This window comes from Pyrus communis, chromosome 2 (genome assembly GCF_963583255.1).
Source record: "Pyrus communis chromosome 2, drPyrComm1.1, whole genome shotgun sequence".
Lineage (NCBI taxonomy): Eukaryota > Viridiplantae > Streptophyta > Magnoliopsida > Rosales > Rosaceae > Pyrus > Pyrus communis.
This window is the reverse complement of record NC_084804.1, coordinates 21,919,303-21,987,101: the sequence shown is the minus strand read 5'-3', so window position 1 is coordinate 21,987,101 and position 67,799 is coordinate 21,919,303. Positions and strand designations below refer to the sequence as shown.

Below are 67,799 nucleotides of genomic sequence, written 5' to 3'. Positions count from 1 at the left end.
AACAAAACTTCATCATTTTCCTTTCTAAGTGGTTGCCCAAAACTCCTCCTTCACATATATTTGGTATGAAAGTTGTTAGGCCCAAAGAAAGGGAAGCCTAGGCTCATCTTTCTTTCTTTCTTTCCCTTTTTTTTTTTTTTTTTTGTTTTTGTTTTTTTTTTTTTTTTTTTTTTTTGGGTGAAGCTTTGATGTTGAAGTTTTGTAGGTGAAGTTTTGCTGTTGAAGCTTTTGTGTTGAAGCTTTGTAGGTGAAACTTTTGTATTGAAGCTTTGTAGGTGAAGCTTTTGTGTTGAAGCTTTGTAGGTGAAGCTTTGTTGGGCACCATAAATTGATTTTGCTTCACACTACTTTGATCAAGAGTGTGTGAAGCTTTTGAGAATTGTAGTTGGTCTCCATTGATGAAGCTTTATTTGATGAAGCTTTTGTGTTGAAGCTTTGTAGGTGAAGCTTTGAGGTTGAAGCTTTGTTGGGCACCATGAATTGATTTTGCTTCACACTATCTTGATCAAAAGTGTGTGAAGTTTTTGAGAATTGTAGTTACCCTCCATTTGTTGAAGTTGTTGAATTTCCCAATTTCCTTTTTTTTTTTTTTTTTTTTTTTTTTTTTTTTTTTAGAAATTTGAAAATGTGGGAGAGACAACATATACAAATTTTGCTTCCACACTGTTGAGCAAGAGATTGTGATGCAAGCTATACCTTGTAGTAGTCGAAGGTTTAGATGAACCATATAAATTAAATTTGCTTCGAACAGTCTTGATCAAGAGTGTGTGAAGCTTTCTACAAGCTGTAGTGTTTGCATTGTTACAGAGGAGAAATGTCTGAAGCAGATGTAAGAGGGCTGAAGAGCTTGATCTTCGTATATCATGCACTAGCTGTTGTTGGCTTGCAATAAGACTTTGTTGGTGACTATAACTCTTATTAGGCATAAGTGCTCCCCTAGTTGAGTTGTAAAGCTTGAGGGTTTTTGATTATTTATGAATGTTAGGAGTTCACATGTACAAGTTGTACCACTCGTCTTCTGGTTGGTGGAATGAATGGTGAGTTGCTTTCATCACTTGATTAGTGGTACGAATGTGAGTTCCTTTATCACCTTTCATCACATTTCATCACTTGGTTGGTGGCACGAAGATGAGTTCCTTCTTCACCTGGTTGGTGGCATGAGTGGCAAGTTGCCAAATGATGTTAGAGTACGGGTTGTACATTTCATCACCTGGTTGGTGGCACGAAGATGAGTTCCTTCTTCACTTGGTTGGTGGCATGAGTGGCAAGTTGCCAAATGATGTTAGAGTACGGGTTGTACATTTCATCACCTGGTTGGTGGCATGAATGAGAGTACGAGTTGTACATTTCATCACCTGTTTAGTGGTATGAAAATAAGTTCATTCTTCACATTTCATCATTTGGTTGGTGAGAATAAGGGCAAGGTGTCGAGGCACATTATAGCAAGTGTCGAATGACACAAAATATGTTGAACCTTTTCGAAGCATAGTTGGCTTATGTATAGATGTGTTGGAATGTATGATGTTTATGTATGAATGTGTTAGAATTTATGATGTTTATGTATGAATGTGTTGGAATGTATGATGGGATCCCTTGTTTGGATATAAGTCATGTTGACATATACTTAGACTTTATTTCATGTTGTAAGCATTCGTTTTAAAGCTTCAAACCTAAGCGTTTCAGTGATAGGGATGTAAGGGAGTTAAAACAAAATTGTGTAAATCACCTCTTTATTGAATTGATGGCAAATAACCTTCATTACATAGGATGCCGAATGGCCGTAGCTCAACACTTGTACAGTGTGAGTCTACTTGTAATAGTACTTCAAGTGATAAGCGTTCAATGGATGGCCAAGGGTCTTACCATCGGAGCTCCTGAGCTTGTAAGAACCAGGGCGACTGATGCCAATAACTTCAAACGGTCCATCCTAATTTAGGCTAAGTGTGCCTTCACTCAGGACTTTGTCGCAGAGTAGTCTTTTCTTCAGTACCCAGTCCTCATGCTATTTATAGGCGACATTCCTCAAGTGGGCTTAGTTTCTGTGTTCCTCGACTAGATCCAAGTTGAGGGTGAGTTGTTTGTCATTTTCACTTTGTATGTAGTTCTAGACTCGGAACGTTGCTTGCTCAAGCTCAACTTGGACAACAGCCTCTTTACCAAAGGCAAGTGAGAATGGAGTTTCTCCTGTTAAAGTCCGAAATGAAGTGCGGTATAACCAAAGAACTTGGGGTACAAATTCTGGCCTACAACCTTTAGCCTTGTCCAAGCTGGTTTTCAAACTGAACTTGATTATTTTGTTGATGGCCTCAACTTGTTTGTTAGACTGGGGATGAGCTGAGGAGGCAAAACATAAGTTGATGTTAAACTTAGAACAAAACATCCTGAACTTCTTGTTGTCGAACTGTCGCCCATTGTCCGTGACTATTGCATTAGGAATGCCAAAACTGAAAAGGATGTTCTTCTATACGAAGTCTTCTATTTTTGCCTCAGTAATGGTTGCCAAGGGTTATACTTCGGCCCACTTTGTGAAGTAGTCAACTGTAACGATTGCATAACGAACCTTGCCCTTTCCTGCAGGCATTGGGCCGATCAAATCAAGTCCCCATTGGGCCAAGGGCCAAGGGCTGATCATAGGAGTATGAGGCTCCCGGGGGGGGGGAGAGTGATGAATAGTTGCGTAGCGTTGACATTTATCACATGAGCGGGATATTCTGATGGCATCTTGGTGGAGTGTTGGCTAGTAATATCCTTGGTGAAAAGCCTTGTGTGTTAGGGATCGAGATCCAGCATGATCTCCACAGACTCCTTCATGTATTTCTCGAATGACAATTTCCGCTTTCGCAGGTGTGAGGCACCGTAAGTATGGTAGGTTAAAACCTCGCTTGTAGAGTTGGTCATTAATGATTAGGTAGCGGGTAGATTTGTATCAAATCTGTTTAGCTTGGATTTTATCATTTGGGAGAGTGCAATGAACAAGGAATTTATAAATTGGGGTGATCCAGCTATCCCCTTGTTGCAAGTGGCATATTTCTGTGACCATGGTGCTTGATGTTGCCAACAATTCGACATGAATTTTTCTCCCAATCTTGTCTTCCACTACTGAGGCAAGGCGAGGCAAAGCGTCTGCATGACTGTTTGCCGCTCGAGGGACTTGGGTGATCTGGTAGTGGAAATGCTTGAGCAAAAGCTGCGTTTGTGCAAGATACGCTGCCATGGAGTTATCCTTAGCATCAAAGTTGTTCGTGACCTGGTTAACCACCAATTGGAAGTCACTGAAGATATTAATTTGTTTAACTCCAAGGTGTTTGGCCAAACGTAAGCCTGCTAAAAGGGCCTCATACTTGGTTTCATTGTTTGACGCCTTGAATTTGAAGCGAATAGCATACTCCATTGCCACTTTGTTGGGGGTAGTCAAGACTAGTCCTGCTCCACAACCCTATTGGTTGGATGAGCCATCAACATATAGAGTCCATACTGGTAGTGTTGGTTCTACCTTCCGGGTTTCCAGGGGTAATGAAGCCACTGCCTCAGGTGTAGGAGAAATGTCATCGGGATAAGTGAATTCCACAATGAAATCTGCAACTGGTTGGCCCTTTTCAACTAGCTTTGGGTGGTAGGAGATGTCAAACTCTCCTAGTGCTATGGCCCATTTGATCATTTGCCCCGAAGTGTCAGGACTCTGAAGTATTTGTCGAAGGGGGTGATTGGTAAGCACGATGATGGAGTGTGCTTGGAAGTAGGGGCGAAGTTTCCGAGCAGACATGACTAATGCTAGAGCTAATTTCTCAATGTTGGAGTATTGTGTCTCCGCATCTTGTAAAGCCTTGTTAGCGTAGTAGACAGGTCATTCGATACTACCATCCATACGAATGAGGACGGAACTAACTGCTGAAGCTGAGACAGATAGATAGACAATTAGGGTGTCGCCAACTTCAGATTTGGAAAGCAGAGGGGCTTTACTCATGTACTCCTTGAGGTTCTTAAATGCTTCGGCACATTTATCGGTCCACGTGATGTACTTCTTACTTCCCTTAAGTGCTTTGAAAAAAGAGCTTATTTGTCTGTGGCCTTAGAGATGAACCTGGTCAAGGCTGCCACCTTGCCAGTAAGGCTCTGGATGTCTTTTGAGGTTACTAGTTCTTTCATGTCCATTATTGCTTTGATCTTCTCGGGGTTAGCTTTAATACCTCGTTGGCTAATCATGAAGCCCAAGAATTTTCCAGAGCCCACACCGAAAGCGCATTTGTTGGGGTTCAACCTCATTCGATACTTCTTCAGGATGGAGAAGGTTTCAGACAAGTTGGCAATGTGTTGGTCAACATGTTTGCTTTTGACTAACATATCATCAACATAAACTTCCATGCTTTTCCCAATCTGTTCAGCGAACATTGAATTGACTAATCTTTGATAAGTCGCCCTTGCATTCTTTAGGCCGAATGGCATGACTTTATAGCAATATAGTCATCTATCAGTGGTGAAGGTCGTGTGTTCTTGGTCTGAAGGGTTCATGAGGATTTGTTTGTACCCTAAGTAAGCATCCATGAAGTTTAAGAGCTCACACCCTGTTATAGAGTCTACAAGTCTATCAATGAGAGGAAGAGGAAAGCTATCATTTGGGTATCCTTTGTTTAAGTCGGTGTAGTCAACACATACTTTCCACAAGATCTTTTGAAGCAAGAGACTTTCCTTGGTCGGATTTTTCTTAACAAGGACCACATTTGCTACCCACGTTGGATAATTGACTTCACGGATGAGTTTTTCAACTTCTGCCTTCATTACTTCATATCGTTTAGCATCATAAGATCTTCGCTTCTGTCTCACCGACTTGGTCTTAGGATCAATACTCAAGCGATGACAAATGATATCGGGAGAGATGTTTGGCATGTCCTTGTATGACCAGGCGAAGACTTCAGTGTTCTCTTGCAAAAAAGAGATCAATGCCAACCGAATGGGCGGTGACAAAGTGGTGCCAATCTTCACTATGCGATTTGGATAATCTTTTGAGATAGAGACCTTCTCCAACTCTTTAGCAGGTTATTCTTGTTGAGTGAAAGAGTCATCTCGAGGATCGTCGGGTTAATTGTTACCACCGTGAATATTCAAGTTGGCTTTGTCCGAGTTGGTCTTGATAACTTGGTCATCTATAGAAAGTGTTTTTTTGGGTACATGCAAGTGTTGTTGCTTGACTGAAATGTTGTAACATGATCATGCACTAAGTTGATCTCCTATAATGTAACCATTGCCATAGGGGGTTGGAAATTTCATCAACAACATATGTGTGGATACCATGACCTTGAGATCATTAATGCCTGTGCACCCAAAGATGACATTGTATGCCGTTGGGCAGTCAACCACCAAGAAGTTAGTGATAATGGTGGCTATGTACGGGCCTGTACCGATGGTGAAGGGTAAATGTATGCTACCTAAAGGTTGCATGACATCACCAGAGAAGCTTATCAGAGGAGAAACCGAGTGATCGAGCAAATGTTCAGCTACATTAAGTGTTTTAAAAGCTTCAGCAAACATGATATTGACCGACGCCCCCGTGTCTACCAGGATTCGTCGTACATCAAAGTTGGCTATGTGAGCCTCCACAATCAATGGGTCGTTGTGAGGATAGATAATACATCTTTCTTCCTCAAGGTAGAAACATATTGGATCCCAGTTAGGCTTTTGATACTTGCCTCCCCTGATGTCTTCCACGTGAAACACTTGGTGGCCAGGCTTCAACATTCGTTCATTGTTTTTCATGGCCCTGTTGGAAGATTCAGATATGGGTGTGCCACCGCTTATGGAATATATCACATTCACTTGGCGTTGGTTGCGGTTATCCCTTGGAGGGTAAAGGAGAAATTGGTCAATTTTTCCTTCACGTGCCAAAGCTTCAATATGATCACGGAGGGTGATACATTTCTCGCCATCATGGCTATTATACTCGTGGTAACCACAAAACATGCCTGTGTTCTTCGTGGACTTGAAATCTGGTTCCCTCGGCCTTGGCTTTGGTATCAAGTGAGCTATACTGGGGTAAATGGTCGTGCATGGGGCATTCAAATGTGTGTATGTCTTATACCTCGGGGTAGGATCATTCTTAACACGTGTTTGGCCCACTGCATTGATTGCCTGGGGACGGCTATTATCGTGACGATACCTTTGGCTATCGCGATAGTGCCCCTTACTCTTTTTATTAAAATGAGACTGGTGAGGATGAAAGTTTTTCCTCTTGCCCTGAGAATGATACGCATGTTGACTTGGCGAGGTATTAAGTAGGGCAAGGGGAAGCGTCGCTGTTCTTTGGAAAGTTGAGGTATTCTCATTCGGTTGGATTTGGCTTCTTCTCCCCATTTGCTGATAACGGATGGCTATAGGGAGTTTCCCTTGATATGTCCTTGCCTCGGCGGAGGCATGGTTATAAGCCTGTGCCATTACCTAAGAGTAAGTCTTCCAAGTGTTAGCATTGATCATGTACTTGAAGGAACAATCGCGTAGGCCTGCTGTGAATGCTTTAAGGACGGTTTTATCATCTGCCTCAGCACAACAAGAATACTTATGGCTAAAGCGGCCAGCATACTTTCGTAGTGACTCATTCGGCTTCTGGCGAATAGTGTACAAGTCATCTGCGGAATGCAAGCGATCTGTCTGAAAAATGTGTTGAGAGACAAATAGTTTCCTCAGTTCCTCAAATGAGTTAATTGTCTCAGGTAGAAGACGACAATACTAATTCAGAGCTTCGCCAGAGAGGGTAGAAGGAAAGAGAAGACATCGTTTTTCGTCAGTGTGCATCCGGTATGCCATGGTGGACTCAAAGAGGTTAAGGTGTTCAATCGGGTTCTCCCTTCCAGTGTAGAGTTGTAAGCCAAACTTCTGCTTTGTCTTTACTTGGAGGGGGTGTCGAGTATCCTCCTTGTAAGAGGGCCAGGCCTAGGTTGGTTCCAGTCAGGTATTTCGGCCTAACGTTCGGCCTTCAACTTGTTTACTTCCTCAAGGAGTTGTAGGACAAGGGGGTCCTGAGTGGAGTCAGGTACTGCTGGATCCTTCTTCCGTAAGTCTCCATCTCCTCTTGGAAGTAGGATAGCTTGGTCAAGGGCATGGGATTTTTCTTTGGACTCACCGTACTGACTTCCAGGGCGACCCTGTCGAAACGCCCCCTAGTCCCCCATACCTTCATATTCCTCTAGGACATGTCGCTTATTCCCTAGATTGGCAATTGGCTTGAGGCATGGGAGAGGACCGAACCTTTCAAAAACCTTTGGATCATTGACCTTCGAGCTTATGTGGATGGGGTTCTCTTGACGTTGCCTCAGGAAGTCCCGACAGTCGTGATAAACGGCTTTTAATCTTTTTACTCCTTCTGCAAGAAGGTGCCTTCCTCCACTTCTCCTACTTCGGGTCGAAGCAGCTGGGTCGAGAGAGGTCTCATGTTGATCAACACCTTGATGAGTAACTCGCTCCCCATTAGGGATATCCATGTTGAAGGCAGGTGATCCCTCGTGTTGGGGGGCACCTAGGTGGTGGTTGACTTCCCCGGGGGTGATGAGTTCATGTGTTTGAGTATGCCTAGCTTCATGAAGCATTCCGAAAAGCTTCTCATACTGCTCCTGGAGGATCTCATTCTTTATCGCTATCTTGTTGTTCTGAGCCTCTAGCTCATCAACTTTAGCCTGAATAACAAATTTCTTTCGTTCCTTCTTTCGTTGCTTTGCACTAAGTACGAGGGGGTGTCATTCTGCGTGCTATGGCTCCCTTCACTCCCCATGTTAGAGAGGGGTGCCTGGTCGAAAAAAGTGTGCGAATGGTGGAAACCAGCTTGACAAAGCTGGAGAGAGTAGGAATAAGTGTGATTCCCACAGACGGCGCCAAATGTTGATGCACAAAATCGACGAGGACTTTGGTACAACAAAAAATGTCAAGTTTGTGACCTTCGCTAGGTTGCTCTGGTCATTAGAGTGGATAAGTATGTAAATGAATAGAGATAGGGAAGCAAACAACACAAGATGTACGTGGTTCACCCAGATTGGCTACGTCCACGGAGTAGAGGAGTTCTCATTAGTTGTGAAGGGTTTACACAAATACATAGGTTCAAGCTCTCTTTTAGTGAGTTCTAGTGAATAGTTTAGTACAAATGACATTAAGGATTATTGTGGGAGAATGATCCCCTTTTATAGAAAAGAGTTTTTAGCTTTGTTCTGACATTGACATGTGTCGTGTTGTGATTGGCCTCTGATATCGACACGTGTTGCGCTATGATTGGCCTCTGATACCGACATGTGTCGTGTTGTGATTGGCCTCCTGGTTGGAGGAAAAGTCTTGTGGGTCCTTGACGGTATGGCTGTTGGTCGGTGCTTAGTAGTTTCGGGATTGGTTAAGTATGGTACAAACATAACCATTCGAACGATTTCTTGGTGGTTTGTAGGTAATGCCATGTCAATACTCGTGAATTCCACTTGAAATGAGATTAGACAAGCTGAAGGTGTGCAAAGGTACACACGTCTTTTGATTTGGTAAATAATAATTACATTTGCACAACCGGAGGAATGCACGGTAGTGCAATCGTAGATGTTAATTTGGTTCCTCTAATGCCATTGTCAGAAATCTAATTCTTTTCAAATGAATATGCACTTGAGAGGTCTAAGATTGATAAAGATTTTGGACACGTTTCTCTACAGAGAAGTGTCATCCGGTTTTCAAATGAAGTTGACTACTGTTGACTCCAGGTCATGAATAAGATGGTTTACTTTCGGACGGTTCTAACCGTTGAAAAATATAAGTGATACTCCACTATGCTAACTCTGCACAATCGGAATGTCCAAGGAACATGTCAACATGGATTTCCAAAATGATCAATGTCATCGAAAGGTGTAAAACAAAGGTGAGATGAGACAATAGTTCAGTTGTCAGAAACTTTATTCATATCTAACATCACAACTATACTAACTTTCCTCGATCGATAAGTGAGGAAAACTACTATAGCCAAAAGATCGCTAACAAATTGCTGATAAAATCGACAAGGCCAAAGATATCTCGAATTTCACAATACTTCATGAGAATTTCAACTTTCTTCCATTACAACCTTTTGGGAAGAAGAAAAAAATATCGTCTACCAAGATCACGTCTCCCAAAAAATGTACCAATTTAACCAACTAACATTTGAGAAATTTGGTATAAAGTTGACTGTTGGTATTTAGGAAGTTTGATCTTGCTGCTAAAGTAGATGGGAAAGTCGTTTGTAAGACTACAACGAATTCAACAAGCTATGAAAGAAAACTCGAGTTCCAAAAGTGGTCGGGTAGACCATCAATTCAAAGTATGGGTTAACGGTTTTAATCATCACCTGATTAAGTTGCTAAAATCTAGGTGCGAACCTAAAGTTCGATCTTTCACCTTTGAGGTTCCCTAGATAAGGTGTTTGGTTGGGTAAATTCCTAATAAATAAGCTTTAGTAACTTAGTTATCTCAATAATGTAGGACTTGTTCGAAAAGATGCAAGGAAAACTGATGTAGTATGAGAAAGTGGATTGATCGTGTACTCTACTTCTTGCATTCGGTGGCATCCCAAGTAAAATTTTGAGACATGACGCCAAAGGTATATGTCCTCGAAATGTACTATACTACTAACCAACTCTACGACACGAACTAAAAGGTCTTTATAGTTTTCTTGACACTCAAATCACTCTAACAGTGAGATATCATCTCGTATTTTGATTCTACTGTCTACTTATGGAAGTGATCGAGAGGTGGCTAGTCGAAGAAGTTTTGATTACCTAAATGGGTAATATGGTTAACATAACCGTGAGTTTACTGTCTTATTACAAAGTATGCTCCTAAGTTTCCATGATTTTGTTTCTTCGGCTTAAGTAGCCATTGTTAATCAGTCTAACAGTCGGGCCACTAATTAACATAATTATGATATTTTGATATTGTTCGCTACAATGAAACTGTGAACCGCGTTCTGGCACAAAGGTATCACTCCCATATACTAGCATGTGTTTGGTATTAGAAATCATACCGCCTGAATACTGGTTGACAGTTCTTGGATATCTGACAGTATCGTCAATTAATAGTGCCACCATAAGCTAATTACAGGTTAGAGCCCGCTCGGATAGTTAGTTAATGGACGATTGGTAAGGAACTGGTCTGGTGAAGTGGTTTCATTAATTCTAGGGAAAATACTTACTACTTCGAGGATTTCTACTGACCGTAGGTATAACAACTCGCACACTAGTGGGTTTGGAAAGATTCGTACTGTTCAGGGACCACAAGTGATTGTCCCCCTGATGTTCTTATGTCGAGTGCTACTTTTTTAGCACCACATTGACACTAGAGACATTTCTGGAAATTTTGACGAAAGTACAACTTTGTAGGAATTTCGATAGAATGTATACTAACGGATAATGCCAAGGGATCAAAACTATTATTAGCTTCCATTCTCGAAAGGGTTGGTAAAAATGACTAGATGGTAGTGGAATTGATGGGTAAATCCCCCGTGATGCACAACTATCGATATAGTAGCCCTACTTCAGGGCCATCAACTTGTCTCAAATCCACATCTTTCCTTGGCAGGGAGGTTTGTCGCTTAAATCTAGAGGCGTCTGCCAAAACGATATTCTAGAATGTCGATAAGTCGTCTAAGTCACCAAAACTTAGAGAAAAAGTTAATACATTTTTCGTACTCAACGAGGTGGCAGGATTCGGAAATTAGGCTCAAGAATAAAAAATGCTTACATCACACGTGTGATGAACGCAATACTGCCCAAATTTATGCTCTGATACCAAACTGACACACCCTGACCCAAAACATCCACTTGGACTCCGAATCGAGCTGTGCTAGTCGACACTTGGAGGGTGACGAAGCCATAAAGAGTAGTGATGTAAAAATGTGAATAAATTTAAACCTAAAAGTGCCTAAATACAAAAGTGTGCTATGAGCGGGAATGAACCCAATTCACATGGATGACATAGTATAAGTACAGTACAGTACAATAGGGTGAGAAATTGTACCATCGAAGGTAATTGTATACCCCAAGATTTTCTAAGAATCGTTGTTGATATGAAAGCTCAACCATTAAAACCTGGAAAGGCAAAAAATAAGGGTGAGTGGGCCTGAAAATAACGTTTTAATAAAAACCTTTGAAGACGTTATAACCCCTCGCCGTAAAACTTGTATAGTTTCCAAAATATACATACTATGTATAGTATGAAAATACTTACCATAGCCTGCAAAATGTAAATAAGGCATGACATCCCAAAATTACAAACTCTTAACAGTAATGTAAGTAAAATTAGGTGCTCAACAAACTATGCTAACACAACAGTCGGAGTCGCCTAATGCGACCTATACGACTGAACTAATGCTCATCAATCTATGCTAGCACACGAGTCGGAGTCACCTAATGCGACCTGTACGATAGGACTGGGTGTAATCATAATATACACTCTAGTGCTTCGATCACGTAAAGACTGGCGATAAATCGCGGTCACCTACGAGTTGGAGTCGCCTAATGCGACCTGTATGACAGGACTTGCACCTTCTTGGATCTAAGGCGAGCGTGTGGTGCGGAGGTGAACATACAAGTGAATCGGGTAAGCACTAACAACAGGGTGCAACAATGATGAGCAGACTACATAAATATAAGCATGTCATAACAATTCAATAATTATAATCAACATAAAAAACTTACCTGAGCATCCTGTAGGATTATTTAGGCATCTCACAATAGTGCAACATTTCTTATAACATTATTTAATCAAGGCATCAAAGATTATAAGCATACCTATGCATCCAGTAAAATTTATGATAACTTCATAATTTTCTGTTATTTCGCTAATTCTTATAAACTTTAGTCTAGACCAGGCGTACGTAAGAAATTCTTTTCCAAATACATAAATGGAAACTATCAATCATATATATATATACTATAAAAAAGGAAAAACCCACTCACCTGAAGTCCACGCTACAACTTCCTAGCACGAATATCGAGGCATCACTAACGATTGTCACTTATAACAAATATCAAATCATGTCTCAGAATTCTTATCGATAAAACACGTAGCTTACATAAAACACATCCCTAAGTGTTCTAGAATGATTTGAAATTTGTTCTAGACGACGATCGTTAATGACGTCTCGATGTTCATGTTAAGGAGTTGTAGCACGGACTTCAGGTGAGTGGGTCTTTTCCTTTTTATAGTGTATATATATATATATATATATATATATATATATATATATATATATGATTGATAGTTTCCATTTATGCTTGGAAAAGAATTTCTTACGTATGCCTGATTTAGACGAAAATTTATAAGAATTAGCGAAATAACGGAAAATTATGAAGTTATCATAAATCCTACGAGATGCACAGGTATGCTGATAATCTTTGATGCCATGATTAAATAATGTTATAAGAAATGTTGCACTGTCGTGAAGTGCCTAAATAATCCTACAAGAAGCGCAGGTAAGTTTATTATGTTGATTAGAATTATTGAATTGTTGTGGCATGCTTATATTTACGTAGTCTACTCATCATTGCTGCACCTGTTAGTGCTCACCCCGAGCCAAGGCCAGTCATTCACGTGTATGGGTCAGTCTTGTCGTACAGATCACATTAGGCGACTCCGACTCGTGTGCTAGCATAGTTTGTTGAGCACCTAATTTTACTTATATTACTGTTGAGATTTTGTAATTTTGGGATGTCATGCCTTATTTACGTTTTGCAGGCTACGATAAGTATTTTCATATTATACGTAGTATGTATATTTTGGAAACTATACATGTTTTACGGCGAAGGGTTCTAACGTTTTCAAATGTTTTTATTAAAACTTTATTTTCAGGCCCACTCACCCTTATTTTTTGCCCCTCCAGGTTTTAGTAACTGAGCTTTCATATCGACGAGGATTCTTGGCAAATTTTGGGGTAGACGAGTTACCTTCGATGGTATAATTTCTCACCCTATTTTAGGGTCATCACGTGTGAATTGGGTTCATTCCCGCTCACAACGAACTCTTGTATTTAGGCACTTTTAGGTTTAAATTTATTCACGTTTCTACATCACTACACTTTATGGTTTCGTCACCCTCCAGCTATCGACCAGCACAGCTCAATTCAGAGTCCAGGTGGACGTTCGGGGTCTGGGTGTCAGAATTTGTCATCCATGAGAACCTAAGACCTCTTGCTTCAAAGTGAGGAGGAATACCTTTAAACCATAGTACTGAGTGACTTAAAAAAAATAAAAATAAAAATAAAATAAATAAAAAATAAAAATAAAATAAAAAAAAATTGAGCAGAGCATTTGTTAAAATAGGTGGCTTAATCTCAACAGTAGGATGATATTGGACTGTCAAGATTAAAAAGGCTTGTATGTACAGTCGAGCACAAACCGAGTCTTAATTTAAGTCGCGGGTTTTATACACAAGGATTGAGCAGAGCATTTCATTAGGGTTTAGGCTAAAATCTCCCTCAGAAATGGCGTCTCTCATGGCGATTCGACGCGCACGAAGCCCTTCGCTGTCTCCTTTCTTAAAGTTACGGCCTCTTCACCCTTCTCATTTCGCCTCCTTTCACGGCAACAACACCACTGCCATCCCAACCCTAACATCAGCGAAAACCCTAAGCACCTCCGCCGTCCCAAATGAGTACCCGAGGCCTCCTCAGCAGCAACCCCCGCCGTCCGATCCTAGGTATTTCAATGACCAGGCGAACCCTCACCAGTGGAGCCCAGAAGGTCAGGGATACGGCAACCCAAACCAGTGGAATTCGCAGACCCAGGGCCAGAGGCCTGGGAATCAGTTCAATTATCAGGGTCAGAACCAGAGCTATCCCAATCGGGGATATCCTAATCAGGGTTCGGACTATCCCAATCGCGGCTATCCTAACCAGATTAACCAGAATCAGAGCTACCCACAACGCGGAAACTCGAATCAGTGGAGTCCGGCTCAGGGGCAGGGGCAGGGGCAGGGGCAGGGCACTCCTCAGTATCAAAACCCTAACCAGGTGAATCCTCCTCCTCCGAGCCCCAATTTTCAGCAACCCAGAAGCCCAAATCAGTGGAACAATCCCAATCAAGGATACCCACAACCTGGAAACCGTAATCAGTGGAGCCCACCAGCTCAAAACCCTAACCAGTGGAGCCCCCAACCTCAAAACCCTAATCGGTGGAGCCCACAACTTCAAAACCCTGCTCAGGCTGTGAATCAAACCCCGGAAGTTGTGCCCCGTTCGATCGATGATTTGAGGAGGTTGTGCCAAGAGGGAAAGGCTAAAGAAGCCCTTGAGTTGATGGATAAGGAAGGGATCAAGGCTGATACTGATTGCTTTCGTTCTTTGTTTGAGTTGTGCGGGAGGTTGAAGTCGCTCGAGGACGCAAAAAAGGCTCATGATTTCTTTTTGCAGTCTACCTGCAGGGTTAATCGTGAGTTAATCCATAAAATCATTGAAATGTATGGAAAGTGTGCGAGCATGACTGATGCACGGAGAGTGTTCGATCATATGCTTGAGAAGAATATTGATTCTTGGCATTTAATGATTAATGGGTATGCGGATAATGGGTTAGGAGATGATGGATTGCAGATGTTTGAGGTGATGAGGGAGAAAGGGTTGCAACCCAATTCCGAAACTTTCCTTGCAGTGTTCTCAGCTTGCGCTAGTGCAGATGCGGTGGAAGAAGCATTTATACATTTTGAGTCGATGAAAACTGAGTATGGAATTTCTCCAGGAGTGGAGCATTATATGGGAGTTTTAGATGTGCTTGGAAAATGTGGTCATCTTTACGAAGCAATTGATTATATTGAGAAGCTCCCATTTGTGGCTACAGCGCCGGTTTGGGAGGCATTGAAAAGTTATGCTCGGATTCATGGAGATATTGATCTTGAAGATCATGCTGAGGAGTTGATGGTTGCTCTTGACCCGTCAAAGGCTGTTGCGAATAAGATCCCAACTCCACCACCGAAAAAGCATACTGCTATTAGCATGCTTGATGGGAAGAACAGAATTAGTGAGTTTAAAAATCCAACGCTCTACAAGGATGATGAGAAGTTAAAGGCTCTTGCTGCGATGAAAGGAGGAGGCTATGTGCCAGACACAAGATATGTCCTTCATGACATTGATCAGGAGGCTAAGGAGCAGGCCTTGCTTTATCATAGTGAGCGTTTGGCAATTGCGTATGGTCTCATCAGTACTCCGCCAAGGCAAACTCTTAGGATCATCAAGAACCTCCGCGTCTGCGGTGACTGCCATAATGCCATTAAGATCATGTCGAAGATTGTTGGAAGGGAATTGATCGTCAGGGACAACAAACGATTCCATCATTTCAAGGACGGAAAATGCTCTTGCGGGGATTATTGGTGAAGAGCAGATGTCACCTCAGAGCTGTCTAAAGAGTCTTCCCAGTTGCAGTTTGGTGTGTAAAAATTTCGAACAATGCCGAGCTATATACGGTATCCTTTGCAGACCAGTACCCGTGCTTCTAGTTGGTAGGAGATTAACCATCCACTGCTTGTTTCGACATACATACTGAGCTTTATATGCATTGCATTATCTATTTGTCAAAATGCCAAATCACATTTGCTTATCCTTTTTCGGCCTTCTGATTGCTTTCTTCCTATGGGATGCTTATGGAAATAGCTGTATTTTGGTCAATGATGTCTTGAAGCTATTAGAACATACTGTCAAAACATGTCAGGATGGTTGTTTCTCTAACTTTATGGTGCACAGATGGTGTTTTGGTATTTAGTTAAATTGCATGAATTTTTTTGGTCTAGTGGTACTTTTTCTGCTCAATATTAGAAGACGTCCCGAATTCGAATTTACCGCCCCCATTTATAAAACAAGAAAAGAGGGACTTTGGCATGATAGATGACCAGTGTCCAATTTAGATGATGTTCATAAGACTATATTTTGATGAGATTCTTAGCTCTCTCTAGTTGTATATCCCCTCGTGTCTTGATCATGTGATGAGCAAGATAAAACACAATTGTGTCTTGATCATGTGATGAGCGAGATAAACACGAGGCAAATTATACCACCAGTTACAGGGCATATTATCTCGAAGAAAATAAGAGAAGCATTTGTTGTCTTTGGGGAACAACGTAATCTCACATTATGCTACTACCATTCTCCATGCAAGGCAAATTCCACACTAAAGTGCTTCACATGGATTTACATAAACACACAGAAACACAAATGAAAATTAGGTCTCTATTGCTCTATGCTGGTCTCATGGAACGAGTCATCATGTTCATGAACTCATCTAGGTCAACCATACCATCCCCATCAGTGTCAACCGCTCTCACCATCCGCCGGCAGTCTTCAAGGTTGCACCTCTCCCCCAACCTCCTCAGCACTTCCATAACTTCTTCTGCACTTATCTTTCCATCGCCGTTCAAATCAAACGTCCGAAAAGCATCCTGGATGTCCATCGTTCGAATCCCTCCCTTCTTGTGTACTTCCATGAACTCCTTGAAATTGATAAAGTCATCCCCATCCAGATCAACAATCTTGAAAATCTTCGGCACTTCTCCAATCATGTTTGCCTTTCCCAGTGCTCTCAGTATCGCCTTGTACTCCGCCTGAGATATCTTCCCATCTTTGTTGGAGTCGAACTTTTCAAATACTTTCTTCATCTCATTGGGATTTGGCTCAAAAGTAGGTGCCATGCCGGAGTTTTGCCTGTCTCGAAAGGAAAACATCTGAGATGGTTTGCGCAGAAACTTCCTCTTTGAGAGGTTGTACTGGAAGTCGAGGAAGTTTGCATTCGCCATATTCGTCTCAGCTGATCAAGAAGAACTACGAAAATCAAACTTCAATGCAACGGTCCAGGTAGCCCTCACTACGAGATTGCAGAAACCAGGTGTCTCCGATCTTTATATACTGAACACAACAATTTGATTCCTTTACCAATTTGGGGTAACTCAAGAACAAAAGATTCTTAGGTGATAACTGACGGAAAAAGCTAGGAATAGATAAGAAAGAATACATTCTTTAGAAAAGCTACAAGCAACTACAATCTCCTTTCTCCTACTCAAAACTCTCCTTTTGAAGAGTGGCTTTACTTTTTTTCCCGGTACACCAAACTAATCGTAAAATATTTCCTGGTATACGAAAAAGTCTCGTAAGAAATAACTCCGTTTAGCTCATGGCGGTTTTCCGTTATCCAAATCCTCCATCACTTCAATGTCCTTGCGAGCTGTTATCTTCTGTACATATCCTGCAATGGTAAATGTCTCGGTAAGGTTGTAATTCAAAGCCACAAGGATTACGAAAGAATCAGTAAAGTTACAAAGCACGCATTAAACGCAAAAATGAGGACCCGAAGGAATCAGTAAAGTTTCCTTTCGAGCTTTGAACAATCTTTCAAGCCCTTTAAGCATCCTACCCATAAAGGCTTCCTTCATAAAGTAAATACCAAAGTTAAAGTTTACACGTCATCAAATATCTCCTCGTATATCTTCCCTTTTCCATTGAAACAAAGAATGGCGCTCAACTGGTTGCCAAACATTGTCCTTGATTCTAGTTTTAGCACTAAACCACCATCCAATAGAAAAGAAAGTTGGCAAAAAAGAGAGGACGACAACAACAACAAAGCCTTATCCCACTAAGTGGGGTCAACTATATGAATCCTAAAACGTCATTGTCCTTTGTTTTGTGCCATGTCTTCCATTAGATCCAAGTAGTCCAAGCCTTTTTTTAGAGTCTCTGTCCAATTCTTCCTAGGTCTTCCTCTACCTCATTGGCCCTAAGCCTCTGTCTCGTAATTGCATCTCCTAACTAGAGCATCTGTAGGTTTTAGTGCAGAAAAAGAGAGAATTGAAAAAAAAACAGTAGAGACATGCTTATGTTAGTTAATTTAATTCCGTAAATCTTGAGATGATATATTTTCTCCTTCACCTAAGTTGCAAACTCAACTTAAAGAAACATTTGAACGAGAAACTAATTTGAGGACTGGACTCAAAAACTTATACATCAACCAATACAACTCATGATTACTAGAGGAAAATCTCAACCAGCCAACAGGAACTGGTTTCTCGCTTCTAATTGTCTCTATAAATTCTATTGAATATAGTCACAGATGAGAGATGGAAGAATTGCATATACCAGAAACCACAAGGATGCTTCGTCCAACATTAGCCAGTAAGTTCATTGTACTCAGGATAACTGTCAATCACTACCTTATACAGTTTCATTTCCAATAGGAGCGATTCTTTGCCTTGACGCTGTGAGAGCTTTCGGTTCATGAGTATGAGTACTATCTGCTCTTCACAAGCTTAGATTGCTTATAATTCACTAGATAGTAACATAATACATGTAATTAAATAAATTAGATGATAACATACTATCATAGCTCCTTATATTAATCTCTCTTTCTCACACACACAGAGAGATGGGAGTCAATGTTTATGCCAACCAACAATGGTTAAGTTGTGCTACCGCCTGTTGGCCTCGGTAATTGAGAAAATGAGAGGTATGACAGGGAACTCTATAAGTTCTTGACATAATTTATGTATACAAGAAAGAATTCAGAGAAGCCAAATGGCTAAACGTACAACATAAAAACTTCCCAGAGGCATGCAAAGAAACCAAGTAGAACTTCCAGATACCCGAATTAAACATATCAAAGGATTATTCCCAAGTAAGAAGGCCTTTTTGTTCCCACTTGCCTAAGTTAGAGAATTCGAACAATGACTCGATGATGCTCTATTCCCAAGATTTGCACTAAGCGTGTTCAGTTTGGCTGTCAAGCCTACCAGTCGGAGTATATAAGTTAGCCTTGTATTGTTTAGACGGGAGAACGTTGACATATTCCGACAAGCCTACCGGTATTTGTACCAGTCTATGTTAAAAATCAAAATACGCTTCTAAGCGTTTTAACAAAGTATCACAAAATCTATTGTTTAAGAGCTAAAACCCGTTTACTTACGCTTCGTGTGAGTGTTTAAAGTAGTAAACAGTATGAACACACACACACATATGTAATGAACAATTCAGTAAGCCCCCATAAGAGAAGAAAATGTAGAATCATACATACCAATTCCTTGGCAGGGTACGCATTTGCGGACTGTCTCTTTTCTTCTTTTGTTGTAATAACTTACAAATCCCGAGCCTTGGCAACTATTGCACTTTCCTGTCCATTCGTACACAACTTCCTTGCAATCCTACAACAATTTCCTTATCTTTTTAACAAATATTTTGATTGAATGATCCACAAGCAACTTTGCAGAATACAAGAAGTTAGATTCTGACCTCAAGTACAGGATCGCATCGGAGCCTCCGGTCAATCTCCTCCACCGAGACCGGAGACGTATTGGGATAAGTCATGGGGAGCGGGAGGGCGTCACCGTTGTCGAACAAGTAGCTCTCTCTATCACGCGACCATTTCCTCTCCTTGGCGCTCACCTTAACACCAGAACTGCCATTGCTGCCGCCGTCGAGGTCAGAGTCTTGGCCAATTTGGACGCCGATGGAAGCCCCGTCAGCGGTGGCAGAGGGGAATTGGATTGGGCGGGGGAATGTGGGGCCCCGGGGGAGGTCGCCGGTGCCGGTGCCGGAGCCGCAACGGAGGGGTGAGAGTCTGGTGGGGAAGAAGAGGCGAGGGTTAGTAGCCAACATTCCAAGAAATGCTGAGGAGCTCAAGAGTCAGAGGAGAGAGAGAGAGAGAGAGAGAGAGAGAGGTGATATTTAGAAAAGCAACCGTCATATTTGAATATTTAAATCTTACTGTTACGAAATGTTTAAAATTTAGATTATACGGCTATGAATTTGGGGCATTCAATATGTCACATCCTAGGATGTAGTACGGGTAAAGAATGCATGTGCATCACTTCATCTAAACATCTCTAGAAAAATTCATCTAATTTATATAACTTTTAGTCATTAACGTATGTCAAATAAATTGTCATTTATTGTAATTTGGAGCATTCAATATTAGGGCGCATTGTAGCCACAATCTGTGATGCAGTATGAGTAAAGAATGCATATGCATCACTCCATCTAAAGATCATCTAATATCCTCATGATTATTGTCAACTTGTTTGATTCACATATATAACTAAACAATTTTCAAATCGAAAGAAATTGTCTAAAGATGATCTTTAGAAAGGAAAGTTGTGTGAAATCCACCTACCGTTGCATTATGAAAGGACAATATTGCCCTCTTGGTTAGGAATGAGGACTTTCTTTCTTCTCCATAACATTATTTTGTTAGGATGCCATATGGCATCATCTGTTTGTGACAAGCGTACAATGGATATAAGTTGGTTAGAGGTAATTAGTTGGTAGTTACTACAAATAGTGCATTGCATCTGTTTGTGACAAGTATTATGCTAAACCCGTCTCTGTGCAATTACGAAGACATAGAGCAAGGAATCTATCATTGGTATCAAGCCAGTTTGTTCCTCTTGATCCTTAAACGTTGTATGACATGGCAAGCTTTGCAAAAAAGTATGGAATCCAAGATTTCCAGTTTGGAGACTGAGATCGATGAATTCAAGAACTCGCAAGATGAAGTAAAGCGACTCAAGAATTGATCTTGGTGCAATTGCAGTCACTCATGGCACGTTGTAATGGCAGTCCTTTGGGTGAATCTTCTGAAGCTACCCTTGGTGAGAACTAAGGTCAGGATCACATGTACCCGAATTTTAATCACCAAGAATTTGGGAACAATGGTAAACAGCAGATTCAATCTTCGTTCTTGAAATTGGATTTTCCTAGATTTAGTGAAGGAGATGATCCTTTGGTGTGGATATACAAAGCAGAACATTATTTCGATTTCTTCAACATTGAAGAATCCAAGAAAGTGAAAATAGCTTCATTTCACATGGAGGAAGAAGCTTTACAATGGTTTCAATGTGCTCATTGCTTGATTAATTACACGAATTTGGAAGATTTTATGACGGTTATGTATCAATAATTTGGTCCTTCTGAACTCGAAGATTTAGCTAAGAATCTGGTAAAGTTGAAGCAATTAGGAACTCTTAAGGATTATGTGCTCAATTTAAGAAGATTAGCTAATCGAACAAGAGATATCAGTTCTGCATTACTAAAATAATGTTTCATTGGAGGATTAAAGCTAGAATTACGACATGATGTGAAGTTACTGAAACCCAAAAATGTTCTTAAAGCTGCAGCTTTTGCTCATCAAATTGATGCAAAACTCATAGATCTTAAATTGAAATCTAAACCTCATTTTTGCAATCAAAATTTTGATCTCCTCTACAGAACTTGAATACTAATGTTGTGAGTAAAATTCGTCCCAAACCTCATAATATTAGGCGATTAACTCCTGAAGAAGTAGATCATTGTAGAAAAATTGGCCTATGTTTTTATTGTAAAGAAAGATTTCTAAAAATGCATACTTGTGAAAGGAAGCAACTTCTTTTGATTGATGTGCAAGATTTTGAGTTTTGTGAAACTGAAGACTTGGAAAATGAAGAACAAGAGATTATTGCTCGTGCATTATTTGGTACCTCTACACCTCCAACAATTCAAAACATGAAGGTTTCTGGTTACATTAAGAAATGTCTTGTGACTATTTTGATTGATTTAGGAAGTTCTCACAATTTCATAGATGTGGGATTAGTCAAGAGGGTGAAAGGTTTTTTTAGATAAAGGTCATGTTTTTAATGTCAAGATAGCTGATGGTGAGAAAGTAGCTACTTAAGGCACATTAGCTCAGACCTCTATTACCGTATAAAAATTCACTCGTATCTCATATTTATGTCATTTCTTTTGGAGGGTGTGATGTTGTATTAGGAGTGCAGTGACTTAGAACCTTGGGGCCTATACTTTGAGATTTTGATAAGATTTATATGTAGTTCACAAAAGGGTCTCAAACCTTTTGTATCACCAATCATAATTCTAGTGAAGAACATATTCAAGATATTTCTGCATTACAATTGCAGAAATTGTTAGAACAAGACACAACAATTGTTGCAGTTTTGTATCAAATGGAACCTGAAGAAGGCAATTTGCTGTAGTTAGATGTGCAGTTTTGTATCAAAATTCTCAAGATCTCAATAAATTTCAATTGCTATAGTTACCCTTTTTAAAAGATTATGAAATAGTATTTCTCACTCCTACATCCTTACCTTTTCACAGAAGCCATGATCATAGAATTCCATTGATGCATGGTAACAAGCCACCTAATAGCAAACCTTACAAATATAGTCCAATATAGAAGGCTGAAATAGAAAAGTATGTTACAGAATTGTTAAAGGTTGGATTCATCAGAGTTGGCCACAATCTTTACTCATCTCCAGTGATACTTGTAAGGAAAAAGAAAGGTACTTAGTGCATGTGCATGGACTACAGAGGCTTGAATTGCATCATCTCAGTTAAAGATAAGTTTCATATACCTCTAATTGATGAGTTATGGGATGAGCTATATGGTGCACAATACTTCTAAAAATTCGACTTAAGGGGTGGGATACCATCAAATTCAAATGCATCCAAATGATGTTGAGAAAAATGTATTTAGACCACATGATGGACATCATGAATTCATGATGATGCCATTTGGTTTAACAAATGCTCCATCAACCTTTCAATGCCTTACAAATGAGATTTTTAGACTACATTTAAGAAAATTTATTTTAGTTTTCTTTGATGACATCTTGGTCTATAGCTCTACATCGTAGTTGCATTTAGATCATCTTAGATTGGTATTTGATACATTAAATGAGCATAGTTTGTTTGTCAAGCAATCTATGTGTGCATTTGGCAAATCTAAAATGGAATATTTAGGTCACATTGTATCTAAACAGTGAGTTTATACAAATCCTACCAAGTTGGAATCAATTGCAAAATGGCATGTACCAAATTTTGTGATAGTATTAAGGTAATTAGTCCATTAACTGCTTTGACTAAAAATGATGGTTTAAGTGGTCTTCAGTAGCTACTAAAGCTTTTCTCACTTTGAAAGAGGCAATGTTACCTCCATAAGTGCTTGCATTACTAGATTTTAGTAAACCATTTGTAATTGAGATTGATGTAGTACTCCAACAAGAGGGTAGACCAATTGCTTTCACTAGCAAGACCCTTTGTCCAAGAAATCAAGTGTTGTCAGCCTATGAGAGGGAAATGTTGGCAATTATTCATGCCATTCATAAGTGATAGTCATACTTAGTTGAAAACAACTTCATTATTCAAATTGATCATGACAATTTGAAGTATTTTCTTCAAGGAAAAGCACATATTCCATTTCAACAGAAATGAGTGACTAAACTTTTAGGATTTGACTATAAGATCTAATTCAAGCAAGTGTGCAATAATTAAGCAGCTAATGCTTTAAATAGGTCTCCATTGACTACTATAACTCTTCTCTGCAATCTATACAAGAGTTGGAACTTCAGGTTATTTCATATCTTTACTCACGGTGGATCGATGATCTCATAAGAGATTAGGGAATGATCCTTGGGTAATTTAAAAAATCCAGAAAATTTTGGTTGTTGATGACAATAATCTCACTATTTCCAATTTGAAGTTTCAAGTTGATAATGGATTTCTTAGGTATAAAAATAGAATTATACTAAGTCCTGCTAGTACTTGGAGAGAGAAAATCTTCACATAACATCATGCTACTCCTACAACAGGCCATGAAGGTTTCTTGAAGACATATAAAAGATTTTCTAGGTTCTTCTATTGGGAAGGGATGAAGAGATTTGTTAAAAATTTGGTTACTTGTTGTCCTACTTGTCAACAAAACAAGTTTGAGACATTAGCTTCTCTAGGATTGCTGTAGCCTCTTCCTATACCAACCAAAATTTGGATTGATATATCCATGGATTTCATTGTAATTCTTCCTCATTGCAAGGGTAAGACTATGATTTGGGTGGTGGTTGATAGACAATCTAAATATGCCCACTTCACTGCTTTGAGTCATCCCTATTCTGAATCTATGGTTGCTTAGCTTTTTGTTGAAAACATCTTCAAATTACATAGAGTGCCTAAGTCAATAATGAGTGATAGGGATTTAGTTTTCTTAAGCAAATTTTGGGAGGAATTCTTTCACTTGCAGGGCTCTTCTCTTTGTTATAGTTTTGGTTATCACCCACAATCAGATGGTCAAGTAGAGGTATTAAGCAGATGCCTTGAGACATAATTGAGATATTTCTGTAGCTTGTAACTCAAGAAATTGGCTTCCATGGGTTGAATGGTCTCATAATACCAATTTTCATTTTGCAACAAAGATGACATCCTTTGAGATTGTGTATGGTCAAGATCCACCAACAGTTCATGCATATGAAAATGGCATTACTAAAGTAGATTCAGTGGATCAATCTTTAAAAGACAAAGATAGATTTATGTCAATACTTAAAAGCAATTTAGAAAATGCTTAGTGCAGGATGAAGGTACAAATCTGATAAACACATGTCTGAAAGAGAATCGAATGTTGGTGATTGGGTTTACTTGAGATTAGTTATATACCAACACATGTCATTAGCTTCACTTCCATTCCACAAACTTCAACCAAAACTTTATGGCCCATTCCAAACTATGTATATGGTGGGATCTATACCTTACAAATTACAGCTGCCTGAGCATTTTAAATTGCATTGCATCCTATCTTTCATATATCTTGCCTCAAAACACATTTGGGAGCTACTATCCAAGCTACTGTGCCATTACCAATTATCATAGATTCTGGAATTCTGCAGGATGTCCCAATGACAATTTTAGACCGTAGAATGATTAAGAAGAACAATACTGCAGTTACTGAGGTGCTAGTCCAATGGCAGAATCATTTGAAGGAAAATGCCACTGGGAAATTGTACTATGATCTAAAGCTTAAGTTTCTAAAAGTGGTGCATTTGTAATTGTAATGTTGTTCTGTGCTGCTGAAATTTTCTCTTAGTTGTATTACTTGTCAATAGTTTTGCACTGCAATTTCTATTGTTGTTTACTATTATTTGTTTTGCTGAGAGGGTATAACTTGTGTTTCAAGAAGGGGTATTGTTAAATGTCAGTTGACATCATCTGTTTGTGACAAGTGTACAATGGATATGAGTTGGTCAGAGGAGGTAGTTATTTGGTAATTACTATGAGTAGTGCATCGTAATAGAAGTTGGAACAGTTAATGAAAATATTGTTAGTATTATGTTAAACTATTCTCTGTGCAATTTCGAAGATGTAGAGCAATGAATCTATCATATTTCATCATACATAAGGATAATTAGAACATTTCATTCTCTTTGGAAACCATTTTTTCATCCATATGTATCAAAAAACTTGACAATTATGGTAACAAGTGATGAACTCTGAATTCATATGAATGATGAAAATATCCCAAAAACAAGGGTTGCACGAAGACTTGCCCAAAATCTAAGGGGCCAATGTAAGAAAATTGAAACTTCATGGTCTATTTTAAAAATCACAACAAACATGGAGAGTGCAAAATGTGGTTAACCTAAATGATATCGCTCAAGAAGAAGAAGAAGAAAAAAAAAAAAAAAAAAAAAAAAAAAAAAGAGAGCTTATTGGATTGGAATTTCCATATTTACCATTAAAATTTTCGATTTGAAATTCAAATTTTTTTGAAAAGATTAAATAGAAATTTGAATGCATATAGAGATTAAGAAAAATTACTAATATTCCAACTAAATTTTTCGGAATATTTCAAACGTATTTCGATTGAATATTATATTTTTCTAATTGCTATTTACTAAATTATGTAATTTCTAATTAACTTTGTATTTTATCATGTTCATTGTTAGTTTTAGTTACATTTAATTCATTGTGTTTATACACTTAAATAAATTAAGATGATGAGAGGAGGCGATTGAGTTAAGCCGCACAATGGGTCAGACACTAAATAGGTATCGAACTCAACACAATTATATAATAATACGTCATTACCATTTATGTAAGTCGAACTTGAGAACCTCACTCATAAGTGTAAAAAAATATTGTTAGACTAGATATATAGTACGATTACAAATATTAATAAAGAACAATAAATTGTACATAATAAAGTATATGAGAATATGCTTACTCTTTAGACATACCACATGGAGATAATAACTATAGAAATATATTCTTCAATAGTAAAAGAAGATATATATATATATATATATATATATATATATATCCATTATATATACTCTCTCTCTCTAGTTCTTCACATTCTGCTTACACCTAACAAATCTAATAGAGAGATATATTAAGGATGAAGTGACTGGCTATGCCTCCACATTCATATTATGCTGGTTTATAGAAGGGCAACACTTGTGTTCAAACTTCAAAATAGCAAATGACAAGGGAAAAAAAGGAATCTGGATTTTAATGTGGTAGAATATGTAAGCTGGTTGTAAGTTGCTTTAGACAACTTTATTTTAACTATTTGCAAACTTTATTGCTAATCCAATCACTTAACAAGTTATTAGATTACATGTTTAATGCATCGTTTGTTCAAGTTTTATTGTGATTATAGTCAAATTGCACCTTTCTTAAGTTTGAGTTCTTTGTTTGTTTAGTTGATTTTCGGAAGATAATGACATCGTGCCTAATCAACGAGATACAGTGTGAAAGGATTTCGTCTTTACGTTTGATATGATTAACAATGCAATGCACGCATGAACTTAAGCTTTTGGAATCCAATGATTTTCAAACATGATTAGCATGCAAAGTAATGTTGTTCTTCTACTATTTCCATCGATATGCCTCTTCATGCACATGATGTCATTGCAAATGAAAGAGGGTGTTAGTCAATTCCCTGGCTCTATTAACATCACCTCTTTTATTAGTGTTCCAGCAGAATCCTTCGAGATCCTTTGCAACTCTAACATCAATTCATATGATAATTATTCTCATAGTTGTCTCTCCTAGGCTCGACTTTTGGCTGAATCGAATCAGAAATACGTGTTTCCAATTTCAATCCAAAAAATATCGTATCTCCGATTTTTGTAAACAATGCAATTTAACAGAACAAAATAAGACTAGCTATCGGGATATCAATAGTTATGCACTTTGCCTTTCATAACGTTCTCATTAGTAATTAAGTAAATTATGTTCAACATGTTAGTGGTGAATATGTTACTCATATCGCATATGCTGCACTTGGTTTGTTTGTTTTACAATTATGGTATGACATTTTGAGAAATTAGATGCATATATAAACATGAAGACCTTCCTCTAAACACATTAGTATTGAAGCGGGGCCCATACATCTCACTCTACCGTCTCTCCACGTTATGGTGATCCGTTCCTGTCATTTGACTCTTGTAGTCTGATTCTAGCGACTAAAACTTCCCAGTCACATGTTAACTGGAGATTCTGGTTCACTTTCAACCTCATTCTTCAACCTGAAATATTAACCACCATAAGTTGCAAAAGAACCATAGCTTTTTCTTTTAGCAGAATAGAAAATATATGTTCTAAGAATGATAGAATGCATAGAAATTGACCGATTTTGGGGGAAAAACTAGAGATTAAGGTTGTTGTTTCTTACTGAATGTTTATCTTTGTATTCTGTAGCGTCTCAGGGACATCACCCTCAAGCTTGTTATCCTGAAGGAAACTGTTAAACCAAAACAGGTCACCAAAGTAAGTTGATGCCATAGAATAAGTCCCAAAAATCGAATGATTTGCTATTGGATAACTATTTGATGATGGAAGACTATATACTCACATCTCGTGCAGTTTTGGAAGTCGGCCTAATGATTTAGGAATTGATCCTTCAAGCTGGTTTTTCTCCAAATGCCTTTATCATAACAACAACAAAAAACAAGAGTTAAAGGTTTAGCTATCTAAAAGAATGAAGAATGAGATAGAACTTTAAATATAACATACAAACTCTGCAATTCCTTCAACGAGCCCATTTCTGGGATGTTGCCTAAAAGTTTGTTCCCCCCAAGCCAACTGTAAGGAAATCATTCCATCAAACACGCGAGTTAGGAAGTGATCGTGACAAGGCAATCCAGTGAACACTGGTAGTGCGACTAACAAGTGCATGGTTACTTACATATGGTGGAGTGCAGTTAAATTTGCTATGTTTGGTGCTAGTGACCCGGATATTCCAACGTCGGTTAGATTCCTTCACGTAATAGAAAAACATTCGACTACGAATCAAATTTAAATCCCCTAGCATTAATCATTATCTAGGAAATATCTAATAATTATATTATTATATCTATACTCAGTCGTGCCATAAATCCTTGTGAAACTCACAAAGTTATTACTCGAAAAAACTTCCCGCGATCACACGTAACACCAGTCCATGAATTCCCTTCAGGTAGACAAGGATCGCCACTCCAATCGGGAGGTGGGTTGTCAAAGTTTCTTCTCAACTCATTCATTGCCATAACTAAGGAACACCAAAATTAAGGGTCAAAATCAACAAGAGAAGATGGAGTGTTTCATAAAAATAGGTTAGCGATTTTCGCACTCCTGTTTCACCTTTTGCATTCTGCCCTTTGATCCTTTATTCATTTATTCAATCCTAAGGCTATAAAAGGAGGGAGAAGTGCAAGAAGAGAAAAAAGTAGTGCGTAATGACTTCCCTAAAAATAATCTTAGGCTTGAATGAAATACCATCTCTAGGGAGAGTCATTCCTCCAAGAGGCAAGACCTGCAAGATCTCACCAGCACTGATGACAGGCCCGACAGGTACCCCTTGACCTGGAGTCATGACAATTTCAGTCTGCCCGGTTAAAGGCCATTTCGGCGCATAAACTGTCAAACCCCTGGTGGTAACATTGACATTGGAATGGAAGTTCTTGCCGTTGATAGAAACATTGAAGACTCTCCAACTAAACGGACTCGGGTTTCGGTTGTCCTGGAAGTATAATGCAATGTAGTAAGCTGCACTGGGGAGTGGCCAGGATGGCCATTTGACATGCAATTGCTTCCCTCGGCTTGTTGTGATAGAATTGTGGAATGCTTTTGCTGGTGGGACGTTCCAGAAATCGGAGGGAGTTACATTGGCCTTGCATCTCACAATAGGGTTCTGGTCCATTTGTGGTTGCCATAACCGGTTGAACTTGTCATCTGGAAAGCTAAGTTCATATTTTACATATTCAACATCAGATAGTTCAAATTCTTCAGCATGTATACAATTTTCTGGTTAGTTCTTCATATATATATATATATATATATATCCCACCACTTAGTTCAAAATCCAACATGTAAACTTAGGTTGGTGTAGGATATGTGAGTCACTAATGAATACATGAATCACATTGTAGATTATGTCATTGACATAGGTATGACTCGCATATATACAATTATTAGACATGTAATCTACAACGCCGATCGATGAAAATGTTGGAACTTCAGACAATTTTATCAGCAAATGTGACACGAGCAGTATCATAAGTACCATATAATTCCAACGAAAAATTTTCGGATAACTTTTTTTTGCCGCATTATCTCTATTAAAGGTGAAACGTGACTCCCAAACTCTCTCACTAGTACGTACCTACACCTAGTTACACTTCCATAAGAGATCTAGTTTACTACGTATAGTCAAATTGCATGGCTCTTAAATCATAAAAATGCAGCAAGGATAGTACTAATTAAATAGGGAGTTGAGTTTCTACCCAATTATGTCACCTTCAGATGTTCCAAAGCTACTCCTAACCACTGTGCTAAGTGCATACTTGTTAAAATCTGTGGTATTATACACTGAATCATCCAAGTACTCTAGCTCAAGAGCCGAGATAAAGGGGCTAGAATCCGACCCTGTCATGTTATTCCTCGCAAGGCACACGCTAAATGTCTTCGACTTGGCATGCACCACAATTTCATAATACGAGCTCAACCCATTGGCATAGTCTTCCGTGGTGTTGACCACACTCCATTTAGTCCCCTCCACAATTTGATCAAATACCGGAGGCTCCTTCCCGCCATCAAAATTGCCATAATAGTACGTGGTGCGCACGAGGTACTTCCCACCTTTGATAACAGGGATAGAGTAGCAATACTTACGTGCGGACTTGTTAGGGAAATAGCGCAATGTGGCAAGTATGGGGACAAGGTCTTCTTGTTTGATGGTGCTGGTGTTTCCTACCAATATAAAGCCCTCGTCTGTCGTGTACTTTAGGTTCCCTACTGTTACGCTCTCAGATGTTGGCCCAGCTCCACAGTTTAGGAGGTAACCTGCATTTAAAGACATTAATTTGCATGTATAGTTCATAATTTGGGTACTTCAAGTGTATATTAAGAATATTAAGAGTTTGCTTGTTTTATAAAACATATCAAATTGTGTTACCGGAAGTGGGAGTGAAATAAAACCTTAGAAAATTTTGAGTTTTGGTTATGTCCAAAAACACGAGTGAAGAGAGATGATAAAAACCATTTGCGATTCATAACAACTCTAACCCTACAAAAAAATTGGATTATGCTTGTTTATAGAGACAATTAATCCTAGCAAAACCCTAATTCTGTCCAATCAACAAGATCACAAAAATGGTAGGGTTGGTTTTGTTTTGGATAAAATAATGAACAAGCAAGAACCCTAAAGCCAAAATTAATGAGGAAAATATAGGGTTTCATTAAAAAAGGAGGATGTGTGGTACCAACCTCTAGGGTTAGGTTGAGAGTGGGCGAGGAGAGGGATGGAGACTAGCCATAGGAGGAAAAGGAGGCAGAGGGACATGTTGTCCGGGCAAAACTTTTCACCCAAAAAAAAAACACAGGACACAAAATTTTGCAAAACATTTGCCAAGTTTTTTTCTTCCTGCTAAAATTGACGAATGGGCGCCATTGGGGGGGGGGGGGGGGGAGGTTGGGGATTGTCTGGTTTTGGTTGCCATGTGGACGTCTTTGCTTGAAGATAGACAAACAAATGTTTGACCAGGTCAACAATTTTCATTTAAAGGTCCGCTTTGACCGTTAAGAGTAAATAATTCGTTCCTTACATCTTTTGTTCCACAATTTAAGGTTATTTACAACTATCAAATTAAGAATTCTCATATGTACTACCAAGTGCATCAAAGATACAATCATCCATTCGTCTGAAAGGCCACAATTAGCACGAGCAAACATATTAATGACGAGGAACACATTTTTGCTATGTTACCAATAGTTGTACTTGCTTTGTTATTCTGCCCCAGCCTGGCTGAGGAAGAACTACGGGCGTACTATAGTTAATAAACTAGTGATGATCCATTTTAGTGGATAGATGGACAAGCAAGCGCCTGTAGCTCAGTGGATAGAGCGTCTGTTTCCTAAGCAGAAAGTCGAAGGTTCGACCCCTTCCTGGCGCGCGATTAATATGGTTATTTTTTTTTTTTTTTTTTTTTTGTCGATCGAAACCTGGTGCCTCTAAAAACCCTAGAAAGTGGCAGAGCAGCAGCCAGGAAATATATCAACTGCTGGTAAAAATCCATCTGCTGATTTTCTTATGGATTTTTTGTATTCAATTCAGATAAGAAATTTAAGCTTCAATTCGGATTTGCAGTGTAGAAAGTCCGGAGCTTGAAGACGCAACAATGAAGGAGTTTCAGGTCAATGGGAACACCCTCTTTCTTGCTCTCTTCACTGAAGTCACCAACTCCAAGTACTCTCTCTCCCCTCTCTCTCTCTCTCAAGTTTTTAAACTGGCTTAACTGGGTTTTGCTTTCTCGTGCAAAATTCTCCAACCCCAATTTTGTTCCCCTGGATTTTCCCACCAAAACCTTGTTTAGCTTGAGAGTAAAATTGGGTATTTCGTTACCAAATGCCACTAGGAAAATTTTGTTTCTTTTTCGGGATCGATGACGGTATTTTGTTTCTTTTTCGGGATCGATGACGGTTTTCATAAACAATTTGAATGTGATATCGAATTATCGATGCTATGCCAGGGGGCCTAATAGAGTCGTTATCCTGCAGGGAGCTTCTTGGTTTGATGCAATCAGGGACACTAAACCCGGAAGTTGCATTCCTGAATGCTTCACTTGTATGATTCCGTGTACTTTAACCGCCTTTTGTTTTGCCTTCAATGTTGTGTACTTCTTTCTGCTGAGATACTTGTTGTTGCGTTTCTCTAATGTTTTCCATTGTCCGCAATGGAAGCAGATCCCGGATGTTTTCCCTTTGCTTGCAGCTGCACATAAGACGCTCGTATCTAAGTCCCGAGAGTCACTGACAACGCGCACTCTTCATTCTGAGCTTGTTTACAATTACTCGGGATCCAAGCATGTAATTCTCTACCAATTAACTAGTTTGCTTTATGGTCTATTGCTTCTATTGCTGCAAATATGTAACCCCTAGCTTTGATCGTGGCTTAGATCACAGAGTCCTTGAAAAGATGTGGCATCTCTGAAAGCTCGACTTATGTGCTTGCTGCTCGTTTCAATGCTTCTTCTGAGGAGGTAATGTCATTGTCTCATGGAAAGCCTGGTAGATCAAGTGTTGCATTGCTTCAGTATGTCAGAAGATTGTTAGCCATTCCGATTTTAATATTGTTCGTGTTATAATAGATAGAACAAAAGGCAGTAGAGAAACTTGTCAATGGAAAAGAGATTGACTTGGAGGAGTTAGCAGCAAGAGCAGATCAAGCCCAAATACAAAAGGTATATATGTATGTTGGTCTCTTTTTATACTGGCAATGAGTTCTATTGCGATGGTGTTTCTAGTTAGTGACCATTGAAATTTTCTTTCTTTCAGCACTATAAGATAACAAGTGTGGAACTAGGGATATCATCACTTGCTGATGCTATTACATGCCGGATTGCTTCTCGCGATGCCTTGTGAAAAGAAGGTCGAAACTTGTTTATGTTATATCTGTTTTCCCTTAAGTTTTCTTGTGCCCGACTACTTTGATAGATTACATCTCTGACTAGAATGAGGTTGATGTTCAGGGAATTGAGGGCAGAATCGTAGAGCTATGTTTGTAAGGTGGCAAAGGAAACAGAAAAGCTGTAGCTTATTATTCCTGTTTGGGCAAGTCCAACTGTCTGCTGTAATATGTAGAATACTTATAGACAAAGCCGAAATTTGGAAGACGTGATTATGCTATAGCCTTCATCCGGTAATGTAATCTATGATTAATTTAACCTTAATTTGCAGTGATAATGTAGTTGTGAGTTTTGTGACCTATTAATTCGCCTGATATTATCAAATGGAAACCTGCAACTAATGGTTCCTTTGTGCTGCTTCTACTTGAAACAAGTCAATGAGATTCGTTATTGCAAGCCTCCCATGATTTGGTCTAGGTTTGTGCAGTTGCCACAATCTGTCCAAGAACGAGTTTTATTCTGCCTATGGCGATTAGAGCTCGACGAACTGCTATATAAGATGCAAAGGTAATCTCCCCCTGAATGTCGGCAGTTAGCCCATCTGTGTTCTTTCTTCTTTAGTATCTTGTTAATGATACTTATGGGTACTTGTTTTTCATGTGCTCTTACACACTGAAAGAAATGGTGTCTTTCTTATTCAATACTCTGCACTCTCTACTCATTCATATGGCTTCTGCGAAGTCGTGGAAATCAAACATAAAACAATCGTTGGTTGTCAAAGAAATTGGATTGGATAACTCACTAGATTCAATACGTAGTAAGTACGTTCGCCTCAGCACCCAAAAGTCATATGCTCAATTTCATCCATCCTGAATATCTCACAAAGTTAAAGTGAGAGATTATTAGGTTCGTCATTCGATCTTTTACATATTTAGAATTTGAATTTTATTGTCGTGCCAAAACTAGCTTGAACTTGTGTGCAAGGGCCAACACATTACTACGACAAACTATCATGATCCACACTTACCTAGTGTATGATTCTTTATCATTATCGTAACTCATTACTCCACGTTCTCCCACCATTTATAACAACTGTAACAATTTCGAGAAGTACCCTTGTCTTCTTTGGCAAACAAATAATATCTGTTGCTGGACATCCATATTAGCTTCTAGTCAAACCTACATCCATATTCTAGTCGAATACGTGAATAGCCCAAATAATTCATCAAGTTACATGAATTGAGTTAATTTGTTTTGAGTTTCAAACTCACTTGACTTTAGAAATATTCCAAATCAAGAAGAAACAAAACCCGAGCCTAGTTAAACCCATTAACCTATGCCTCACTATGAGTTCACATCTTTGTTCCAAGTTCACACCCTTAAGCTCATATTCACCGAATGAAAATCCAAAATTTTTTTTTTCCAAACCAAACATTTAATCCGGTTTTTACATCTATTTTGATTAAACTTAAAGTTTAATCCACCTATTTCTCGGTAGAAAAAAATGTCAAAATTGAACAAGTTAGACTTTACTGCTCTTGATATCTCTGGCACCAATTACCTCAAGTGGGCCCAAGATGTCAAGATGCACTTCAAGGTGAAGAAGTTATCAGAAGCAATCCTAGATGATGTAGCCAATGAGTCTTTGAAAGCTAGGGCCCTCGTTTTCATTCGGAAGCACATTGCAAAAGCCTTGCAAACCAAATTTTTGGTTGAGGAAGACCCGAAGTCTTTATGGGAAGCCCTAACGCACCACTCTGATCACCATAAGTTGTAATCTTGCCTTAAGCAAGAAACGACTACTAAAATCTCCACTTCCAAGACTTTAAGACTGTTGACAAGTATGTCTCTGAAGTTCGTCGATTCTGAAATTTTGTGGTCAGAAACTCATTGATTTTGACTTGTTAGAGAAGATCTATTCCACCTTTAGTGCCTCGAATATTGTGCTCCAGTAGTAGTATAGAGAGCATAACAATTAAAGGTTCTCAAACCTCACAATAGTTATTCTTCTAGTTGAGAAGGACAACTTGCTGATGCAAAACTATAACTCTCGACCTACTTGTTCCAACGGTGTTCCATTGCTTGAAGCAATGCGAATATTTCCAAGGGAAGGAAAAGGAACCGAGTCAATGAGAAGGGCCAGTCGTCCTAAGCTTTGAAGAATAACAAGGGGAAAGGCAAGCAAGGTTCAAACCAAGGGTCCTAACCTCGCAAAAAGTATAGAACATCATCGATAAGGCTAATCGTCTTGAACCAAAGAACAAGCCGAATCCTTAATTTTGTTGTGGTGGAATTGATCACTAGCTAGCACTTGTCCTGCTCTGCTGATGTTGATCTCCATCACAACTGTCGTTAGAAAAAAGCCAAACTTGTTGAGCATGACAACTTGGGAACCGAAGATGTGTAAAATGACATAGCTGCAGTAGTTTCAGATTTCATTGAGCAAGATAGCTACTAGTGAATGTGATTGGCATGTTGCCGACTTAGAGTTTTCCTTAGTGTTTTTGGATAATCTCTATTTTACTTTTGGATTATTGGGCCATTTTGGGAAGTTTTTGTTTTCTTAAGCCCTTAATGGTTATTGTTTGTTTCTTTTGAAATATTTATTCTCAAATAGTTTAACCTGATAAAGTTTACCTTGGAAAACTTGTTGTGTGACTTAACTTAAATTTTCATAGGAATGTCCCACGAAGTTTATTATTTAGCAGTTCAACAACACACACTGTTTTATGTAATTGCATTTATTTCCTCAATTTCACACCTATTGTATCCTGGTGACAACAATCGATGGCCCTATGTAACTAATAGAGGGGCATGGCAAGACCCAACTCATGTTTCCCAATGGTGCTTTGCTTACCATTAACGAGACCTTATATCCTTCTCGTTGTGGTCGAATGTTGTTGAGTTTTAAGGACATCCGAGCGAACAAATTTCATTGTGAAACAATGGAAGAAAATGGCGTTTAATATCTTTGCCTTACTTTCACTTCATGTAGCCAAAACCAAATCTTAGAGAAGTAGAAAGCACTCTCATTGAGTCTTTATATGATGACTATTAAAAAGATCGAGGCAAACCTAGTCATTTGCCTGAAGCTAATTGATTCGAGCACTTTCCAACTTTGGCATGACCATCTTGGACACCCTAAAAGAGAGCATGATGTGTCCCATAATTCGTGCATCATCCATCGGTAAAGATGAAATACGTGATACTGTTGATTACACCATGTGAAGCTTGAAGCCGTCCTATGAAAACAGCTATAAAGAGCATGCCACTTTCTTAGAAATGATCCAAGGAGATATTTGGGGACCAATCCAACTGCCATGTGGACCTGTCCTCTACTTTATGGTTTTAGTTGATGCATTGACTCGATGGTCACACATCGCCTTTATTATCCACAAGGAATGTTGCATTTGCAAGATTCGTTGCCTAGATCATTAAGTTGAGGGCACATCACTTGGATTATCCGATAAAATCTATAAGACTAGATAATGCCACGAAGTTTATGTGGAAAACATTTCACGATTATTGCAGGAGTTTGGGTATTGAAGTTGAACATGTAGTTGCTTATGTCCACACCCAAAATAGCCTAGTAGAAGTGTTTATCAAACATATCTAGACGTTAGGCCAAACCTTGGTAATGAACCAAGCTTCTGGTTTTTGCTTGGAGTTATGCAATAATGCATGTAGCAAATTTGGTTAGATTGAGGTCCACTAGTACTTAACCTTTTTCTGCACAATAGTTATTGACAGGGTACAATCCAAACGTATAGTGCGTGGTTGGGTGTGATATATGTGCCAATTGCGGTGGCATAACGCTCCAAAGTGAGCCCTCAACGGAGGAAATTGATTTATGTTGGTTATAGGGGTGGGTTCGAAAAACCGAAAACCGAAAAAAACCGTACCGAAAATCGAACCGAGGCCCAAAAAACTGAATCGAAAAAAAAAAATTGAACCGAAAGTGTAAAACCGAACCAAACCGAACCGAAGTAAGGCAAAACGACGTCGTTTTATATTTAATTATAAATTAATAATTTTTTTTTATCTTGAACGGCGTCATTTTTTCACTCACTCTCGTCTTCAGTCTTCAGTTCAGTCTGAAAGTGAAACCCTAAACACTCCGCCGGCCTTCCCTTTCCCTTATCTTCCTCTGCAGCACTCTCACTCTGGACCATCTCCTTCCCAGCTTCGCCCCTCTTCCGCTTCGTCTTCTTCCTTCCCTACGACCTGCTGTAGTGCTGCGACCTGCCTCACACATCGACGCTGTCTTACTCTCTTTCAGTCTCTCACCCCCGTGACCTGTGATCAGTAACCCGCGCGCGACCCACGACTTCCTCTCGCCGTTTCTAGTCTCCAGTCTTGACCCACAAATTCCCTCATTTGCAAGGTTAGTCTCTCACCCAGTCACCCTGCTGTGTGCAGATTTTTTTTTCTCGATTTCATTGGTTATAATCTGTAGACATTTCTATTGGGTGCTATATTGCTATAACCATTGTTTTAATTTTGGTTTATAAACATTATTCAGACATTGTGTAACCTTATTTAGACATTTGTAATTTTGGTTATAAACATTGGTTCTGAATCTTCTGATTAGATAAACTCATGAGACATAGCAGATGTTTATATGCATAATCCTGCATCAACATTTTTGCCTTTTCTGCATAATCCTGCATCACATAATCACACATTTTCTGCATAATCCTGCATAATCCTGCATCACATAATCACACATTTTCTGCATAATCCTGCATCAACATTTTCGCCTGTATCAACATTTTTGCCTTTTCTGCATAACCCTGCATCACATAATCACACACCTGGTAAGATTCTTAGTTGGCAAGCCAAGGATAAGCACAAAGTTGTAATTTACAACCACTTAGAAAACTGTAACCTTCAAATTATGATGCCCAGTCTCGTAACAGGGCACCACATCAAAACTCAGCAACTCATTGATAATTTGATATAATCCAAGTGAACTTTCTCGATATTGTTACCACTACGAGATGACCAAGTTTCAAGTTTAGATAAACAATCTCTTACACCTTCAGCCCACATCTGAAATCTGATCAAATTCTTGGTTGTTTCCCGCACCTATATTTCAATGTGAAAGTAGATGAGCATAATGTTTGTTAGGTAAAATTTCAGAACGTAATAGAAGATAAAAAGCAGTTAAAACTCACAGGATTCATATATATATATATAAAAGGGAGAATTAAAGAAATTGTTGGGGTTGAACGGCTTTGGATTGGCTCTCTTGGAATGTGCTAACTGCTTTAATTTTTGCTCTGGAGAAACTGATGAGGGGCTTGGAAGGTCTGAGAGAAACTGATGAGGGGCTCTCTTGGGATGTGCTAATTGCTTTAACTTTGGTTTTGTTATTGTTTGGTTTGAATTTTGAATTTTGAGTTTGTTGTTTTTGTTATTGTACCATATATGGAGGAATCATTTGTATTGAAATTTGGCATGGTGAGAACCTTAACTACATGTAGTATATATTCTTTTTGCTTCTACATGTTTTAGAACTTGTTATGGTGATAACTCAAAATCGTGTTTATATCTTTGCTTTAGGTATATAATTGTCTTGGTATCTTCATTGAAGATAGATCGATAGCTGCCTAGCTATCTTATAGGTAATTAAATGAAGATGTTAAGTAAATATTTTTCATAGAAATAGCCTCTACAATTCAACAAAAAAAAAAAAAAGGAAAAAAGAGAGAAGAAAAGACAGTGTTTTAAACATCAACATCATAGGTAAATGATTAGTATATAATTAAGAATTTTTCAATTTAATTCCATATTTACCATAAAGGGAAGAAAAGCCATAAAACTAAGTGGGTTTCTTATTGATTGATATTCATGATGGAGTACTTGAAAATGTATATGTGTTATTTGTTGGTGAATTCTTGAAATGGAAACAAAACAATAATCTGTGTTGGATACAAATTTCTCACAGCATGTCCACACATGCATGCAGTTTCTTTTGCCTATAAATTGAAAACTTGATAGTGATATGTAACAAGTTATATACTGAATTGCAAACTTGTATTGTATCATTGTATGGGGTTTAGGTTGGTTTGCAGCATCATGTGTGGTGGATTAGCATGGACTACAGGACTAGAAGTCTAGACCCCAATTAAAATTGAAATTCACATTCTGACCCAACAAAAATAAAAAACGCCTCTAAACATTTCAAATATTATGGTTTTTCAGTTTGTTTGTTGTTTTGAATCAAAAGAAAGAAATTTCAAATATTTGATTGGATAGGAATACCTATAAATTTTTGCCCCCATTATTTTGTGGGGGGTGGGGGCGCATTTTTGTGTTGGAGTTGTCTTTATATTTGCATGTGCATTGTACATTCGGTTTATTATGTGCATTCATAGCTTTTGCATGTGTATCGTACCTTTGCTTATTATATGTTTTGTATCTTAATTAGATGAAGTCAAGTGCATCAAAGACCTCAAGCTCAAGCTCAAACTCAATGAGATCATCAAATAGCTCCCGTGAAAAAATAAACTTATCTACTTTTACTCCATCGCAAGTAAGTTGTCATCTCTAATTCTCTATACTTTCTCTATGGTTCTTATGTCTCAATTTATTTAATAATTAATTGTAATGATTCTTACTCTTATTTTTGAAGGACATTGTTGGTGAATCAACTCCACCTCAAACCCCCATGGTGGCAACTCAACAAACTCCTCTTACTCATGGTGGATCCACAAATTTATTCGATGCAACTCCAAAACAAGGTGGCTCAAGTGATCGAGTAAGTAAAGAAGACACTCTCTTGGATTCACTAAAAAGTCATTCAAGATCTACAATTTAGGAGCATTTTGATAGGATAATTGAGGGAGGTAGAGTTAAAGGGGTGTGCAAGTATTGCAACAAATCGTATATGGCCGACACGGATAAAAATGGTACAACTAGCATAAGAAATCACTTAGCTAGATGTAGGAGCTATGGTCCTAATAAGGAAATATTTGCCACAAAGAGGCAAAAGATCTTAACCTTTGCCGGCACAAAAGATAAGTTGGAAGCTATTGGTTTTTCTCAAGTGGAAGTTACTAAGGCTTGTGTTGAGATGATAATTATAGACGAGTTACCTTTTTCTTTCGTCGAGGAAGATGGTTTTCGTCATTTTTGCATGTATGCATGTCCTTTGTGGAGAGTACCTAGTCGTAAGACAATAGCTAAAGATGTACTTGGCTTGTTTTACTCCGAAAAGGAGAAATTGAAAAGTCAGTTGAAAACATTTAGGGTGTGTCTAACAACGGATACATGGACTTCTATTCAACAAATAAATTACATGGTTCTCACCGCTCATTTTATTGATGATGATTGGATGTTACATAAAAAGATTTTGAACTTTTGTGTCATTCCAAATCATAAAGGAGAATCCATTGCTCAGCTTTTGGAGGAGTGTTTGGTGGAGTGGGGCATAGAGAAGGTGTTAACTATTACGGTTGACAATGCTTCGGCAAATGATTCTGGCTTAAGGGATTTGGTGCACCGAATAAGTGGGTGGGGGATTCCTAATGCACTTTTGCATGATGGAAAGTATTTGCACATGAGGTGTGTTGCTCATATCCTTAATTTGGTGGTGAATGATGGAATAAAGATGTTGAATACCGCCATACAAAGCATTCATAATGCAGTTAGGTATGTAAGATCTTCCCCTCAAAGGTTGGAGAGCTTTAAAAGGTGTGTTGAGAAGGTGAGAATAGAAAGCAAAGGGCTTGTGATTTTAGATGTGCCTACTAGGTGGAATTCCACATTTTTAATGTTAGAATCGGCTTTGAAGTTCAAGATGGCTTTTGATAGGTTGAAAGTAGATGATGTTCATTACCTTCCTTACTTTACTAAAGAAAATCATGATAATATAAGGGAGGGGCCACCTTCGACTCATGATTGGAGTGAGGCAGGAATATTTGCATCCTTTTTGAGACATTTCTATGAAGTCACTTTAAAAGTGTGTTGTTCTAATACTCCAACAATTCATACTACTTTTGGTGATTTGTTTAAGATCAAAAGTCTCCTCCTTGAAAACAAAGATAATGAATTCTTGTCTATGATCTCCATGTTGATGCAAGAAAAATATGACAAATATTAGGGTTCAATTGATGATATGAATCAATATGTTTTTATTGCACTTGTGCTTGATCCTCGTCATAAATTGGAGAAGGTGGTTGATTATTATGAGATACTATATGGCGAGGATGAGGAAAAAGTTGAAATTGCAACCAATGCGGTGAAAAATTTGTTGTTTGATCTTTACAAGATTCACGAAGAGTTGTCTTTTGATACACAACAAAGCACAAGTAGTGTTGGTAGTTCTCAATCGGCAACTACAAGTGGAGATCCTTTATCAAGCATGACAAAGATTGAAAGAAAGTTGAAAGAGAAAAGTGAAATGAGAAAAGCAAAGAGAGCCCGTATTGTGCACAATGATTTGGATAGGTATCTTTCGGATCCTAATGAAGGGGAAGAAGAGGCAAACTTTGATATCTTGAATTGGTGGAGGGTGAATGGGCTTTCTAAGTATCCTATTTTGGCACGAGTTGCAAAAGAGATTTTAGCTATTCCCGTATCAACCATTGCTTCGGAATCCTCCTTTAGCACAAGTGGATGAATAATTGATCCATATTGTAGTTCTTTGAGTCCAAAAATGGTGGAAGCTTTGATTTGTACACAAAATTGGCTTATGTCAATTCATGTAGCATTACATCATGAGCCAACCATTGAGGAGATTGAATTTGTGAAGAAGTTGAGAAAGGTAATTTTACTTATTGCATTTGGTTTTGTTAGACTATTTTAATTACATGCTAAGTCTCATGCTTGCTTTACATCATGTTGACATGTTGTTTCATTTTTTATTTGTATGTAGAAATGGCAAGTGGAAACTCAAACAAAGGTGCTATGTTGCCGCCTAGGCCACCTAAGCGTTGAGCTTGAGGACTTGGGAAGATTTTATTTGTGCCAAGACATGAAATGATGAAACCTTGAAGGTTTATTTGACTTGTGTGATGTTTATTTTAAATTTGGACTTAAACTTTGATGTTTATTGAAGTTTGGACTTTGGAAATTGGAAGACTTGATTGATGATTCTAGTTGGAACTTAGAAGACTTAAACTTTGGATTCTCATTGTGGTTTTGTTGTTGAATATGGTCTCTAAGGTTATGATAGTAGTACCACTTCTCAAATGGCATATCTTTCCTTTTATGTCAAATGTAGATGTGTAAAATTGATTTCATACTTGTAGGTTTTCATGTGGATGACTTTGAAGAAGTGACTTTGAATGTGAACTTTCATATTTCCATTTTTTTTTTTATAATTTTGGAGGAAAAAAAAAAAAAACCGAAACCGAACCGAGAAAAACCGAAATAAAATTGAACCGAACCGAACCGAACTGAAATTTCGGTTCGGTTTCGGTTTTGAGAAAAAACCGAACCGATGAGAACCGAACCCAACCCTAGTTGGTTATGTGTCCCTTTCCATTATCCGTTACTTAGAACTCTTAACATGAGATTTATTTACTGCCTAGTTGACTAATTGTGACTTTGATGCTTCAACTTCCCATTGTTAGGAGAAGGTCACACTCGTGTTCTAAAAAAAACATCACCAAGCCTACCATAACCACTACCACCACCACAAATGCACAATCCCACCGTACACACCATCCTTACCATTTCCATAACCAACAAAAATCTAAATTGAAAAATTAATCAAATTGAGGACCTAATAACTAAAATCCCAAAAATGGCAAATCTTTGACAACCTGTCCCAAATTTTATTATTTTATAAATCTTAAAATGTGAAATTTACAAGAAAACCCTAGAGGCGAGGGTATTGATTTTCGTTGTTGTTAGTTCATGACGCGTATGAACTATTACCTTACTGTATTCCAAAAGTGCGTTGGTAAGAATGGTTATTTAATATCTTATTCATTTCTTATTATTATTATTTTTTGTTATGAAAAGGGTTGTGGGAGATTAATAAAAAGGAAAAAGAAGAAAGAAAATGGTGGGATGGTTGCTTAATGGCAGCAAAAGAGAGGGAGATGAAGGAGATGGGCAATGCCCAATCAGAAATAAGGAAAGAGGGAGAGTGACGAATGTGAGAGAAGAACCAGAAGGGAAAGGAGGGAAGAAGAAAAATGAGGGAATCCAAAACGGGTCTTCCTTGACCCATGTGACCCGGCCGGCAGGAACCATAGAAACTGATGGTTTCCCGGGCAAATTCCAGTGAATTAAGCCAAACCATCACTTGGAAACACCTCCCTAGCTTTCTCTCTACCATTCCTACCCCTAAATTCATACAATTTGGCCTAAGATTTGGGAGAAATGCACCGGTGGTGCGTGTGGGTGTTCGGCGGTAATTCACAAATTGTGAAGCTAACACAGCCAATTGTCACTACCAATAGGCTCCTCTCAACCTTAGGAACAAAGACCAAATGATGGTAGGGGCGTCAGAGCATCCATGGAGTCGAATTGAGTATACCCAAAAACTAGGATTCTGGTAGGTTTTCATGAAATTGGAGCCTTTCCAAGCCAAATTGGCCTTAGCCACAAGTATAAAGTTTGTTCTACTCACTAAGATCTTCATTTCTGTGAAATTTGGTAATTTTTGGAAATAGTTGGATTTTCCGGCGAGTAGGGGAGGCCGACCGCCACCCACGGCAGCGCGTGCAGTGGCGCTTGGCTAGTGGGCCGCCAATGCTATTTTTAGGCTATGTTAAATGTCTTAAATTCATTTTTGATATTTGAATGACGTAGGTTGATTGTTGGAACCTAAATTCTCTATGATACGTTGATAGGTATTTATGTGAATTGACGATCCGACCGTTGGATCGTCACCAAACTTTATTACATTGTAGTACGTAATATTTGAAGAATGTAGGAGGTTACGGATTGGGAATCTGACGTATGGATCTTCCTGAATTGAATTTGTAAGTTCGTAAAATAAATATTAACCGCCACTTGATTTTGGGTAATTGGCAGATATCCGACCGTTCAATCGTAATGAAATTTTAGTATATTATTCTAGAAGCATAATTTGGATCTTTGGAATTTGCGGATTGGAAATTTGATTTGCGGATCTTCTGGACCGAGTTATACAGGGTTGTAAACCTTACCGTCGAACTTCGATCGACGGTTGACTTGTGGTCAATGGGCCTCAAACTATTTTAGAATGTCTTTGAGGATGTACTTTATGTGAATTATGTATTCTATTGATAAGAGTTCTGAGATGTGATTCAATAATTGTTCTAGGCACCAATTGTTCGGACGCCTCAATGTGCGTGCTAGAAAATCATAGTGTGGACGCCAAGTGAGTGGGTCTTTTCCTTTCTATCGTGTGTGTGTGTGTATATATATATATATATAATTGATAATTCCACAAATGTTTATAAATCAATTATTGCTTATGATTAATGTGAATGCTTTGAAGTAATTGATGTGAACTACGAATGGCTTGATCCCTGTTTAGGGTACTTAGGCAGTCTAACGAGACGTTAGATGCAGCCATACAATAAGTGAGATACAATAATTGAGACAAAAACTTTGCTTGGGAAATGGAGCAATGTGAAGAAAATTGGTGGAAATGTGAGTTTTAGCTTTATGAATTGGTGGTTAAATGTGGTCATAAATCAATGTGTGAGGAATAGAGAATTGAAGTAAGAAATCGTCAGTTTTGATAGTTAGTTAAACTAGTGTTTAGTTGGGTTTATCACCGATAATTATTCCTGAAAGTAAATAGTTGGGAGTAGATTGTATATTTTACGCCGTATTATATATTTTGGGAATACTATGAAATGCCTGATTCTTAGATTTGCATCATGGCATATATATATATATATATATATATATATATATATATATATATATTACCTGAACCTAATTATTGTGAATGCTTTGAAGTGCCAAATGACGTTGTGGACGCTCAGGTAAGCTTCAGGTGAGTACATGTTGATGATAGTGATGGTAGTGAGTATGATTGTGTTGAGATGTATTTAATGCTCATTATCCTGCACCTCGGTGTTAGTGCTTCGCCCGTGGCTAGGGCCTAGCCTTCACGTGATTGTTCACCTCCCGCACCACACGCTCACCTTGGATCCAAGGTAGGTGCCAGCCTGTTGTACATACCACATTAGGTGGTTCCGACTCGTAGGTGACTTGCGATACTTCGCACAACATTCACGTGATTGTAGCACTTGTGCATATTTATTTACACCTAGCTTGTCGTATAGACCATTTTAGGTGGTTCCGACTCTTGTGTAGGATTTGGTAGATGAGCTGATTGATGAGATATGGATAAGTCGTACATGTCACTATAGGTGACTCCGACTTAGATGTGCTAGCATTGATTGATGAGATATTGATTTAGCCGTACATGTCACGTGAGGTGACTCTAGCTAACATGTCAATGAGGTATATATGTTTATTGAGATCTATGGCGTGATATTCATGTGGACTTTGTTATGCCGTGTATGGGATTGAGATAGATATGTATTCTATTTTTTGGGAAATTAGACAGGTGTTACGGCGAGGGGTTACTGCCTTTGGTAATTGAAATTGGTTTGAAAAGTTTTGTTCACTCACTCACATTTTCTATTTTTGCACCCCTCCAGGTTCTAGCAGCAGAGTTCTGTATCGACAAGGATTCGTGGCACTTTCCTGTACAGACGTCTTCTTATGATGGTATAATCATTATCTTACCTTACTGTACTATACCTATACTTTATATCATGCGTGAAATGGGTCCAGACCCGCTCACCACGCAGTCGTGTACTTAGGCACTTTTAGATTTCAATTGATTCACATTTTATACATTATGACACTTTATGGCTTCGTCACCTTCCAGGTGTCGGCCAACACGCCTCGATTTGGAGTCCTAGTGGATATTTCGGGTCGGGGTGTGTCGAAATCGGGTGACTAACAAGCATAAAAAAGAAATAAAAAAGAAAACAAATTGGGGGAAATATAAAAGGAGGATAATACCGTGAGGGATAAGAGAGAGAATGAGCGAGAGAGCAAGTAGTTTGTTGAAACAGTAAAAATTAAAGCGTTATCTTTGGTATAACTTCTAGCTCCTTATATGTGCTGAGGGATAAACTTATGAATAAAATTTTAATTAAACAATGGGGTCCTGGATATTGGGGATGGTAACTAGGAGTATTTGGCATGGATTTCTTAGTCGAGTACGATTGTTTAACCGGGCAAAAGGATCATCATAAGAATTTAAGCGAATAATTATAAAAGGGGTGTACTATCTAACACTCTCTTTATTAATTGTTGTTATTTAATTTTTTTTAATTCATGTGATTCAAAGATATCGAACATTAAAAGGGTGTGTGGGCGGAATGGTATATATCAGCACTCAAAAGAAAACAACTTTGAACATAGACGTGGCATGTGTCTCACGAAATGAGAGATGGACGACACCACAGCCAATTCTTTCCTTACCCAAGAAGCAATCGCCAGGTGAAATCAACGCCACGCGGAAAGCAAAGCCTATATAATAATGCAGATTCGACCGAGTCAGCATACAACTCTGCACTCACTCCCACAAAATCATAGCCTCTAAAAGCTTTCGCATTTCTCCATTTCTCGATCTCTCCGACAAAAATCGGATTTCGAATTTCCAAAAATCCATGGGAACCGCTCAGAGCCGGGAGGATCACATCACCGACTCCGACGACTACGAGTCGGAGGAGGAGGAGGAACAGAAATCGGAGGACGAAGACCAATACGACGACGCAGAGGACAACTACAAGCCACCGCAAACCGCTTCTTCCAACCCCAACTCCAAAACCCTAGAGTCCTCCGTCGACGACGTCGATGCCAGGCTCAAGGCCCTCAAGCTTAAGTACGGCTCTTCTTCCTCCTCTTCCTCCGCCTCCGCCGCTCAAGGCCAGAACGCCGTCAAGCTCTACCTCCATGTCGGTGGCAACACTCCCAAGGCCAAGTGGATCGTCTCCGAGAAGACGGCCTACTCCTTCATCAAGACCTCTAATGTCGACGGCGACGGTGATTACGACGACGACGGAAGGATGGACCGCGAGGGGGAGTGGGTTCTGAAAGTCGGGTCGAAAGTCCGAGCTAGGGTTTCCACCGACCTGCAATTGAAGATGTTCGGCGATCAGCGCCGTGTCGATTTCGTGTCCAAGGGCGTCTGGGCTCTGAAATTTTACACCGACGAGCAGTACCGGAGGTTCGTGACGGAGTTTCAGGACTACTTGTTCGAGAACGTGTACGGAGTCAAGGCCACGGAGGAGAACAAGGTCAAGGTCTACGGCAAGGAGTTTCTCGGGTGGGTTAAGCCAGAGGTGGCGGATGATTCGGCCTGGGACTATGAGGATTCCGAGAAAAGCCCAAAGTCGGCCACGCCGGTGCGGCCCAGCCACGACTTGATGGAGGAGTTCGAGGAGGCCGCCAATGGAGGGGTCCAGAGCTTAACTCTGGGCGCATTAGACAATAGCTACTTGGTGAACGAGAATGGTGTTCAGTTTTACCGGAATTTCAACCATGGGATTCATGGGAAGGGAGTGTGTGCGAAATTTGATACCGGAGGTTCAAGTTTGGGGAAATCGACACCCAAGAAGGCTTTGTTAATGAGGGCTGAGACTAATATGCTACTTATGAGTCCATTTAAGGAAGGCAAGCCTCAAGCTAATGGGCTTCAGCAGCTCGATATTGAGACGGGCAAGATTGTCACTGAATGGAAGTTTCAAAAGGATGGAACAGATATTACAATGAGGGATATCACTAATGACACTAAAGGGTCGCAATTGGATCCTTCTGAATCGACCTTTTTGGGTTTGGATGATAACAGGCTTTGTCAGTGGGATATGCGTGACCGTGCTGGAATGGTTCAGAACATTGCTAATGCGAATTCCCCGGTCCTGCATTGGACTCAGGGGCATCAGTTTTCTCGAGGGACCAATTTTCAGTGCTTTGCTACTACTGGAGATGGGTCTATTGTTGTTGGGGGTCTGGAAGGGAAGATAAGGTTGTATTCCAAGACCTCCATGAGGCAGGCAAAGACTGCTTTTCCGGGGCTCGGTTCTCCCATTACGCATATTGATGTAACTTATGATGGGAAGTGGGTGTTAGGTACCACTGATACTTATTTGGTACTTATTTGCACTCTGTTCACTGACAAAGATGGAACGACCAAGACTGGATTTAGTGGTAGAGCTGGAAACAAGATACCAGCTCCCAGGCTGTTGAAGCTCACCCCTTTGGACTCACATTTGGCTGGCACAGACAATACATTTCAACGGGGCCATTTCTCATGGGTAAGCATACTTATCCTTTTAAATGCTGCAATAATTAGACTGTTTAAAAGTTTATTCATCTAGAATAAAACCTTGGAAGGTACAATACATCGTTTTTCTGTAATTGGAAATTTTGTTCGGTTACATGTATTTAGATTTGACTAAATGGTGTAAAATGACTGTTGAATGATTCTTTCGGGTGTTAATAAGTTATTCAGTTCAGTTTCATAAATTAAATGTCCATCCATGTTAACGAGTCTTGAATGAGATTTTTTTGGGTGTTCATGCTTTCCATATTTATCATTCAGCTTTGTGTTCTACCTATAGTTTTTCTAGATCTTGTATTGCCTGGATAATTTATTTACTCACGATATATCCATCAATAAGTGCTTTATTGTTTTGATTCAGGTAATAGCTGTACCTTTTTTTTGGTACTATCATTTAACCATGTATATGCATGCTATAACTAAACCATGTCTTAACTAGTGTGTACAGTAAAATGAGAGAATAAAATCTCAAGAACACCAATGTGTGATCATTCAATGCCAATTAGGCAACATAAAAAAATTACATATTGGTGAAACTTTGATGCTTTTGAATATATTTTTATGGAAAAAGATTTTGACTCGTTTACGACGGAGGGATTTCATGACTAGTGATTGTAGATTCATATTGCTGGAAAAGATTTTGTACACGTAGCACAATGTCATAAATGTGTGTAGCCAGAGAGTGCATTTCCTTTCCTCTCTAAATTTGTTGGTGATACTTAAACTTTCATGTCTTCTTTAAACAAAGCTTGGATTTTTCTCTGTTAACATGTTGTGGGTTTTATTTCAAAGTGTTTAAAAACTTAAGATGCAAATTAGATCATGAAGTGAGCACCCACAACACAAAAGCAACTAACTTGGCACATAGGTAACTAAACAGAAAACAGAGGAACAAACAGAAGCCAGCTTTAACTACTTCTCATTTCTTATGATATTCACTCTTAAGTAGGGCCAATGGCTTGTTTTACAGTGCATCATACTGTAAGAAAAATCATATTGGCTTTATAACTATAGGTTCCGCACTAGCATAGAGTCGCCCTGCATTATCTCGTTTCTCAATGGTAGACTTGTTTCAGTGGATATAGATGTGAGATGTAAATCATTCAATTTAGTTTGTGTAACTGATTCACGCCCATGAATTGCTTCAGTGAACATCGATACGATCTTACACTGAGCTTGCTGTGGTTCAAATGAATTTTTATGGTTCTGGTTCTGATTCTTGAGAAGATGACCTCAAGCATTGATTGAACTAGTTTTAATATACATCTATGAGCTTACAATTGTGCATTAAATGGGAAGTTTTGAGGTATGCTACTACTTACAAGTAAATGTTATTGGTTTTAGAAGTGCAGAACTAGGTCTAACTTCTACATTTGCATAGATTTATGCTGGATTTTGTGTTTCTTCTCGCATTGTCCTGCTTTGTTCTCCTAGAAGTAGACTCATCCATTGTTGTTCTGAAAGTGTTTGCATAGAATGTTCAGTTATGTAGCTCTTTGAAATTGATAGGAATAGGAGCAGAAAAATCTCACTTATCTGAATAAGTACCAAACAGTAATGCACTGATTTGGGAAGTAGAAAACGTAAATTGGATTCTTGATGAAAACTGTCTTTATTGAGAAATTCCTTTTGTTGAAAACACGTAATTTCTGTTTACAGGTCACAGAGAACGGTAAACAAGAGCGCCACCTAGTCGCAACAGTTGGAAAATTCAGTGTGGTATGGGATTTTCAGCAGGTGAAGAACAGTGCTCATGATTGTTACAGGAATCAGCAAGGCCTCAAGAGTTGTTACTGTTACAAGATTCTGTTGAAGGATGAATCCATCGTTGAGAGTCGCTTTATGCACGACAATTATGGTACCAACTCCCCCGAAGCTCCACTGGTGGTGGCAACCCCGATGAAAGTGAGCTCGATCAGTCTCTCCGGCAAACGATGATCTTCGCCACCCCCCACCTTTGTATATGAGAGTTAACTTCGTCTTGAATCTGGTGCATCTGGGATTTGTTCTTTGCGTGTTTTTATTTTTTTCCTGTCTTGTACTTAGCTTGTGTTTGTGTCCATGTACATGTTAGTTGTTCTAACTGGTGTTTGCGTACAAAAGTTCCAAAATTTGGATGCAACTGATTTGTTCATAAGTTGGATACTTTATTTTCTAGTTTTGCGACTGGTTTGTTCTAATTTATTGCAAATGTATCTCTTTTCCCTTGGGACTTTCAGTATGTATTTCTGCTTAATATTGTGAACTTAAAAGAGTTAAAAACACCCTTGTACAATTCAAATTTATTTGCGCGAAACTCTTTTTTCTTTCGACAGGGTTGAAATTCCCAGTAAGGTTTTTATCGAGGCCTATATATGCATCCTATCCTCATTTGTACGTATTCTACTCAGTCCTTAATGAATATCGTATTTTTTTTCTCAAAAAGAAAAAGAAAGGAGGTCTGCAACTTTCACCTCCCCCAGGTCTGCAACTTCCATGTCTTGAATCTTTATTAGGTAAGCAAAATAAAACCCTAAATCCTAAAATAATATATATATAAGAAAAACTGTAGGATTAGTCTTTCAATTTTAACCCAATTGGAGAAATAGTCTCTTAACTTTAACTCAATTGGAACAATAGTCCCTCAACTGTAATTGAATTATAGCAATAGTCCTTCCAAAATAACTTATTTCGACGGAAATTCTAATGGAGTTGACGAAAAGAACCATAGTTGCGTGTTTTGATGTTAAAATTGAGGGATCATTGCTACAATTTCCTCAAAATTTATCTACATGTTTGAATGATTTGCAGTTGAGAAATTGAAAGCAGAATGAAATTAACCAAGTAACACACTTGTATTTCGAAAAATACAGAAACATGGACATTCCAGGATCCAATAAATTAACAAAATTTCCCTTCAATACACGTCGCAGAATCACAGCCATCAACAAATATACGCAAACATGCAAATCGATAGAACTATTTTCAGCTTCTTCTAGTTGACGAAGCTTCTCCAATGAGCTTTTCACGAATCCATTACCAAGGGAAAACAGTTCTGGCTGTCTTTTTAACCCCGAAAGCATTGTTTTACGTTGGCGAGATATCTCGAGAGTACTTCACTGGTGGAATGCTCGCAGAAGGTGCCATCCAAACCAAGGAGTCTCTTAAGTCGGAGTCTCTAGCACCCGACGGAGAAAGAATCCTTACCTCCAGTTCCTTGACGTTACGCAACGGTGAAGAGCACGTCTTTGTGAAATCTTCCGGAAAATTGAGTCAACAAATTAAAGCACAACTTGAAATACAGAAGAGCATTACAAACTGATTAAAGAGATGGCTACTTGCCTCAACATCACGAACAAAGAGAGCTACTTTTTCAGAGCAAGCAAAATTATGGAGAAAATCGCTCAGGGTAGAAAAATGATTCCATGACCAGTCGATGGCGGGTTCTGAATCCCGAAGTTGGATTCTAACCTCCGAGAGATTTGGAGCTTCGACTGAAATGTTGTTCATAGACCTCAAATGACCAATAAAAGTGAAACAGAGTTGATTTGGAGCAGTGATTGTGGCCTTCACCGTATCTTGGCATCCATCTCTTAATCCAAATTTTTGCAGGTACCGAGCATAGATGTTAAATATCTTAAGTTGCGGCATCCAGACAAAAAATTCTCGCAACGGGTGGATATTCTGAGACAACTTAAGATATCTTGCTCCCACAGCCTTGGCATTTTGGCCATCTTGATCAATATCTTGCTCTGTTGTATCATCCTGTTTTCTGAGCTTTTTATTTGTGTTTTGACATTCTGGGATGTTGCTAAATGGCTTCGCTTCAGTATCCATAATGCAGAAATGAGCAGGATTTGTGAAGGGTACAAGAATATATATTGAATCTGAAAAAGCAGAAGAATATATTCAATCAGGATTTTTAAAAGGAATTTTAAAATGAAGGATTTTGATGGTTTTGGAGGAATTTCATAAAATGTTTGGAGTGTTGTCATATTAAGATTTGATAGGATCTTAATAGACTTTAAAATCTCGGTATAATCAGTTATATATAATCTTAAAAGATTTTTAACAAACTTTTTATCTACATTAAGGAGACGGGGGTGGGCTAAGCCTCACAATGGGTTACCAATAATGTGGTTCAAATTCGTTTTTGGCGAAAATCGAACCTAAGACCTCTCACTTACAATTGAAGAGGAATACCACTAGAAGTGGCAATTTTAAAAGATTTTAAATTTAGTTGTGGTGTTGCTTTAGGTTTATTCGGAAGATTTGAATGAGTTCGATTCCTTATTTATATTTTGTAGGTTGAAATTATTATTATTTTCAAGTTTAATTTTATGATTGATTGGGTATGAAGTGGCTAGTTGGAGGTGGTTGTAAGTCAATGATCTTTGTTTTGGTTGGTTGATTTTTTTTTTTAAAAAAAATTATAATTCAAATGAGAAACAGAAAGTCATATTTGATCATTGTTCTAAAAATCGGCCTAGGCGGCCATCTAGTCACTAGGCGGTGAAGGCCCGCCATGATTTAGTGCAAATCGTTTCGAAAAATTGATCTGTAGTTAGGTGGCCGCCTAGGCGGCACCTAGGCGGCCACCTAGGCGGTCCTAGGCAGCTCCTAGGTAGTTCTAGTCGGTTTTTTTTTTTTTAGTTTTTATTAATTGTGTGCTTTTTTCTTTTTTGGTTTCATGGTGATATACTTATGGAAATGGTGTACCTAATTTGCAAATGATGGATTTACTACAAGTTCATCCAATAGTGAAACGAATTGGAGCACTTTTGAGGGGATACATACAAAGAAAAGAAATAAACTAGATACAACAAGGTGAAATAATTTAGTCTACGTCCAATCCAATGCAAGGATCTTGAACAAGAAGAATTTAGTCTATCATCTAAGAATCATCCTCATTATGATTATATGTTTACTGTTTTTTAAATATTGAACTTTATGGATGTATATACTTTGTGTATTCTTCTACTTTTATTTTTGCATTTTATCATTATTTTATTATCCATACAAGTATAGTTTTTTTTTTTTTTTTTTTTTTTTTTTTTTTTTTAAAAAGGTGTAAATAGGCACTTATTTACAAGATATATAATAAATTTACATAAATCCGCTTACGCGCTAGGCTCCTGCCCGCCGCCTGACTAGCACCTGACGTTTTTAAGAACCTTATATTTGATTGGCTTATATTTTTGTATCAATATATGTATGTTTATGTTTTTATATTTCAAATTGTGCACTGAGAAAGAAATTCATTTGATGTTGTAGATGTCAACTAAAAAATCCTAAGAAATCTATGAAAGAAGTCCATACAAATCTATAATATAAATCCATATAAATTTTCCAAAATTAATCCATATAGTATTGTAGAGTCTATTAAAATCCTTTGAAATCTGTCACTTAAAAAAAGTCTATTAAAATCCTCCGAAATCAAAATTGACTACACCATCATGTCTCTCCGCGTGAGATTTTAAAAAAAAAATTCACTGTAAACATGGAGTCTGTAGAAGTCCATTAAAACTCTAAGAAACTCCAGGATTTACGTGTCTTCTAAAATTCTTCAAAATCCCAATCGAATGCCCCCCTTACTCATTACAGATTAAACAATTAAACATGGAAATGAGCAAATTGTATGAAGAACTCAAAACCCCCAAAACCCAAATAACAGCTTGCTAACAGAAAAACTGAACAATAAAGAGAGAGGAGATAAAAGGAGAGACAAGTAGGAGGCTGACCTGAAGACCTTCACATAGCCGTATGTCTGCAGTCGCGGCTGATTGAACGGTTTTAGGGCAGGGCTGTCAAGAGGATAGGACTAGGAAGAGTAAAGAGCTCATGGGGAGTGTATTGAGTGTTGATTTAACTTCGCGGAAAGTGATTTCGCACATGGTTTTTTTCCTTTGCACACCCTATTTATTTTTGTTCCTTAATTATTGTATGAATTATTAAATTTGAAGGCCCATAATAACTCAGCTCAAAGCTCCATTTTACTAATCGTTAAAGAGACCTATTGATTAATTTACTTGATATGAACTATATATGTTCCTTTTGTTCTTAAATTTAGGGACAAGACACCACCATTGCTCATCCTTCACAATTCACTTTGCCTCTGCGCATTAGAGTTCGACACGCTGACGAAATGAAATGGTCAACAAGTAGGTTTTACGTACGCAAGTTTGTATACGAGTTTTAGAAGATCATGGATTTGCTAAATTGGAAATAGGATGAAACTGTAGACATACAAATTTTGGTGAAAATAAATGTTCATCGAGCATTAAATTTTGACATATGAAGGCTTACATGGTATGTACTATGTATCCCACAAATTGTACGGATATTTAGTATATGACTCATCAAAATCAGACAAGTCATCAAGAGGACACATGTCAACACTTGGCAGAAAGGAGTTATTTGATGTTAATTTAAATTAAACAAAATAAATAATTTAAATTTAAATCTAGTAAAGCCAAAATGGGATGATTGATTTATTTGATTTTATTTGGTTAAGTCAAATATTAATTGATGAAGTCAAATCACAAGTCACGAACCAAGACACAAATCAAGTCTTGGTTCTTTGTAAGCAAAGCTTGGAGAGTTTATAAATACAAGGCTCCAGGACAAAGTAAATGGGTCCAAAATCAATCCAAACACCTAGAAGTTGAAGCTCTCAAGCCTCAAACACTCAGAAGACTTAGAAAGCTCTTTGCGTTATTCGTCACTCTCGTAAAGAAACACCAAGCACCTCTACACGTGTCTGTTCCTCCATTGCCAAGAGCCAAAACCTCGCGGCATCCGTTCATCCAAGGTCAAGTCATCGCAACACTTAGATCAACGACTATACACATACACACTTTGCAACCCGAAGATCAAATAAGAAGATCGAAACTTTGTATCAGAGGTTTTAACCCTACATTTACATTAATACAAATTTACTTTGTACACGTGTTCTTGTTTGATTTGCCACAAGAAATTCGTGTTTACAAATTTGGCATTTCTTGTGGGACTATCTCAGTCTTTCATCTCTTTCTTCATTCAAAAAATGCAATTACATTTAGAAATCAATGGCTTCAAAGAAGGGACAAGCTACTCTTGCGACCAAGGGAATGAGCGTCAGCAATTCTATTGCAAGTGGAGAATCCATCGATGTTACAACTCGAAGCAAGGCAAAGGCCATGCTTCAACATGCCATTTCAAGTTGGTGTTGCTGAAAGAGTAAAGGGAGCTTCAGAGGCGTGAGCCCGTCATCATCCTAGCCTCACTGGGGCACCAAAGCATGGTGTTGTGGCATGCGTGAAAGCATCCCGAAGCGATGATTAAGGATCTTTCGCATCAAAGAGTTCACGAAAACGCTCATTGTCATTGGCTTCAGATGCCAAAAAAATACTAAAAAATTGAAGAAGAAAAAATCAACTTTAAAGCCGCTAGAAAAAAAAAAAACGCCAACACCCTGTCGAGAACCCTAATCCCCCCTCAACCGCTCCAAATTTCGTGGCCTCACTTCCATCAATCCCTCCAATTGTTAACCTTATCCAACCTCATCGGTGTGTCGCCAAAATCCTTATCCTTTATTCATATCGCTGAGGATTTCTTCTCGAAATTTGTGACGGCTATTCCACATGACTGAGTTATACTGCCAATACCAACCACGATGATGACAATGACAGCTCCAAAAAAAGCTGAAAAGACCGAAAGGTCAACCTCACCAAGCCCATCAATTTAGCCTCCACCAAAATCATCATGCCCAACCAGGAGTTTGACGACAATTCAAAGCAGCAGAACGATGATAAACGGCCTGGCCTCGGCGCCATCACTAGGTTTAGGTTTTGAAAATCATAATTCGGGTCCGTTGAGGTCAAGGATGACGACGACGGGGAGGAGCAGAGCTTTTGTCGACGCCGTTTGAGAAGAAGATGAAGGAGGGAGCGGAGAGGAGACACAAGGAGAGGGAAAACCTGAAATTGCTACAATAGACTAGCAGTCAATCTTAAGGTGGCAAAGGTTCTATAGAGTGTCAAATTGCAAGACTAGGAGCAAAGGGCAGCGACGGTGGCGGCGGGGATGTGGTTTAGGAACCTTTGAAAAACACACCGAGGGCATTGGAATGAAGATGCTTAACAACACGGGTCACTAGCAACAATTAAATAATTAAAATTCTGGTTCATTTACTTTATTAAATAATTACTAGCATATATGCACACACAATTAAATTTTTTATTTTTGTTTTTGAAATAGAAGGAGAGAGGAAGAGAGTGATAGAGAATGTGGGAGTGGGAAGTTTTATTTTATTTTATTTTTTTAATTAGATATATGTTAGGATTACATGTAAGTGAGGTTTTGGAAAGAAAAAAAAATTTGGTTGTGTGAAATTATATTTCTGCCCCATATTTCTTATTCATGTTCTGTTTCAATTAGAGGGTTAAATTGGTAATTTCATAGGGTTTTGGTTGGCAATGAGTGTTTTATTAATTAGTAGATATATATATATATATATATATATATCTTTTTTTTTTTAAATTTGTTTTTGGCTTTTTAGCCAACATGGTTTTTGAGATTTGCAAAACTCATGACTTTGGTTGTTGAGATTTGAAATCAATGTAAGTGGTCATTGAGTTTGTCCACCATCAATTATTTTGGTCATTCCATGAAAACTTATAAAATGACAAAAATACCCTCAATTTAATAAACAATGGGCAAATGATTTCACAACAATTGAGGGTATTTTTATCATTTTAGTCTTATTTAAAGGAGATTTTCATAAAAGGATCAAAATGATTGATGGTGGACAAACTCAGTGACTACTTCTATTGATTTCAAATCTCAAGGACTAAAGTGAGGAGTTATGCAAATCTTAATGAGCATTTTGGCTAAAAAGCCTTTGTTTTTTATCAACTTGTCACAAATTTGTCTTCTACATCAATAAAAATGTGGGGGCCGCATTTGTTATGTCATTACTTAACTGTCAATTTAATAGAAATATAACAGAGGTCGACATTGCAGTAAATTTGTAAGTTAATGTATGTTATTGCAATATTTAAAAGATGAGTTATGAGTTTATTAGGAGATCTAAAGTTGAGGTGGTAAAATGTAATTTAATGAATAATCAAACAATCAATTTGAACCCCTTGTCTTGATGCTCCTTAATTTAATGAGTAATCAAACAATCAACCCAACCAAAAGCAATACAATTTTAAAATCTTATAGTGCAAAATAAGAAAATCGAAACTTCATGACCATTTGAAATCATCCAAAATTGAAGGGAGTAAAATCTAGTAAGATTTCATATAAAACGTAGAGTAACTTTTATTAAAAAAACAAAAACAAAACAACGTGGGCTAGCATTATTAAGTAATTTATCCACAATTACTAGTGTTCTAAAAATTGACTTAGGCGACCATCTTGGGGCTGAACGGTCGGCTATCGTTGCGATTAGCTCCTAATCGTTCATAAAAATCGGAAAGAATATTAAGCAGATACCTAGGAGGAGTTAGGTAGTACTAGATGGGGTTGGGCGGTTGCTAGTGGGCGAATGTGGAGAAAGCCAGCATCTGAAAATATTTTTTTCAAAGCAGGTGTTGAGAGGAATTGCGTGTATAAGATGGCCCCCACGATCTTTTAATTTACTTGTTTTTATATTTCTTTAATATTTTTTCCATTGCTCTTAGGATCTCGTGTGGGAATTGCGTGGATAACTAAGTAGAAAGCCATTTGGTAATTTTCATTGTGACGGGAATATGGATGGTATATCACGTATTTTTATGTAATTGGTGAAAATTTTTATTTTTTAAGTTATTAACTTTTTAACACACAAATTCCACTATTTGTATAATAACACATGATATACCACATCGTGTGCCAATCACATTGAAAAATCTCTCCCTTTGCAAATCCAATACAATTTGTAGGCCTTTTTGGGCGGTGAGATCTGTGGACCTTTTGGGTTTTTTAATCAATTTATAGGCTTTCTTACAGATTGGTAGAATAGCAGTTGTTACAAACCAACTTGTATTCTTTTGTTTTATATTTTATTTTTTCTCACATTTTTAATATTATTATTTTGTAAGTGGAAATATCCCTTATTATGAAATAAATAATATATTTATTCAAATTTGTCTAACCTATATAGGTGCTAGGTCTCAACCTGCCGTCTGATTAATGCCTAAAATCTTTTAAAACTTTGATAATTAATCAGATGATAAGTAATGGCGTTACAGTGTTTTGAACGAAATCCAATTTTACCTTGAAAAAGTTAAGGTGGATTAACAAGTGTTAATAATGTTTGAAAAAAAAAAACAGATGTTAATCATGCTTCCTTATTAAAAAAATATTTTTAAAATGTCAAATTAGATGACCCTACTCGGTTTAGCCACACGTTCCCCCACCAATAAGACTATATTTTCTAGTTTCTCTCTCTTTGGATAATCCATTAATTTTTGTTTTATTTGAGAACGTATTATCCATTAATTTAGTGATGATGCGGTTCACATTAGCTAATTAAAACGTGTAAGACGTGATCCCTATTAATTTACTCCGGAAAATAAATGCGCACATGTCGTGTAACTCTCACAAGCGACTCAGATTTTACGCTTTAATTACACACGGCCGCCTGCGGTGGGGCCTTGATAATATTTGACCGCACATGTTGTATTACATCGTCACTTTTATGTTCTTTCGTTTACTTCACAGCGAAACGACCAGCAATTAGATTGCTACCTGTGGATCCCACTTGCATGTCTTGGTAAATGTCCTGACATTTGTCCGCTAAGTAAAGAGATCAGCTCCTCATCTATTTCCGTCCCCTAGTAATAAAAGATAAATGTTAAGGAGATTTTCTTTAAAAGTAGACATTGTTAATTGATTTTTTGTTACTTCATGTTTTTTGGACAATGTTTTATAATGTTGACATATGAATCGACGTTAAACTGTTAGGTGACATCAAGTTTATAGAGAGTCCCAATTTGAGGATGAGGACCTGAGGGATGAATTCATTTTAGTCGATCAGCGTACATCCTAAGACCAGCTTTCATTAGGTACTATTTGTATTCAATTCTAAATAAAATTTTCAAAATGATTTTTAACCGTATGATGACTAATGAACGGATATGCTGAATTGATACCTAGGATCTTCACAAAAAGGATCCATACCTGTTTCTAATTTGAGAGTCTTTTAGCATTTCTAATAACAAAAATCAGACTTTTCTATCAGAAAGCATAACGGTGCTGGTGCAACTTGAATAAGAATATTCGATTTTGATCAATTTCGAACTGGAATATATTGTAAAATATACTATCGAATTTAAATCCAAAATCTGAAAAAATTCAAAAGAAAATTGAATTAGAATTGGAATATATTTAATATTCTGAATCCGGTCTAAAATTTTGAAACTTGCACAACTCGACGTACACTTAATTTGTACTTATTGACTTTCCATTAAAATTGATCGCATCATTGGCAATTGAAAGAAGAAATGAACTTGTTTCAGTCACATACAAGCTACAATTGTGTCTTACAACAACAAAAAAAAAAAAAAAAAAATCAAAAGAATATGAATTTTATTGTAGTCAAATACTATGAGCATTCCCTGAATCTGAGGAATTATCAGTAGCAAAATCCAGCATCGTCATCCACTGGAATTCCTCTTCCCCAATCTTTTCCCAGAGCTCATTTTCCTTCAAAATCGCCGTCGTTTCGACTTCCCTTGAAAATTCGACATTTTTGTTTCCTTGCTCGGTAACTACTTGCTGCTGCTGCTGTTGATGTTGTGGTTGAGTTGAATTACTTTCTTGGTCCAACAATGTTGTGTCCGGAAACTGAAAATTGAGCTTTGCTCTGGGCCCACGGAACTCGATTGCAGCTTTGTCGTAGGCTCGGGCCGCGTCCTCGGCTGTTGTGAACGTGCCGAGCCAGACCCGAGTCGCCCGTCTCGGGTCTCGAATCTCGGCTGCCCATTTGCCCCAAGGCCTCTGCCTCACTCCCCTGTAGTTCTTCTTCACCCTCTTCTTCGGCCCCTTTTTGTAATTACCTCCCTTTTCGTCCTGAGAGTGAGCTGCTGGCGGTGGCGGGAACAAAATACACCCAAGACACCCCTTGATTTTGCACACGTGGCAGGTGTCCAAATCGGACGGCGCCAAGAGAGTGTTGCTGTAGCAGTTAGTACTAGTATTATATCCGGGTGAGTAAGTGGCGTGTGGGGGAAGGAGAGAATTCAAGTCCATGGTGGCTGATGTGGCGGTTCCAGCGACGACGTTTCGAAGCGTGGAGACCATTACCGCGTATTCTTGGTCTTGGGTAAGGCGGTGAGGCGGCGGCGGAGACTGAAATTCAAGTGTGGCCGGGTCGTCGGGCTGGGTGTCGGAGAGCTTGAGTCGCTTGTAGGGATATTGCATGTTGTTTTGTTAGGAGAGAGAGACAGTAGAGAGAGAAAATCGAGAATGTTGTTGCAGTGGGAAAAGCTTTGAAATTGAGTTGGGAGAGAGAGTGGCGGGCGTTTATACTGGGAGGATGACATGGACGGCAGTTGTCTAACACCGTTTAGACACGGATTGGTCACGCACGCGGGAGTTTTGGTTTTAAAGTGCGTGACAGTGGTCAGTCGTTTGGGTTTCGAAAGGGCAGGAGACACACGCGCCTTTTTGACTGTCGTTTGGGTTTCGAAGGGGCAGGAGACACACGCGGAAATTAACTGCCGTCTATGGATAGAGGGTACACGTGGCGCCTTCTGAAGCGTATAGTGTCTGACTTTCCACTCGGGACAAGAAGGTGTGGACTTTCCTTGTAGTTCTCGACCAACAGAAGATGTCTGACGGAGTTGTTGTCATCGTCATTGGTTACGCCTGTGTTTACGTCATCATCACTAGACAAGCACTTTCTTGACTTGTTGTACAGTATTCAGTCAAATATTTTTCTTGGGAATCTTTGGAAAGATACGGAAGTCATGCACCGCTCGGATCAGGCAGCGAGTTCCATTTCACTGGGACTTGTCCATCTTCCTATGGTAGATTATACGGAGTTCCTGAGCCAGAAAGACATTATCTTTAATATTCTACCCTTCAACACAATGGGAAGTAGGGGCATTCGCATCAAATAGATTTGCAGCTTGCAGACGAGGAGAGAGAGGGTCATTTGATGGTAGACCAATTGGGGATTGCAGAGGACTTCAGAACTGCAGGGTTCTTGGTGATTGCAGAGGAGAAGGGAAGGAGATGGCGCGTTGAACATATGAATTGATTTCTGTCCACACAATTCACTACGGACCGCCAGAATGTTCTGATCTTGCGGATCCAGATATAATTGATCCGGAAAAGATCTTAGTCCAACGAAAAGACCATAATTGACTGACAGTGGCAATTGAGCAAGCTGATGAAGTGCTACAAAAGCAGAAATATGTGTTTATTGTAGACCCTAGTAACAGTATATGTCATCGGTGTTCACATCATGACCTATACATGCAACTTTGGACTTTCCAATGGGAAAAACACTTCCAAAGGGTGAAGAGTAGGACCCTCAGCAAACTGTCAAACTATTTGCCGATTGATGGCCTTATCTAACGGACGTTAAGTGCTGAATGGATATTTTTAATTTAAGAAATAATTTTCGCATACCATTTTCTACTTTATGGCACGTAATATTGTTTATTTTTAGATTTTTTTAGTTAAAATGATCTATAATATTATTATAACTTCTTACTTTAGATTTTGAAATTTAAAATCGATATAAAATGGTCTATAAGATTGGTCACAGTCAATTATTTTGAACCTTCTACGAAAAATTTTCATTAAATTGATTACACCATCTGTTCAAGTAGAGGTGTTGATTGACAAAAATATCCTCAAGTTAATAAGAAATTCTCACAGAATGATCAAAATGATTGACGGTGGTATGTGGACAATCTCGGAGACCACTTTATTATCGATTTTAAATATTATAGACCAAAGTGATGATTTATGTCAATCTTAATGATCATTTTGGATTAAAAAAAAAATTATTTTTTTCTTTTTATTTCATCTTTGGTTTTTTTTCAATGTAAAGAAAATAAACTAGAGTGCACTGGAAAGAGTGACTTCCATTTAATAGTTACACGATCACAATGACATTTTAGACTAATAACTCAATGTTGTGTGTATGTTTTTCTTCACATGAAATTGTATTACTATTGGCCCGAAATGTCACCGGCAACCTCATATCCATTTCGCGACAGGTCACTCACATAACTCAATCTTGAATAAAAATTTATGAACAGAGATGCAAAAGAAGGATAGAAACATCTCTTCCCCCACTTAAAAAGAGGTATGAAGAAATACCAGTGCTATATACACGCGGTGCATGGAAGTTTTTCAAATAACTCATCTAGCTTTAGCACTAAAAGATTGTTTATAAGCTATTGATTTAAAGAAAACTAATGGAAATGACTTAAAAACTTTAAGTTTGAATGATAATGACAAAATAAAGAGTAAAGTAAATAGTACCATGATTGACTTTTTAGTGTAAAAATATAATTTTTCGTTAAAGTAAAAGTAACATGAGTTTTTCGTTAAAATTATCTTGATTTAATGATAATATTTCTTTTATAACGTTCAATCCGACTTGACCCTACCACTTATCAAACATGTGCTTATAATTTATGCAGTGGGGTACATTTTAAAAAGGGGTTAACAGCTGACTGGGTCTGGACCGCACTAAAAGAGGATGGTTGATGTAGACATTTAGGTCCAAATGGTGTATAAGCTTTAAAAAAAAAAAAAGGAAAAAACAAAAGGGAAAAAAAAAAGGTGTATAAGCTTTGGTCACATCCAGTATGCGACGTCTCCTTGGAATCATACTATGGTTCCAACTCGTTATCGCATAACATTCACATTCTGAAGTGAATAGAAATCTTCGAGAAGTACCACTTGATCAATCAATATGTGCAGCACTTCTTCTGAATTTTCTTGTATTAGTGTTATTTTGTGCTGGTTTATCTATTATGTACATTAAGTTTTCATGTAATGTTGGAAGAGAATCGAAAGCTTGATCAAAACTAACCTAATCTTAAACAATTTATCTATTTATCCTCATCGCTTGGGTTAGTGTTAAAACCTTTCTACGTCCTTCTCAATTGCACAGTAAAAATAACTTTTTATTACACAAATGACTTCTTTTACAATGACTTACTTTCTTTACAAGACTTACAATTTATAGTAGCAGATAACAAGACTTACTATTAAAGAGTCCAATATATAACAGCCAAATGACCTTCAAAACCCTAATTAGTTAGTTACAAACAGTAACTAATCAATATTACAAAACTGCCACATTATGATGATGCCAAGTGGCATCATTACTTTACTCTAAAGAAGGGATTCCAATTGCACTGTTCAAATGAACAGTGTTTGGAGCAGAATTTCACTTTATTTATAAAATTGCCACCGCCTGTTCTTTCCCTCTTTCTCTCTCCCGACTCTCTCTCGTCAAATGAACAGTGTTATTTTGGGTCTGAACGCTTGATCCAACTACTCTTATGAGCAGTGTTAATATTGGTTCATGATAATTATAATAGATTATAATTTTATTAATTGGATTGCACATTATTTAGTGAATTGAAGGATACTCGGAGATTTGAGCTGTTGGGTTTTTTTGTTTAAAAGACTCGGATTGAACTTCTGAAATTAGTTGGGTGAAGAATTTGACAAAATATGTTTTTTTCTCTCTTAATTTTCGAACTTTGGATTTGATTGAGGATCATCTTAAGGGAGGGAGGGGTGAATTACTATTTTATAATCGATGATATATAAATAATAAATTGAGTTCCCTAATTTTTCTGTTATAGGTGAGGAAAGCACCGAGCCTGCAGCAGCATGCACCAGCTCAACTGAAGGTCAAAGGTTCCATTCTCATGGAAAAAAGCAAAAGTGAAGGACTCTAAGCTTCCAGAATGTCAAATTTGTAAAACTTTTGGTTGTTCTGGCAAGTTTTATTGTAGTGTGTGTGTGTGTGAATTTGGATTTGGAATGGTTTTTCTAATGTTTGTAATTTTTTTATATTATAATTCAGTGCAGGTTTGCGTTGGATATAGGATAGTCATGGATCGGTTCGAAGCTCGGCTAATGATAGTTTCAGATCTTGATCATACAATGGTAGGTTCTGTAACTGGTTTTGTCATCGTAGGTTATGTAATCTGAATAATATAAATTAGGGTTTTTCGGTTAGTGTCCAATAAGTGAAGAAAGGATGATTCTTTTTGTTGTCATGCACATTTAAGCTGTAAACATCTGAAAAGCTGCTTAATTGAAGTGAAATTTCCAGTTTTTGAGCCCGATTTCAAGTCTTTATGCTAAAAAATTCAAGGATGTACTTGATTTTATGCGTTTTCTCTGTTTGCTATCTGTGTTTTATGTGATTGTTTATTTTTGGCTATGGAGTTGTCTTAATAGTTCCCATTTGCAGTTGTGGACAGGCACAGTTGAGGGAGGTGACATTGCAGGAAGAGAATGCTGTATATGAAAGGGCAATATCGTGTGAAAATAAAATACAGGAGAAAATTCAAGAAGCAGATATGCGGAAGAGGAAGCTAATGATGAGACTTGAGTATGTCGTATTTTTGTTAATGGAGACCAACACTCTTTCTGAAAATTTATGATTTTTGTTATCAGGAGATGGAAGAGAACGAAGGGAATTTGAGATATGAACTCGAAAATGCACAAACCGCATTGGATGCCAGTTGATCTGGTCAATCAGATGAATCCATTGGAGACCCGAAGACAACAGTTGAAACCGAAAATGACGTAGAAGCTTTAAAGAAGGCTATGCTTGAAAAATTAGAGGAGAGATAAAAATAACTGGTCAGTTTCATTTTTGCTTTCAATCTTTCAGTTGTTTCGTCTTCGTTCATTGCAAATGTGTTTGTATTTTGAATTTATCTTAGAGTTCAATGGAAGCACTCGAATCCATTGTGTGAATTTTATGATAAATTATGCAGTTTTGGGTTTGAATCTTTGTTTGGTGATTGGAGATTGATTTCTCTGTTTCTTCGTTGCCGATTCAGGTGCTCCCATGGCTTCATTGGAGAAGCCTGTGCCTGCTGGTGGTCTGCTTGCTGTCGTTTCTCACACTGTTAATTGTTTTTTATTTTTGTTGATTTGATTAACGGTAGAAGCATATCTTTATTTCTATTAGTATCTTGATTTGCATAACAGTTCAAGCATATCTTTTCTGTGTTTATTGTTTCCTTGGTGTTTAATTTTATTTGAATTTCTTAATTTGTTCAAAGGATGCTTTGGTTAGTAGCCATTTTTATTTATTGGTTTTTTTATTTGGATTTATAGCACCAAGCGTATAGGTGATCAGTGAAGCGGTTTGTATGATGGGTTCATGTATCTTAAACATGTAGTGAGAAGTGAGGGTTTTGTTTTAGTGTGTTAGGTAATCATCGATACTATGATTTGGGGTTGCTTTCTTAAACCATGATAAAGCAGTCCAAGTAATTTTAACATGGATATCATTTTATATCTTTTTTTATCTAATGCATGAGTACATGAAATGTTAAGACAATAACATGTGATTTAAAATGCTAAGAGAGACACTGAACCGTGTTTGATATTTTGTTTTTCTTGGTTGATTTGAATTTGAGCTTTTTTGAGTTGGATTCGTGAGTTTTGTTTAAGATTTCATTTTGGGGTTGTGAATGGTTTGCCAATGCGAAAGTTTACGTCTTTGACCTCTGTAAATTTCCAAGTTGTTCGGGGACTTTGTCAACAGCGTAGAGTTCTCTTCACAGCGCATCACTATTCCGTGCAGCATAGCTTGATAGCAGTTTTGGTTGAGTCTCAATTGCCCATTACATATGATTTTACTTTAGTTTGTTCATCTTCTTTCGAATTTCTGTGCAAATATTTTTGAAGCCCAAGTGCTTCAAATTTCAAATTTATGTGTAGGTTGTTAAGTGCGGGTGTTAGACACCCAATATGACTTTTACATGGTGTTGCTATCTAGTTTTGGTCAGAATTATATTGGGGACTGTCTAAATTTTGGTTTAGCTGCAGATGAAGCGAGATCAAAAGGTTATAAATTAGAGGTATAATTAAATTTTTGTATTTGATGCATCGTTGAATTAATAAATACAGCAGGAACATTGCCTTGACAGATATGCTTTCGTTTCATTTTTTAGAATGGAAAACTGAATTTTGTGTGTTTATGAGCGTGTAAACTTTTAATTACAGCGGAAGTGATTGAAAATTATCGGGAATTAGTATTAAGTTTATACACCGAAAGAAATAGATCGAAAATAGCATTATTTGGTAGAAGGAAAATTTGGTTTCAATTAAAGGATGGCAGGAGGAGAAAGAGGAAGACCTTTGGAGCAAACACCAACTTGGGCAGTTGTCGATGTTTGTTTTGTTTTGGTTTCGATCCACATCGAATATTTCATTCATTTAATTGGAAAGGTTTCCTTTCACATGTAATTAGGTTAATTTCATCTTATGAAGTCATTTTTGGGTTTATTATGAATGCGAAATGAGATATTTTGATTAAATTTTAATCGCACTCCTTCCAGTGGTTGACAAAGAGAAATAGAAGAGCTCTCTATGAAGCTCTTGAGAATATCAAAGCGGAGCTTATGCTATTAGGGCTCTTATCTTTGCTTCTAACAGTAGGACAAGACCGCATTTTAGATCTATGTACATCGAAGGCTTTTGGAGCAACTTGGCATCCATGCAATAATAAGCAAGAAGTTGGAAAATAATAGATTTAGGATTTGGGCTCAGTCTGTTAGAATTAGGTTTTGTTAGAGATTAGGGTTAGTTTATTATAAATAGAGTGTTTTGTTACTCATTAGAGAATAAGTTAGTCACGATATAGCCTCTTAGGGTTTTGTACCGTTCCGGCATTCCTCTTTACTAGCCTTTCTGCACGCGCTTTGCGCATGCGAAAGACCTTTTTTACATTATAGCATGCTATGCGCGGCATTCAGGGTTTTTTTTTCCTTTCACATCTATGCATACGTAAGGACATCTTTACTACAAAAAGAATTCATACGCTTTCTTCATGCCTTGCGCGTGCGAAATGTCTTTTTTACATCACGCCGCGCTATGCGTAGTGTACATAGTTCTTTTTTCCGTTCCACAATTGTGCATACATAGATACATCTTTACTACAAAAACTTCAAAAGGCATACAAATTTCGTTTGAAAAAGCTTGGCTATGGTTCGTTATAACATCAATTCATATTTTTTGTAATCCAATTTAAAGTTGCTAGAACCTATTCAACCAATTTAAGGTTGTCAACAGAAGGTTGTTGACTGAAGTCAACTGAGGAAGAAAAACTAATTAGATTTTATAAGACCAATATCAGTACACTGCAATATTCACCACATTGATTTTTGTTTTGTTTAGTGAAATGAATAAGTCAAATAAAAACATTAGAGTTGGAAGTCCATTGGAAGTTCATACTCACTCCGAAACCCACTAATTGACCCTACGAAATGAAATGTTGGCTAATTCTACAAATTTCCAAAATGCCTTTGGGCTTGTTGACTTCTGAGGATCACATATATGTTTAGAAATTCACCACTTATGATAAACAAATACATGGATAATTGAAGAAATTGATCCGGTTAGAAAGAATCACCATTCTTAAACCGAATTGCGGATGTTTGCCTTGGTTTTTCTTCGTACTCTTTGTTTGGCTCTTTTATAACTTCAATCAACGAACCTCCTCCTAATCCAAAAAAGCAAGATTTTTTTACTCAAAAAACAAAAACAAACGTTTAATTCAGAGTAGTAACCTAGAGAAAACAGAGTGTCATAAGTGTTGTGCTAAAACAAATGACAAATGTTTAGTTTTTCTACCTATTTACTCTTTTACAGTAGTAATAAGTGG

General features: G+C 38.1%; 8 protein-coding genes and 1 non-coding gene across 10 annotated transcripts; 4 read left to right on the top strand and 5 right to left on the bottom strand.

Moving 5' to 3' along the window:
* Window positions 1-2,926: 2,926 nt before the first annotated feature.
* On the bottom strand, window positions 2,927-3,763 carry LOC137724948 (uncharacterized). The gene is made up of 2 exons (XM_068463583.1): window positions 3,494-3,763; window positions 2,927-3,436 (listed from the first exon to the last, which is right to left on the bottom strand). The coding sequence occupies exons 1-2, from the start codon at window positions 3,761-3,763 to the stop codon at window positions 2,927-2,929; spliced, it is 780 nt and encodes a 259-aa protein (XP_068319684.1).
* Window positions 3,764-13,382: 9,619 nt separating this feature from the next.
* On the top strand, window positions 13,383-15,755 carry LOC137725637 (pentatricopeptide repeat-containing protein At2g15690, mitochondrial). Its single transcript, XM_068464391.1, has one exon. It carries the CDS (start codon window positions 13,463-13,465, stop codon window positions 15,341-15,343), a length of 1,881 nt encoding a protein of 626 aa, XP_068320492.1. The 5' UTR covers window positions 13,383-13,462; the 3' UTR covers window positions 15,344-15,755.
* A 296-nt stretch (window positions 15,756-16,051) lies between these two features.
* On the bottom strand, window positions 16,052-16,877 carry LOC137725636 (calmodulin-like protein 30). The gene has a single exon (XM_068464390.1). The coding sequence runs from the start codon at window positions 16,753-16,755 to the stop codon at window positions 16,201-16,203; it is 555 nt and encodes a 184-aa protein (XP_068320491.1). The 5' UTR covers window positions 16,756-16,877; the 3' UTR covers window positions 16,052-16,200.
* A 68-nt stretch (window positions 16,878-16,945) lies between these two features.
* Window positions 16,946-19,621, bottom strand: LOC137725635 (protein disulfide-isomerase SCO2). The gene is made up of 3 exons (XM_068464389.1): window positions 19,235-19,621; window positions 19,020-19,146; window positions 16,946-17,201 (listed from the first exon to the last, which is right to left on the bottom strand). Exons 1-3 carry the CDS (start codon window positions 19,598-19,600, stop codon window positions 17,128-17,130), a joined length of 567 nt encoding a protein of 188 aa, XP_068320490.1. The 5' UTR covers window positions 19,601-19,621; the 3' UTR covers window positions 16,946-17,127.
* A 7,803-nt stretch (window positions 19,622-27,424) lies between these two features.
* Window positions 27,425-30,098, bottom strand: LOC137724947 (putative leucine-rich repeat receptor-like serine/threonine-protein kinase At2g14440). Its single transcript, XM_068463582.1, has 7 exons — window positions 29,524-30,098; window positions 28,517-28,980; window positions 28,154-28,289; window positions 27,948-28,019; window positions 27,776-27,844; window positions 27,615-27,686; window positions 27,425-27,503 (listed from the first exon to the last, which is right to left on the bottom strand). The coding sequence occupies exons 1-7, from the start codon at window positions 30,096-30,098 to the stop codon at window positions 27,431-27,433; spliced, it is 1,461 nt and encodes a 486-aa protein (XP_068319683.1). The 3' UTR covers window positions 27,425-27,430.
* A 1,020-nt stretch (window positions 30,099-31,118) lies between these two features.
* On the top strand, window positions 31,119-31,191 carry TRNAR-CCU (transfer RNA arginine (anticodon CCU)). Its single transcript has one exon. It is a non-coding gene; the product is annotated as a tRNA-Arg (tRNA).
* A 56-nt stretch (window positions 31,192-31,247) lies between these two features.
* On the top strand, window positions 31,248-33,004 carry LOC137725903 (uncharacterized). Of its 2 annotated transcripts, none has more exons than XM_068464741.1 (8): window positions 31,248-31,302; window positions 31,378-31,484; window positions 31,796-31,862; window positions 31,982-32,104; window positions 32,194-32,277; window positions 32,386-32,478; window positions 32,573-32,666; window positions 32,767-33,004. In XM_068464741.1, exons 2-7 carry the CDS (start codon window positions 31,417-31,419, stop codon window positions 32,657-32,659), a joined length of 522 nt encoding a protein of 173 aa, XP_068320842.1. In that variant the 5' UTR covers window positions 31,248-31,302; window positions 31,378-31,416; the 3' UTR covers window positions 32,660-32,666; window positions 32,767-33,004. The 2 variants fall into 2 exon arrangements, with proteins under 2 accessions (XP_068320842.1, XP_068320843.1); XM_068464742.1 differs by having other exon boundaries at window positions 31,255-31,302; window positions 31,386-31,484.
* A 13,195-nt stretch (window positions 33,005-46,199) lies between these two features.
* On the top strand, window positions 46,200-50,226 carry LOC137726071 (protein CYPRO4). Its single transcript, XM_068464933.1, has 2 exons — window positions 46,200-47,936; window positions 49,622-50,226. The coding sequence occupies exons 1-2, from the start codon at window positions 46,290-46,292 to the stop codon at window positions 49,898-49,900; spliced, it is 1,926 nt and encodes a 641-aa protein (XP_068321034.1). The 5' UTR covers window positions 46,200-46,289; the 3' UTR covers window positions 49,901-50,226.
* A 9,235-nt stretch (window positions 50,227-59,461) lies between these two features.
* LOC137727054 (ethylene-responsive transcription factor ERF109-like) lies at window positions 59,462-60,396 on the bottom strand. The gene has a single exon (XM_068465996.1). It carries the CDS (start codon window positions 60,329-60,331, stop codon window positions 59,507-59,509), a length of 825 nt encoding a protein of 274 aa, XP_068322097.1. The 5' UTR covers window positions 60,332-60,396; the 3' UTR covers window positions 59,462-59,506.
* Between the last annotated feature and the right edge of the window lie 7,403 nt (window positions 60,397-67,799).

Excerpts from the sequence above, each read along its gene's own strand:
- LOC137724948 (XM_068463583.1), bottom strand. The coding sequence starts at position 3,763 with ATGTCTGCTCGGAAACTTCGCCCCTACTTCCAAGCACACTCCATCATC. Across the intron at positions 3,437-3,493 it reads TACCCCTGGAAACCCGGAAG|GGTTGTGGAGCAGGACTAGT; the intron begins GTAGAACCAACA and ends TCCAACCAATAG.
- LOC137725637 (XM_068464391.1), top strand. The coding sequence starts at position 13,463 with ATGGCGTCTCTCATGGCGATTCGACGCGCACGAAGCCCTTCGCTGTCT.
- LOC137725636 (XM_068464390.1), bottom strand. The coding sequence starts at position 16,755 with ATGGCGAATGCAAACTTCCTCGACTTCCAGTACAACCTCTCAAAGAGG.
- LOC137725635 (XM_068464389.1), bottom strand. The coding sequence starts at position 19,600 with ATGTTGGCTACTAACCCTCGCCTCTTCTTCCCCACCAGACTCTCACCC. Across the intron at positions 19,147-19,234 it reads GATGCGATCCTGTACTTGAG|GATTGCAAGGAAGTTGTGTA; the intron begins GTCAGAATCTAA and ends AAATTGTTGTAG. Across the intron at positions 17,202-19,019 it reads CGTACCCTGCCAAGGAATTG|GATATGTACAGAAGATAACA; the intron begins GTATGTATGATT and ends TTACCATTGCAG.
- LOC137724947 (XM_068463582.1), bottom strand. The coding sequence starts at position 30,098 with ATGTCTTTAAATGCAGGTTACCTCCTAAACTGTGGAGCTGGGCCAACA. Across the intron at positions 27,845-27,947 it reads TTAACTGCACTCCACCATAT|TTGGCTTGGGGGGAACAAAC; the intron begins GTAAGTAACCAT and ends ATTTCCTTACAG. Across the intron at positions 27,687-27,775 it reads TTGAAGGAATTGCAGAGTTT|GCATTTGGAGAAAAACCAGC; the intron begins GTATGTTATATT and ends GTTATGATAAAG.
- LOC137725903 (XM_068464741.1), top strand. The coding sequence starts at position 31,417 with ATGAAGGAGTTTCAGGTCAATGGGAACACCCTCTTTCTTGCTCTCTTC. Across the intron at positions 31,485-31,795 it reads ACTGAAGTCACCAACTCCAA|GGAGCTTCTTGGTTTGATGC; the intron begins GTACTCTCTCTC and ends GTTATCCTGCAG. Across the intron at positions 31,863-31,981 it reads CATTCCTGAATGCTTCACTT|ATCCCGGATGTTTTCCCTTT; the intron begins GTATGATTCCGT and ends CAATGGAAGCAG.
- LOC137726071 (XM_068464933.1), top strand. The coding sequence starts at position 46,290 with ATGGGAACCGCTCAGAGCCGGGAGGATCACATCACCGACTCCGACGAC. Across the intron at positions 47,937-49,621 it reads AACGGGGCCATTTCTCATGG|GTCACAGAGAACGGTAAACA; the intron begins GTAAGCATACTT and ends TTCTGTTTACAG.
- LOC137727054 (XM_068465996.1), bottom strand. The coding sequence starts at position 60,331 with ATGCAATATCCCTACAAGCGACTCAAGCTCTCCGACACCCAGCCCGAC.